Source organism: Magnolia sinica, chromosome 17 (assembly GCF_029962835.1).
Source record: "Magnolia sinica isolate HGM2019 chromosome 17, MsV1, whole genome shotgun sequence".
Taxonomy (NCBI): Eukaryota; Viridiplantae; Streptophyta; class Magnoliopsida; order Magnoliales; family Magnoliaceae; genus Magnolia; species Magnolia sinica.
Window position 1 is genome coordinate 15,772,892 of NC_080589.1, and position 72,089 is coordinate 15,844,980.

The window sequence follows — 72,089 nt, forward strand, 5'->3', positions numbered from 1 at the left end:
TTCTTTAAAAAAATAAACTAAAATATAGGATAACTATTCTTTTAAAAGTCATGTAGCACAGCACTCAATTTAATTGGAAGAGAGAATTTTGGCATATTTTGCTAGCTTGAGTCTTTAGAAATGACGTGGACAAATGAGACCTGACACCACTAGCATACCTTTGACAGAAATGATCCACACTTAATTATAATTTATAAATAACTTATATATTGATCGGGTTCAAGTTGGTTTGGGCAACCCCAGACCTCAACCCAAGCCCAACCTAAATTTTATCGGGGTGATGTTTGTATAGCCCAAGCTTGAGATCGGACCCAATATATCCTGCCCGAGCCTAACCTAATGTCGGGTCAGTGACAGGTTGGTTGGGTTGAACTCGCCCAACTTTCAACCCTAGTTGGCAACATCATTTTTACAGTGTAAAATACCCGTATGTGGGACCTACAATGTTGTGTATGTAAAATCCACTCCGTCCATCATGTTTTATACACGATTTTAGCACTCAAATGAAAAAAATCAGATTAATACAAAACTAAGATGGGCCACACCACATGGAACAGTGGGGACAGGATGCCAACCATAGGTTGGTTTGTGGGTCCGACTTTATTTTCATCTTTGATCAAACCCGTTAAAAAGGTGAAACTAACTAAGATGAAGAGAATATTGAAAAAGATCATGATATAAAACTAATGTGGGTCGATGATCCCGGATTCGGCTTATTATTTTTATGTACAGTGAAAATAATAGATCTTACCTGATGGACGGAGTGGATTTTACAAACACTACAGAGATCAGGTATTTTATACGCCGGTTAAAACTGGTATTGTAGACGATTCCGGTCCAATCCGATGAACGATGTATATGAACATTTCTCCGTAAAAACGGAGATGTGCTGCCAATGCAGCGATTTCTAACTGGATCCGTACAACGAGGCTGATGGGGCATGATGTAACCTGCTTGTTTGCTTGCGTGTGGGCCCCGGTTAATCGAAGTCCGCATGGCGGCATCCGGGAAAACATTGATACTCTGGTAGAGTATGATGGTTGATACGCAGGCACCGATTAAATATACAAATGTCATATAAGTAACTCAAAGCAAACCTTCTAAACAATGTGAAGATATTTAGATGGACCATAAACCAAAATTTATAATAGTTACATTATTTAATTGGTAGATTGGTGGACATTCATTGGATGATGGGGTGAAAAAATAGTCTTATTTAAGATTGTTCGAATTTATTTGTGGGTTGATGACCTGTCCATATTTGGTAACAGTTTAATTCGAGTCATTGTATGCCACGTGGACAATTCTGAGGGCTGTGTATCAACCATGACGCCGTGACAGATCATTAAATATCTCCCTAGCCTTCAAAGAAGCTGAAAGGGCCTTCTGTCAACGCGCCACTGCCAGTGCTATGGCTGCTCGCTGTCTGAACGCGCGAGATTAAGGTGACTCATCTGGGCCCTACTTTTAGTGGACCATGGTCCGCAAGATAAAGGGCTGTCGTAACTCGATCGTGGCAGCTCAGTCCCCAAACACGTGGCATATCACGTGCCTATCCAGGTCAGCGAGCATACCTGAAAATCACACCGTTCAGATGACCTTATGTAGTTTATCCCCTGAATTTGGACCACTTGAAAATCCGTTTTTAACCGTTCATTGCAGGGCCCACAATTGCAAGGCTAGGATCATCCACCATGCAATTTTCAGGATATGATCCATCTATACAGGTTCCAGAAATTTGGATGGTCTGGATTGGTTGAACATACGCCAGAGTGTCTGTGAAAGTGGGCCCGTGGCCCCATCATGGATGCAATGCCCCCATAACCGCTCCAAAGCCTTTGATCAATGGTCAAGAAAACAACGAACGTCGGACGGCTGGAACCATCCAATCTGGTAGATTTCGATGCTTATCATGTCAACGGTCTGGATCACCTTACCATGATCGAACGCGCCTTGTACGGACTGGACGAGGATTGCGTCCTACCCCGCTGGTCTCCAGCTGGGAACGGACAGGAGCTTTGAGGGACCACCATGATGTATGAGTATTATCCACACCGTCCATCCATTTTTTTGTATCATTTTAAATATTATAACAAAAATGAGGCATATATAATGCTTAAATGGACTACACAATGGGGATTAAATTCATACCGTTGAAAACTTCTTGAGGCCATAGAAGTTTTGGATGGAGCTGATATTTTTTTTTTCTCTTCATCAAGGTTTATGTAACTTTATTAATAGGTTGGATGGAAAATAAACATTACGGTGGGTCCTAGAAAATTTTCAACGGTGAAAATCATTATCACCGTTGCTTCCTGTTGTGTGGTCCGCTTGACCATTGGATTTGCCTCATATTTGGAATTTTACACTAAAATTATACGAGAAAATGTATGGACAGTGTGGATAAGATCCATACATCACGGTGGCAACTCAAAGCTCCTGCTCGTTCCCAGCTGGAGACGGGCGGGGTAGGACGCAATCCGCGTCCGTACGGACTGTTGCATTGGGACAAAATTCACGCTTTGATTTACGCACCAGCAGACCCTACAATTTCTCATGCGCGAAGAGAGGAATGCGAGGCGAACCGCAGTCTACCCACTTGTCCGCCACATGCACTCGATTAAAAACACGTGCAAGATCCAACCCGTTCATCACGTGTGAACCTCTAAGAAGATGCTCTCTACTAAAAAATCTCATCTTATTCACGTATATATCAAATGCGGACATCAATAAGCTTCTTTTAACCGTCCATTCTTTTGATCCACTCGCGACTGGCGTAGTTACTATCCCACACGGATTTCGAATCCAATTAATCCACACGGCAGAACCAGCGTACGAGCGGCTTAGATATTTCTCACGTGAGATAATTTTGCACGTGCGAGAGGCGAGTACAAAACGATTTCCACCGACTGAAGTTCAAATGGCAGATCGAAGAACAGGCAGAAGGTCACGCATGGAAAAGCCAGGGGCAATTTCGTTATTGGTGAGAAAACGAAGGCCATTTTTCAAAGTCATTCCATTCCCATCGGAATTTTTAATTGTTTTCGAGCCTTGAGACCCCTTTATTTAATACAACCTTTTCTTTTGTTTGGCGGGTATATAAAAACAAACAGACGAAAAAGGGCCGAGAAAGAGCCGAAAAAGATCCCACGCTTTGAAAACGGGGGAGAGAGAGAGAGAGAGAGAGAGGAGAAAGAGAAAACAGAGAAAGCGAGAAGAAGAAGACGAGAGAGAAAGAGAGAGAGATCTCGACCGTCCGTTCTCCTCCATTCTTCTCCTTCCCTCCCTCCGATCCGACCTTCTATCACCGTTCACAACATCCTTCCACCTCCTCTCCCCTCCCTCCAAATTCCACCCCGCCATGGAACAGATGTACGGACCGAATCGGCCTTCGATGGAACGGTCCGTCTCCGATCCCGCCGCATCGGACTGGAACTCTCCGGCCCCCGAGGCGGGGCTCGAAGGTGAGCTAACGACCCCTCCCGCATTGCATTCTGGTTTAGTTTCGATTTTTGATGAATTTAGGGTTTATTTGGTTTCCTTGGTGCTGATTTTTAATCGCATTGCTCAGAATCCATGTGGCAGCAGATGAATTTGGGGGGGCGGGATTCGTACCCGGAGCGGCCTGGCGAGCCCGACTGCATCTACTATATGCGGACTGGATTCTGTGGGTATGGTGTCCGGTGCCGCTTCAATCATCCCCGTGATCGTAGCTCGGTAAGTCCTTGATCCCTAATCTAATTGCTTAATTGAAGGCGGGGTTTGATCTGCACTCTGTTATGAAATTCGGTGTTGGGATGCTTGGAATGCTTAATTACTTTGAATCAACATCGGCAAAGGATCATGTTTTCACATTGATACACCGGAGATTGTGTACTGAATAGTGATGGACCCCACACAGTAATTCAGGTGAATGTGCGTCTTTATGCATATGAAGTGGGAATTCTCCAGCAATCCTGTTTTGAATGTGCATATAGAATCCCGTCCCCCATGAATTGACATGTGGAAGTCATTAGTACTTTTTGAACTTGTAAGTTCCTCTCATTGTCGTAATTGGTCAATTTGAATCTAGCATACTTCTTGGGTGTAAGATTTGCACTTTTGATATCAATGGTGTATTATTATTATTATTATTTGTTTAATGAAATGTGCAATGTGTATATCTTTGTCAGGTTGGTGGAGTTTTAAGAGGTGGAGGGGAATATCCAGAACGGGTTGGCCAACCTCTATGCCAGGTGCCCTTTTTTGTTTGATGGAAGTTTTGAGTGAATAACAATGTGGAACCATGGAATTCTACTCTACTTTTGGCTGGGCTGTGTTTGGACTCACAAACATTGAGTTTGAATTATAAGTTCAATAGAGTGGAAGTGACCAAATTGGTCTAGGCTCCAAATCACAACTGTGTTTCTTTCATGTTGGGCTTGAAAGCTAGGAATGCAATTATGATTGGGTTGTTGATGCATGATGGCCTTGATTTAGAATCACGTACTGGCTGGCTCCTAAACCAAATGTGTGTCGGAGGTTAGGCATGACATTTTGTATACTGTCACGAAATTCCCCAAATAGAGCTGTAAATGTAATAAATGCATCTTTCACATCCTATCATTAGAATGGAGAATTCATATGTATTGGATGAGATTTTAAACTATGATGATGACCGGCTAATTTGACGGATACCCACGATTCCATTCTTTCTAATCATTATTTTTCTTCTTTTCTAATTTGCAGTTCTTTATGAAGACCGGGTCATGCAAATTCGGTGCTTCGTGCAAGTTCCACCACCCAAGATATGGAGGGGGACCAGCAAGCCCAGTGTCATTAAATTATTATGGATACCCACTACGTCCGGTTTGGATTCATTCCATTTGTCACCATGCATTTATGTTTCACTGTTTTGTTTCGCACACTTTCCATTGTTGGATTTCTTTTGTGGTTATTAAGGAAGATTTCATTTGGAGATCTGTTGTTTCAATCTTGAGATACATGGGTCTCAATTAGCTTATGATGGGATTTAAGTGATGATCTTATTTGCGCAGGGTGAGAAAGAGTGTTCCTACTACGTGAAAACTGGTCAGTGCAAGTTCGGTGTAACCTGTAAATTCCATCATCCACAACCAACTGGCTTATCAATGCCAGCACCTGCACCTGCATTTTATCCGACGGTGCAGTCTCCTTCAGTTCCTTCTCCTCCTCAATATGGAGGAGTGGCCAGCTGGCAAGTTGCGCGGCCGCCGCTAATACCTGGTTCGTATGTTCAAGGGCCTTATGGTGCTTTGATGTTTTCTCCAGGGATGGTTCCAATTCCGGGTTGGAGCACTTATCCGGTTGGTAGAACTCTTGCTTTGGAATCTTTTATTTATTTATATGGGATATGGAAAATGTTCAAATTGTTGGCGTTCCTTAATTTTCTATCATTTGGTGTGAAGCAGCCACCTGTAAGCCCAGTAGCATCCCCTGGTACACAACACTCTGTTGGAACAGGGTCAATGTACGGGTTAACACATCAGTTATCTCCTTCAGCACCCGCATACCAAGGACCTTATTCACCAATATCTTCTGTTGCGGGACCTTCAAGTAGTAGTCAGAAGGAACACATGTTTCCAGAAAGGCCTGGCCAACCTGAGTGCCAATTCTACATGAGAACGGGGGATTGTAAATATGGTTCCACGTGTAGATACCATCATCCCCCGGAGTGGAGTTTGCCGAAAACAACTTGTGCCCTCAGCCCCATTGGCCTCCCTCTGCGTCCGGTACTCACCTTTCATCTTATTTTTGCTTCTTCCCAGCTCCAGCTCTAAAGTAGCTAATGTCCATTTCAACATCAACCCTTCTTGGAAGTGAAAATGAGAAATTTATGCAATCATCCAAGCATTATAATGCACTATTGCCTGGGATGCTGCATAAATTGCTTTTATAATCCTTCTTAAGAAAATATAATGCACTAGTGGTCTGGCATACTGTAGACTTTGTCTTTATTTTTCTATTGAGTGGTTGAATTTAGTTTATCATAAAAAAAAAAAAAAGAATTTAGTTTATCTAAAGTTACTAAAAAAGAAAAATCATCAAAAGTTGTGTGCAACCTTGCAATTATGTCCGTTTCAAAAAAAAAAACCTTGCAATCATACGTCACACTTGTTCACATAATGACATGAAAAAAGAATGTAGCAAAGTTACGATTTTATTCAAAGTTAAATTAATCAAATGTTATGTGCAACCTTGCAAGCAGGTATCATTCTTGTTCTCATAATAATACGGAAAAGGAATGTAGCAAAATTACAACTTTAGCCTATGTCCCATAAACATTTTAATGTATGAGTTATAGCAATGTTGCATCAAGTATAACGATGCGGTTTTGAGTACTGGTTACTATATGGCCTTATTGGCCTTAATCGTATTGCTGTATTGGTCACCCCTGTTACGTGATGCAGGGTTGAACTTGTCTGATTCAACAACAATATGTTGTATCTATCAACTAAGACATGTCTCTATGAGTCCAAAACAAGCTAAAACAACCATAACTGCTCCCTTTAAAAAAAATTGCCCCAAATCTTTTCATTTTTTCACCACTTTATTTTGATGGATTTATCCTATGCTTGGAAGATGAGAAAATGTGGACTACCTCTTCTTGCATTACACATTTTCTAGGAAAGTGTGGGATAGGTTCTTCGCACTAGTGGAAGTTAGTTGGTTATGCCTCTCAAGCTTGTGGATTTGTTGTCTATGTGGCACTTTGCTAGTCAGGGTGGGAAGAAAAGGAATATATGGTGTTTGGTTCTTTTGTCTATCACTTGGTCGATTTGGTCGGAGTGCAGTGTTAGGACCTTCAACGCCAAATCCTGGAGTCCAAATTAAGTGTTTTACAAGGTCAGGTGGTTGGTCATGGAATGTGCTAGGGCTGATTGTGCTTTCATTTGGAGCCCGTTAGAAGCTTGTTAGGGCAGCTGGGGGATCCTCTTCTTTGTATTAGCTGGATGACTTGTCATGATCGTTTTGCATCCCCCATTTTGCTTTTGGTTAATAAAGTTTCTAGCTACCCGTCAAAACAAAACAACTATGGAATAGTCTTAGAAGTTCATTTTATAATAGATTTAGGCTTATTTTGGGGATCAAAACACAAGTTTTGAGTGGGATTTGATGAATCAAATCATAATGGCTGTATTGGCTGGTAAAGAAAATGGAATGGATGTATTGGCTGGTAAAGAAAATGGAAGTAGAATGGACATTTTGGGGAAAATTGAAAGGAGGGGCAAGCTATTGCTTTTTTTTTTTTCATTTTTCATTTTGCTTTTGTAGTATTAAATGCAATGATGCTTGATCCACCAAGTCATGCTTGATTTGTGTTTGATTAGGGCCTATTTGGTTGAGTTTCTACAAGTAAAGATGACATATAACATTCTTATAAAAAAATGGTCATCTGATACACCATCGAAAACATGGTAAAAACACTAAGATGTATTCTCGTGTTTCACATTTTTTCTTATTTTCTTGATAAAATTTCAGAACTTTTTGGGCCAAAGAAGAAAATATTGGCTGATATGGACTTGTTTTGTTTGATATGGTCTGGTAAGCCCTGTATTGTATCACTTTTGGGCCTAGCCTATATCCCTCTAATCCTGATATTTAGAACCTTGGATAGCAGAGAGTTATCATTCATTTTTGGCTTCATACCTCCTGCAATTTCATTTGCTTAGGGATATATATCTAAGGAATTATGGGTTTTTCTCAAAGGCATCTCCTCTATATTGTGTAACACCATTTTGATGTCCATAGCTCACATTGCCCCTACATGACCACCCTAAACACAATTGTTGTGGTCAAATTTGTCAACTACGTAATGCATACCTCTGTCGTGCACTCGCATAGCAATAAACACTTATACTTTAGCCTGTTTGCTATGTTTGTATGTTTAGAGCTCTTGACAAAGCTAATATTGTCCTTCTTTAGAGGGGGTCTCATTGAGATTTGCAACTTGATCCTCTAATGCCACATGGAGTTTTGGCTTTTGATATCTTGTGTAGTCACATTTTGTCTCGTTCAAGTGATTAACCATTTGAGGGTGCTTGGTTCTAGCATGAAATGATGGGTTTGAAGATAAATGAAAGGCAAAAGCATTGCAACAACTCATGGAAACTCTGGATTCCACCAAAGTTATCTAGAAAATCAATAGCACATAGCATTTTAGAATACCTTTTCAACCCACATGTGAGACCCTCATTGAAACTTTTCTTGGAAGTGATGTGCTAGCCAGTTCCAAGCCCAATTAAAGGACAAGTGTTGACGTCTAGTGGGCAGATGATTTTAGAATTTTTGCCAAACAATCATGAGAATTCTTGTTTCAAATATGATTGGCAAAATAGGATTCATAAAGCCGACACTGAATAGATGGGATAAGGCTATAGAGGTGGTGGTGGTGGTCATGTTGATGTGTGGGCTCCCCATGATGATGTTGTAAAAAAAATAAAAAATAAAAAATTCCCTTCCAAATCCTTCAAAAACTTGCATTCTTGCATTTTTTTTGGGGGGGGGGGGATCTATTATAGGTTGCTGACACTTCATCATCTCCCCCATTCCATTTTTTTAAGCGTCTCCGATTCCATTGTTAAATCATGAAAAAGATGAAAACTTGTTAACATGTAAGTATGAAGGCTCCACAAACTTAACACTTGGGTATATACGCACATGGATCCAGTAGAAGACCCAAAATAGGAAATAGGTGCATCTTGAGCCTTTACTCTTTACCCTTCCTCGGGCCTTGGGCCATCTCACTAGTGGTTTTAGTCCTACTTTGATCTGTTTCACTTATGAAAGTGTTTAACCATCATAAATAGTGTTTTTATTATACTTGAAAATCCATGTAAAAGTGATGCGGATAAAATCTGCATGTTGAAGCGAGTGACCAAACTAATCAAATGTGGTTAAAGGCTAGTCGAACTGGGGTTTTAGTGGGATCACAGGATTTGAGTGAAGTAGAAGATTGTTGAAAGATTGGAATGAAGTGGAGTTCTATTGGCACGTCAGTAGCTTTGGGAAGTTTATTGAAGCTATTGTCCTGATATGTTGAGATGTAGGTTTTGACAAGGGCTTTGCTTTTGTAAGGTTTGCAAAACAGGTGGAGGCCATTAATGCTATTGCTGGCTTGAATGGTCGCTAGATTGTTGGTCACAGGTTGAAGGTTGACTTTGCTAAATATGGCCTAGATGTGCTTGACCATTGAAAGACTGCTTGAAACTCGAAGGAATGGGAGGAGGAACCGAGAAAGTTAGGAACTCTGTTTCTCTAGTCGTGGTAGGGAGAGATGGTCGATCTGATAAAGAAACCTTATCTCCCAGTTACACTGAAAGAGAAGAGCAGTACCCATGATTTTGCAGTATCAAATTAATTGGAGTTGACGAGGGGCTAATCAAGACTTGTAAATATGGCTCCAAAAGTTGTTGGTGGACCTATACAAAATTTTCATTGGAGAGCTAGAGCAATGGCCCAACTCCGTTTGGGGGATTAAAGGAGTTGTGAAGGTCAAAGTGGTCCAAGAATAGAGCTTGTATTGTGCAAGCTTCTCAGGTTGAAACTGTTTAAATGTCGTAAGTTGGAATTCTGGATCCAAGCCCTCTTCAGTCCCTGCTGTTGTGGTAGGAGGACTTGAGAGATAATTTTTGAGAGGTTTGGGTATTCTTTAGAGGTATTCCATTGCATGCTTGCACTAAAGATACCTTGAATCCTTTGGAGTGGCCATTGGGTTGGTTTTGGATATCGATCCTTGTTATTACAGCAATGACTCTTTTCTATTGCAGTAGGGTGAAGTTGAAGATGCTAAGTCCTAACAATTTTTGTGGTTATCTGATTGTATAGGGTAGAAGAAATTCATATTTGGTTCATTTCAAGAAGACCCGTCTATTGACCGGAGACACTCTTGAATCCAACACAGGTGATCTCTCTTTTAAAAATGGGGCATATTGCTGCTCTGTGGAAAAGGGGGAATTGGTGCCCTTAGCTTGGTTGTAGTCATGGATGTTGGAGAAAGGTAAAGTGCCGGTGTCATTGTAATGGGACCTTGATAAAATGGGGTTTGAAGATGATGAGTTGGTTAACTCGAGGGAAATGGTGGTTGAGGATGGCTTCAAAGTGACAATTGATGAATGTACCACGATTGAGTATTATGGCAAACAATTGACACCTGGAAAGGTGTTTTGACGTCTAATGCAAGGGACATGCATCATTCTTTCATCAATGCCGGTAGGGTTTGGCAATTAAGATAGGATGAAAGAGGGGTAGAAGATGAGGGATCAAGGTAAGGAGAGATTAGAAGAGTAGAGAGACTTAGTGCATCAGCCCTCTACCCATAATTTATTAAAGTTTTTATATAAAATTACATATACACACACACCTCAAGATTGTTTTATTACACAACCACCCTCATAACTCTGTATCTCAACACTCCTCAAGCTAGCTATATATATTTATCATGTTAAGCTTGCTGAGAACACACTCGAACTTTGTCTATTAACAAGTTGATTCTCAATTGTTATAAATGGTAGACAGATTTTGAGAGAACTTGCTCACAGATGAAGTGCTTGCCAACTTCAATGTCTTTGGTACGATCATGCTGGGTTAGATTTTGAGCAATATTGATAGTTGCCTTGTTATCAGTTATCATAGAATAGCTTAATAGGAGAACTTGCCATAATTCTGAAGTCCTGTATCGTAACAGAATTTTTACCACAATAACTCTGCTACACCATGTGCCATGGCCCTGTATTTTGCTTTTGCACTAGACTTAGCCACTATAGCCTGTTTCCTTATCTCAAGATCCTTTCTACAACCTCCAAGTGGGGAGCTGACTCACCACACTTATTGCAAATGCTATATTAGGTTGAGTATGTGATAGATAGAGTAATTGGCCAACCAGTCTCTGAAACATATTTCCCTGTTCAAAAAAAAAAAAAAAAAAACTTTGGCTCAGCTTATGATCAGGATCAATGGGAGATTCTATCGGATGGTCACCTAGCTTACCAGTGTCTTTCGACAAGTCCATAGTATACTTTCTCTAAAAGATGAAGGTACCTTTATTCTTTTGCCAGAAATTCCTTCAGGTCTTTAATTTCCTGGGAATCATTTCTTGTCACCACAACAATATCATCCACAAACAATCACAGCAGTCGTCAACTGTCCTCGTTGCATTATAGAGAGAGTGTGATCAGTGTGACTTTGGGCATAACTAGTCCTCTTCACAGACTGACCGAACCTCTGGAACTAAGCTCGAGGGGATTGTTTAAGTTCATAAATATTCTTTAACTGACAAACTTTTCCTTCATCGTTGGGAAATCTGAAACTGGGTGGAGGAGCCATATATCCTTCCTACTTTAAGTCTCTATGAAGGAATGCATTTTTCACATCTAGTTGATAAAGAGGCCACCAAAAAAGGCAGCAAGGGACAACAATACTTGTATGGAGTTCATTTTGTCTATTGAAGCAAAATTTTCCTTATAGTCAATCTGATGTAGAGCGAGTCGCGGACAGTTTCATGGCTAAGATGGATCAGAAAAGGCCCGGTCGACGACAGAAGTGATCCGGACCATCGGACCTTAGATCGGGCGTATCTCGCAATCCGGGATGAGTTAGCTGACGTAAAATATATGATTTTGGGGTAGAACGAGCTACTTTAGCCAACCAACCCAGCTACGCCGGGTTGCGCAGCCCGGAATTGCGAAAAACCCCTTGATTGATGGTCGTTTCCCTGTTTTAATTTCGTTTTTACTATAAATAGTAAGTTTTAGTTTGATTATAACTCTTCATCCGTTGGGCTTTAGGAGTTGCGCCCAACGTGAAAAGAGCTTAGAATAATTAAGGGAACGGTTTGGTGAAGCCAAATAGGACACTTACTATTTTTGGCCGAAAACCTTGCGCACTAGTAGACATCACGACCGTCTATAAATAGTAAGTTTACTATTTATAGTAAGTCGCGGATTCTAGGAGTTTGAGTTGTAGTTTGATTATGATTTCTTTCCCATTGCTTGATACCCTTATTTAAAGGGTTGTGAACTCGTTTTTAATCATTCATCAATCAATTTCGAATTTATTAGAATTTATTTCTATTTTCTGCTTTCTTTCCTCGTGGATTCGAGAAGTCTCTGTGAGGAGTCCAGAGAAGTTCCGTGGATTCGGAATAGTTATCCTCTTGAGGAAGACAGTGCTCGACCTCACGTCCTCCCCTGCGTCACAATCCCATAGGTCTGAGTAAGCCCTTTAGCAACGAGTCTGGTTTATATATTTCAATGGATCCATCTGCCTTGTGTTTCACTGTGAAGATCCATTTGCAATCTATTGGCTTTTTTTAGGGAAGTCTACTAGTTCTCACGTGCCTTTTTTTAAAATCAAAGCCCTTGTCTCTTCCATCATAGCCTTATGCCACTTTGGATGGGAAACCACATCTTGGAATTTGGTAGACAAAAGCACAAGAGAAATTGAAGACAAGAAAGAATTATAGGTAGGAGATAGATGTCATGGATGAAGGACACATATTACTTGGTTATGAGGAATCAAAATCAGGAGGTGGATGTTTCTCAGTGCTCACCCCTTTATGGCCTCTTGAATTTACTTGGAGTTCCTTCGTCGTATCAGTAGTAGTATTAATAGGATATTTTGAATTACTTGAGGCATCAGTTGATGGACTGCAAGGAATATGAACAAGAAGAGGACAAGCTAGAGAAAGATGCCTTTCTTCCTTCTCACTAAGTTTCCATTGAAAAGAGGCAGGCTTACTAAAAAAGAAAGGCATGAATTTTTAAAAAAAGAAGGTGATATCCACAGTCACAAACCGTTTTCTCAAACACAAGATCAAAACACTTGTATCCTTTTTGAGTGGTAGAATAACCTCGAAACACCCTAACTGGCTTTTGGATATGATTTGGTCCGGTTTGGTCCCAAGACATGAATAAAACATACACACTTCCAAAGACCTAAGGAGGAACAAGGAACATATGCTGATCTAGATAGAGAACTTGAATAAGGAGATTTTAAGTTCAAGACCCTAGATTGCATACAGTTAAGAAGATATGCAGCTGCAAGAATTGCATCCGCCCAAAAACGTTTTGGCACATTCATCCCCGTCAAGAGACTCCAAGTAACTTCAAGCAGATGATGATTTTTCCACTTGGCGACTCCATTTTTGTTGAGTGTACGGGCAAGAACTTCGATGTATCATCCCATACTCGGCCAAGTATGCTCACAATGAGTCTTCAAAGTATTCTCACACATAATCTGATGGAAATATTTTGATATTTTTGTCAAAATGTGTGAGTACCATCTTATGGATCTTTTTCTAATAATGTTTGGTACTTCATCACCATTCTTCTTGAGATGAACCAAGTATAACAAGAGAAATCATCCATGAAGGACATGAAATATCTTATGGTTTTCAAATTTCAAAGAATATTGCCGAGAAGTACTTGTCAAAACTCTCATGATATTGTGACCTTGCACTTAATTTCGTGGGCTTAATGCTTGCCTGATTGCTTTAGCTAAAAAACCAATTTTCAGAAAACTCATACATGGCGTGTCCTCGCAGTCTATCCAACTCAATGACGAAAGCTTTTTTCCTATAGAGCAAATGTAGGATGATATCAATCTATCTTTAACAAGAATGTTTACCTGACTTATTTAATTTGGATGGCCAAGTTCTTGTTAATGAGAATGAAGGCCAAGGACATGTAAATGGAGGTAAAATTATGATTGGTAATTCTGTGCATGATGTTCTTGCGAGAGTCAAAGAGGTTGAGAAAAATTAATCGGAGTAAGCAGTGGAGATATTGGAATCACTAGTAAGATCGTCACTTTAGGAGTGAAAAGTCTGTGATCAAGGATAGATTGAATTGCTTATGGTATAGCTTTTAGGAACAAAAGTACAATGAGCCACCCGCTTCACACGGGTGGGGCCCGTCTCACATGAACCACCCACCTCACACGGGCCGCCCACCCCGAGTGTCCCCGCATCCCACAGGCTACCCCACTCGAGCCTGGTGTGAAAATGCCCCTACATTAATCACCCTTGGTGAGGAGTCTCGAACCTGAGACCTCCTGCTCTGATACCAATTTGATTCAGGACAATTAACCACTTGCTCTAAAAGCTCGAATTGTTAGAGTATGGTGAATCAATCCCTTGATCTCATAGCCTAAGCCCCACATCTCATGGGTTAGGACCTCGGCTGAAACCCCCTCGTGGGCCCCAAATCACATGGGTACCGCCTCACACAAGCCACCCACCTCACATAAGCCACCTGCCTCACATGGGCTGCCCCCCAGTGTGTCCTCACATCCCACAAGCTACCCCACTCGAGCTCAGTGTAAAAATGCCCCTGCATTAAAAACCCTTTGGTTGATATAAGTGGAATTTGATGGAAGTTCAGTTGACATTTGTAAAACTCGCAAATATTGCAATTGGAAGGTGTTGAAAACAAAAAGGAAATGGGGGAGAGGGATAGGGAGCTTGTAGTTAAAGGGGTGCAACACTTGGGAATATCTTATAATGGCTCATAGAAAGGCTCAATAGATTGTTCCAAGAGTGAGAATCGGGATGAACTTGATACCATGATTTCAAAAGGCAAACACAGGGGAAGGAACTGTATAGAACTTGTACTTTGGATTCACAAGGTGTTCCATATCTGTTATGATATGCCCGTAAAGGCCGATACGTATAGGTAACGGCCATGACCGTTACGCGAAACAGGGGTGAAGCGGGGCAATTGATTTTTTGGGTCCGAATCGGCCGTTACGGTAGCCGTAAAGGCTATTACGAGCAAGGTATTCCATATCGGTAACGGTGGCCGTAATGGTTACCACCATTACCGGTACGGGTTGTAACGGTGGTTACGACCACCGTAACGGTTGAAAATTTTCTTTCGCTCGAAAAATTTTGAAAAAATATTTAGAAAATCAAGAATAATGTAAATATTCCAAATATGTATTCATTTTTTGTTTTGAACATATTTATGGTAGTGTAACGGTCCACTCTTTGCTGAGAGTGTTGTATCAGGCTGTTTAGGGAATTTGTGAACATGATTATATGTATCTAATGTTTGCACATTACAATAAAGCATTAAAACTAGAAATAAGAAAATTTGCATAAATACTACTTTTTCAATTTTTTGAAAAAAAAAAAGGTCATCAGAGCTTTCTCAAATCATTTCAATCTAGGGGTGTACACAAACCAAGCTAGCTCGGTTAGCTCGCTCGACTCGAAAAAGCTCGACTCGACTCAGTTTGAAGCTGAGTTCGAGCCGAGTCGAGCTGATTTTTTGAGCTTGAAAATGAGTTCGAGCTTGACTCAACTCGGATTGAATCCAGCTCGAATCGAACTCGGATCGAACCAGTTTGGTGACTTAGTTACTTTGCCATTGATGTTGCTCACCAACTGTTTGATAAAATGACTCAACGAGATGTGGCTGGTTGCAAGGAAGGTTTCGCTGGTGGTAAGGAAGGTTTGGCCGGTGGCAAGCAAGGTATGTACATTAAACAAATACCTTCTCTCTCTCTCTCTCTCTCTCTTGGGGTTTTATGTTACTTAGAAGGTGTTTGATAAAACACCTGTAAAACCATTGCCTTTGTTTGTAAAACAGTGGGTTTTTGAAGTTGCAGTTCAGGTGTTTATGGAAATGCCTCAATGGCGAACTCGGCTCGAACTTTGCCCGAGCTGTTGACTGAACCGAGCCGAGCTGGCCAGTCAGGCTCGAGGACCGAGCCGAGCCGAGTTCGAGCTGAGATGAGCCAGTGTTCGAGCCGAGTCGAGCTGAGGCCAGCTCGACTCGGTTCGACTCGATGTACACCCCTACTTCAATCTACGATTTTAATATTAAAAACTATATTAAGTGTGGTCGAAATATATTGTAAAATGATCTAAAGAGAGTTTTTGGAATGAGAAAAGTAAAAAAAAGGGGGAGAAAAATGGATTTAAATAGAAAAAAAAGTGGCCGTTTTTCGACTATTACGGGAGTAATGGTCGTTATGCCCCGTAACCATGGTGTGTCGTAAAGGCTGTTACATAAGGTAATGGTGGCAACTGTTACATGTTATGGGGTCGTAATGCCTGTAACAACCGTTATGGGAATAAATGACCCATAATTGCTGTTAATGCCACATTACAGCCCCTATAAAAGGTCATAATAGCCCTGTAATGGTCTATTACGGGACATATACCGGTTTTTCATACTTTTTAATCAACATTACGGGGCAGATACATGTTTTTCAGGGTTTTTTTTTTTTTTTTTTTTTCCATTTAAAAAAAAGAGAAAAAAAGAGAGACCGTAACGGTCGTTACTGGGCCGTAACAGCCGTTATGCCCCATATCGTAAAGGTAACAGTGGTGGCCATTATGGCCACCGTTACCGTTACGGAACACCTTGGTGAGGACTATCATCAGAAGAAGGATGAACAGATAAAGGAGAAACATTACTTGGTTCCAAGGAATCATAATTAGTGAGTGGGTTTCTCGATATATACTCGTAATTCCTTTGCCTGTGAGTGTTGGGTTGTATCAATATCAGTAGTAGTATTAATAGGATGCCCCAGATGAACTAGGGCAACAACCGATGGACTGCGAAGAACAAGGACAGGACAAATGGGAGGAGGATGCCTCTCTTCCAACTCACCCAACTCTCCGTAAAGAGAGGCAAGATTCTTAGAGAAGAAAGGCATGAATTTAGAAAAGGTGACATCCATAGTGACAACCCATCTCCAGACACAGGATTAAAGCACTTGTATTAATAGGATGCCCTCTATGAATTGGGGCAATAACCGATGGACTGCGAGGAACAAGGACATGACAAATAGAAGGAGGACACCTCTCTTCCAACTCACCTAGCTCCCCCTAAAGAGAGGCAAGATTATTAGAGAAGAAAGGCATGAATTTAGAAAAAGGTGACATCCATAGTGCAAACCGTTTCCAGACACAGGATTAAAGCACTTGTATCCCTTTTGTGTGGCAGGATGACTTAGAAATACACACCAAATGGCTTTTAGGTCTAACTTGATCTGATTTGGACCCGAGACACGAATGAAACACCCACCTACCCAAAGACACAAGGTGGAACAATGAAAGCAGGTTGATCAAAGAACCTGATATGCAGTTGTAAGAATTGCATCCGCCTAATAAATGCTAACGTGCATTCCTGTCAAGAGACTTGAGTAACTTCCAGGAGGTGGCTATTTTTTTTGTTCAACCACTCCATTCTGCTAAGGAGTGTATCGAGAAGAGCTTTGATGTATCATCCCGTACTCTTCCAAATAATCTCGCACTGCGCCTTTAAAGTATTCTTGGGATTGTTTGATTGAATATTTTGATATTCTTATGGAACTAGGTGAGTACCATTTATGATTATTTTTAAAAAAAATGTGGTATTTCATCATGAGTCTTCATAAGATATAATAAGGTGCAGCGAGAGCAACCATCTATCAAAGAAATAAAATATTGGTAGCCACCTCTACTGATACAACGTGAGCTGGTCCCCATACATCTTAGTAAACAACGTGGAATGGGAACAAACTTATTTAAACTTGGTGAGAAAGTTGATCTACGATGTTTGGACATCTCACAAACTTCACATGTATACTTCCTCATTTGTGAGACTGATGGGGACATCACGCGCACATGCGCACGCCGCCTCCTATGCACGTACGGAAGGAGAGGGAGGGCCCCACCGTTGATCTGGCTCGATGACGACTTCTAGGGAGGGCCTCCTAGTTAGAAGACGAAGTTTTGGTTTATTAGAGTGGGCCTGATAATCAAGTAAAGCCCATCATGAGATCTTATGATCGGGGCCCACTAGTCGGATTAATTTCATATTTTAGGTTTTGATTATTTATGTTATTTAGAATATCATGAACGCTTTAGATTTCTTTTATTAGTTTTTATTTTGGTTTACTTAATCGCCAAGTAATAGGTTGCGCATATGGTGCGAGTTTTGAGATATAGGGTTTTCCCTATAAATAGGTACCCCTTGTAGTTCTTTTGATTCATTCAAGTTTAATAAAAATTCTTGCAAATTTTTTTTTTCTACTCCCTGAGTTTCTGAGTTGTGGAAAAATTCAAGTGGATGCAAAGTTCTCCCTTTTCGAAAGGCTAAATTCAAGTGGATGCGAAGCCCTCCCTTTTCGAAGGGCTAACTACCGTGGTGTGAAGCCACGTTTATCCCAATCCGCTCCTCCATCTTATTTCATCCATCCGTCGATTATGTTTGCCTCAAATCCACTTGTTTTACAGCTGTTTGTCTTTTGACAGCCAGTTTTTAGAATCTGGCCCTACAAGAGGGCTGAAACTTCGACGGAGCACCGCGCCTCAACTGTATGTCGGATTGCCATCAAATTTGGAGGGTTTGGAGACCCCTTAGCCGACCAAGGCCAAGAAGTCCCTTTTAGGATTTGGGCCTCCTCCACACATGCGGCCCCCTACTGTACACGTGCGCCGGTACCCTGCCCCATTGCCTGCACGCGGGATCTGTTCTAGGTTCAGGATTTCCTTCTCTTTTCCTTTTTCTTACCTAGTTTCATAACCTTAGTCCTAGTTTGCATTATCCATAATTTGTTTATTCTTTTTTCTCATCCTAGGGTTCCTCAAATTGAAATTGGGGAATCCTTTGGATTAGGAGCTAATTACTATGCATATGTGGCTGAATTCTATTTCCCTTTGAGTATCGTTGGGCTTATAATTTTTATTGTTCCAGCCCTAGCCTGTGTAGGCCTGGACCCGCATAGATTCCCCTTAATTAAATGTTTGGACTTTCATGTGGGATATGGAATTTGTGTAGTTGTTTCTGAACTAATGTGATCTTAAGCTTAAATTCTTACACATCATATTTGAATTTCATGTCCTACATCAAATTTGGTATCAGAGCTTAGGGTTCTTGTAGGGGAATACATTACATGTTTAGGGTTAGTTTGTTTGAGTCCTTCATGCATCCAGTTTCATCACATATAGCTGTTTAGAAGTCCGTAGTCCCTGATATTAGTTGCTAAAATTTCTGTTAGCAGGGAGTAAGCAATTCACATTGCTGTAACTTTTTGTTATTCCTGTATTTCGCCAACTATGATGCTGGATTTTAGTAACACTACATAGTTTCCCTCATATAGAGTCTCATAGCATCATATAGTCCTTATCTAGTTGCATGTAGTCGTCATAGAAAGTCCTTAGGTGGAGTAAGCAAGTGTATGCCCACACGTATGAGGCATGTTTTTGATTTGCATCCTACTCTAAACATGGAACAACTGCTACAGTCACTAAACAAACTATCCCAGCCGATCAAGTTTGTGGGTAAGCACTTGGAACAACATATAGACTAATGCTTTGATCAATTTGATGTGCGCATTACCCAACTAAAGGCCTCCGTCGGGACAACCCCCCATTGGGGTAGATGTTCAATCTCAGGCAGGTGGCCAGGAGGATAAACCAATGAATGGAGTTGGACAAGGAATTAGTTATGGGCGTGCACCCGTGCACCCACCCTATGAGGGACATTAAGATCATTATTTTGAGGGGTAAAACATGTGCGACCTTATGGTTGGAGCGAGTGCACCAGAGGCTAGTGTAGAGTTACCCACTAAGGCAATTCCGGTAGTGGATGAGTTTCGTGATGTCTGTCCTGATGATCTACCAGATGAGTCTCCCCCTAGGAGGGAGATAGAGCACACCAGAACATGGGACACCATTATACCTACAGTCGAATTTGCATTTAATAGTTCTGTCGATAGGTCCACAGGTCTCAGTCGTTATGAAGTCGTTACTGGTTATAAACCTGGAGAACCTATTGATCTTGTTCCTATGTCACTCTTCCATAGGTGGTCAGATCCTGCAGAGTCTTTTGCACATCACATTCATTCATGACATCAAGAAATCAGGCAGAAGATCACTACTAGTAATGAACATTACAAATTTTCTGCAGACCAGCATGAACATTTCAAAGAATTCAATATTGGGGACTGTGATGGTCCGCATCAGGCCCGAGCGGTATCCTCCGAAGGCCGTTCGTAAGTTATACGCGCGTAACGCTGGACCCTTCAAAATTATAAAACGAAGCGGTCTCAATGCATATGAGGTAGATCTTCTACCTTCCATGGGAATTAGTTCTGCATTCAATGTGGAGGATCTATTTACTTTTCAGGGGACCACTGATACTTTTTCCGGCTTTTCGCCCACTCATTCTGATTACCCAGATTTATCCCTTCATCCATGGCCCCCTCCCGACCCATCTTCCCAGCCTCTAACTCCCATACCTACCATTCTCGACCAATTTTCCCAGCCTTTATGTCCCATACCTACCTGTTCCAATCCATTTTCCCAGCCTCTAACTCCCATACCTACCCATTCTCGACTCATTTTTTTAGCCTCTACGTCCCATACCTACCCATCCTAACCCATTTTTTCAGCCTTTACCTCCCATACCTACCCTTCTCGACCTATTTTTTCAGCCTCTACATCCCATACCTACCTGTCCTAACCCATTTTCCCAGCCTCTACCTCTCACACCTACTCTTTCTGACCCTTCTTCCAAGTCTCTACCTCCTATACCTAACCTTCACACGCCTGGAGAGGAAATAGAGGATATCATGGATCAACAGATAGTTTCAACGTCGGACAGTAGGATTTAGAAGTACCTGGTTAAATGGAAGTCACGCCCAGCTTCAGACAGCATGTGGCTCACTGAAGAGCTTCAGAGACTTGATCTTGATATCTTGAAGTGGTTTAGGAATTTCGCCAGTGGCGAAATCTTCGCAGCTGGGGAGAATTAATGGAGATATCACGCGCACGCATGTACGGAAGGAGAGGGAGGGCCCCACCGTTGATCTGGCTCGATGACGACGTCAAGGGAGGGCCTCCTACTTAGAAGACAGAGTTTTGTTCATTAGAGTGGGCCCGATAATCAAGTAAAGCCCATCATCGAATCTCATGATCGGGGCCCACTAGTCGGATTGATTTCATATTTTAGATTTTGATTATTTATATTATTTAGAATATCATGAACGCTTTGTATTTCTTTGATTAGTTTTTATTTTGGTTTACTTAATCACCAAGCAATAGGTTGCGCACATGGCTCGAGTTTTGAGGTATAGGGTTTTCCCTATAAATAGGCATCCCTTGTAGTTCTTTTGATTAATTTAAGTTTAATAAAAATTCCCGCAGTTTTTTTTTTTTCTCTCTGAGTTTTTAATTTGTGAAAAAATTCAAGTGGGTGCGAAGCCCTCTCTTTTTGAAGGGCTAACTACCGTAGTGCAAAGCCACGTTTATCCCAATCCACCCCTCCATCTTATTTCATCCATCCGTCAATCATCTTCGCCTCAAAACCACTTGTTTTGCAGCTGTTTGTCTTTCTACAGCCAGTTTTCAGAATCTGGCCCCGTAGGAGGGCTGAAACTTCGACGGAGCACCGTGCCTCAACCGTACGTCAGATCGCCATCAAATTTGGAGGGTTTGGAGACCCCCCTGGCCGACCAAGGCCAAGAAGTCTCTTTTGGGATTCGGGCCCCCTCCACACGTGCGGCCCCCTACTGCGCACGTGCGCCGGTACCTTGCCCCGCTGCTTGCACACGGGATCTATTCCAGGTTCAGGATTTCCTTCTCTTTTTCTTTTTCTTACCTAGTTTCATAACCCTAGTTCTAGTTTACATTATCCATAATTTGTTTCCCATTTTTGCTCATCCTAGCGTTCCTCGAATTGAAATTGGGGAATCTCTTGGATTAAGAGCTGATTACTATGCATGTGTGGCTGAATTCTATTTCCCTTTGAGTATCGTTTGACTTATAATTTTTATTGTTCCAGCCCTAGCCTGTGTAGACCTGGACTCACATAGATTCCCCTTAATTGAATGTTTGGACTTTCATGTGGGATATGGAATTTGTGTAGTTGTTTCTGAACTAATGTGATCTTAAGCTTGAATTCTTGCACATCATATTTGAATTTCATGTCTTGCATTACTATTTGCATCTCATTGGGCCACCTCACTATGTGGCAACACATGACTTGTAGTTGCCACATGCCTCTTCAAATGCCACCAGATGTCACATGTCGAGTATTGATTGGCCATGGGCTAATTACCTCTCTGCACCACCTCTCTAGAAAAGGCAAAAAGGTGATAAAGAAAGAGTGTAAGACTTCATAAAAGAGTGAGATAAGAGAGAGACGTGGACCTCCAACAGCTGTTGGAGGCTTTGTGATATAGCTTTCTTCTTCTTGTTGTTCTTCTTTTCACACGCACTTCATAGATAGTAACTTGTCTATGAGACATGGGTGTTTGTTTCAAGTGAGCGTGTATGCAACTTTGTTTCCGCAACCCCTTTTATCCTCCTACAACCCCTACCACACACATGTGCATTCAACCCCATGCAGAGGGTCCCCTTGAACAATGGTTCTGACATCGGAACATTTGATCATTTGGACCCCAATGGAGCAACACATGCTGGTGATCCTAAGTTGCGCCAAATGCAAAATGAACTCAGGTGTCATCACCCACTTTACACCCCTTCTCTCAGGCAACACCTCTTTTTGTCATAAAGTTGGAAGGAGAAACTTTGATGCTCCCACAAAGTGTGATGGTTGATATGCTGGCACAAACAAACTGTAAACACGTGCTATAAAAGTGCCATAAATCAAACCATTCAAATCATGGGTCCTACTAAATTGGCCATAAACCAAAAATTTTACCTAGTTAAATGGACAATTGATGGACATTTAATGGCAGGTTACTGTGAGGATTTCCACTAATCAAAGACTAGAATCTTTCAATCCATACTGATTTTGGAATGATGACATGTCTACAATGATCAATGCTATTTGGATGGTTTAATTTGAGTTCATGCATGTTATGTGCATGTTTGCCGAATGCCTTTATATCAATCATCTCTGCAGAGAATCAAATAATTTCCTGTTGGCAGCATAAGAAAACGCTGATGTAGTGCCTCAGGAAGTATAGAGAATGAAACAGAGCAGTTTTATTACTCTTCACTTCATCCTCTCTCTCTCTCTCTCTCTCTCTCTCTCTCTCTCAAGAATATACCGCCAGCAGAGGAGTTGAATAAAATTACTAATAAAAAAGAAACGAATATATGCAACTCTTTTTCTTTCCTGTGAGATTTAATGTTTGAAATCTAGTGCCTTTGAAATTGCGAGCTTCTCAATCTATTAAATCTGAGAAATCTTGCTTGAAGTTTGAGATAATCAAGATTTTTTGAGATTTTCATTTTATCTTATCTTATCTTATTTTTCCTTTGTAGAGAGCATGACATATGTGTGTGTGTGCGCGCGTGCGCGTGTAATGCAAAGAGCATGATATTAATATAATGTTAATTTTTATGGTGTTAGTATTAAAGTTTATCGGGTACCTAGCCTGACCAGATTTTAAAATGGGCCTAAGGTGGTGGAACTGAACATGACCATTTTTTTTTTGGTTGAAAGATGAACCTGACTGATTATTTAAACGACTTCAGAAGTAAAACCAGACCCATATAGATCAGGTTGCATCCCTCGGGTTCCCACAAAGCTGGGCACCTGTTTACCATCCTGCTGGCAGAGGTGTTGAATTGTTGAGTCTCTTCCATAAAGTATCTAGGATTGCCGCTTGGGCTAACCCGATGGTCAAGCCCATGTGGATCTGATCGTGGAAATTGGTTTCATGGAAAATTCATTCCTTTCTCTAGGTGGCTGAATCACTCTTGTAAAGTCAACGTTTGCGAATCTTCTGGCCCATCATCTCTACCATCTTTAAAATTTTGGTGGTGGTAAGAGGCTTGGGAGTTGAGAAGATCCAAAGGGATTTCCTACGGGAAGGAGAAGATGCAAATTCCATCTTTTGAGTTGGGTCAAGGTGTGACAGTCCAAATCCAAAGGGGGCATAGGCATCAAAGAATTCATGAAAGGTCGTGAAAAGAATTGGGTCCTCTTGTCTAAGTGTTGGTGGAGATTTGGGGACGAACAAAGGGCTCATTGCTGGCAAATATAGCATAGGGTGTAGTTTGGATACCAGGTGGTGTCATTAGATGAAGGGGCTCAATGTTGGTGGTATTTCAAAGGGAAACCCAGGGCAGTCCAGTGTGGGTGGGATGATCCAAGATGATCAAGGCATAATCATCTTCATTTTCTCTAGGCTGCTTCAGAGTTGGCACTAATCAACCGAGCTGGAAGCATTAATTACTGGTCTGAAACTTATCAAAGGTCCTGTGGATCATCCCAGGATCATCATCAAAGGTGACCCTAAGAGTGCAATATTGTGGGTCTGGGCCATCTTAATGGAAGCAACAATTTCTTATAGTGAAATTAAAGGATTGGTGTCTCATTTTTTGCCTTCTTTTGATCTTGTTCGCAGAGAAGCCAATTCCTTGGTTGATTTCTTTGCCAAGGTGTGATCTGGGGTTATTTGTATATTGTAGACTCCTATCCATTGCCTCAATGCATAAGGTTTCCCTTTTGCCTTTCTTTAATGGAATCCGTTGCTTATAAATAAAAAAGTGAAGAGGAGATGGATTGTCGACAGTTTTTGAGGCAATCATAGAAGATATTTGCTGCAATAGGAAGACTGCTTGTTGCTAGATTGTTTGTTAATTGGTGAATCCAAATAAAGAAGCTCGATAAAGGACACTTTTGGAAATATATGGAGTCAAATTCTTCGCAACCAGAGGCTTTGATCGAGAAAGTCAAAGGATCGATTATTGAATGAGCCACAATATCATTGACATTCTGTGGAATGTCGGCTTACTAGTTCGGGTATGAGTGGCCCAATCTGGTGCGGTAAAGATGAGCCTTTTGCCTCAGTTAAACGATTTGTTTAACCTGTTGTAGGCTCCCCTTGTTTCCAAGCTCTGGGCCTTTGCTTAGTTTGCTATGGTTCTTGTTTCTTGGAGCTTTTCCCTGTTTTCCTCGGATCTTGTATCCAGCTTTTTTAGCAATAAAATTTCAGTTACTTTCTAAAGGAAAATAGAATAAAATAAAATTCTCGCAGCCACATAATTCAAGTATAGTTCCACATGCATGCCTATTTATTCCTACGTTCATGCTCCCCTATCTATAATTAAGGGCTCAAGATAAATTTCTTCTTCTTCTTCTTCTTCTAGGCATTTCTGAATGGATGAATGAAAGACTTTAGTATTAAAGTGATTGATCTTCAACAGTATTCAATCAAGTCCAAAAAGGCCAGCTTCCCAGCAGATGAAAGAGCATAGCTTTTTCTTCGACGAATAGAAGAAGAAAGAAAAGATTCAAGTGTTGGAGTTTGCTTCGATGGGGTTTGTGGTATTGTGTAAAACTGTGCAGTCATAGAAAGACGTCAAATATCCCTAAGAAAATGGTTAAGACCCCATGGGAAGGGAGAAGTTTGTTTGTCCATCAGTTGAATTTTGTGATTCCCTTCAACGCACACATGATATAGGATTTAAGCACAATCCTGCTCCCAATGTTTTCCACAGTGTTCAAGCCAACATTACCTGCATGGCTGTCATCAGCATCAGCATCACCATCATACTCGTGCCCTAGCTAAATGGACTTGTCTCTGAATGTTGCTTAGCAAAAGTTTGGCTGCTGGCTGCTGGCATGTCATTGGCTCACCTCCTTTATCCTGGCTTGGGAATCTGATGTGTTTCTATGCTGTGGAGTATACTATCTGCATGGCTCTTATTTTGAAGAATAATGGGCCTTTAATGGCTCTATTTTGAAATGCTCATTTTCGTGTGTAAGAGCTTTATTGGGTTTATTTCGATGGCTTTCCACTGTCAGGTGGATAATTGGGTTGGTGACTTCATTGGTTGTGGCATCTTCTTTTCACCATTTTGGGACATGCTAATTAGCTCAGTGATTGGAACCGTCATTGAAGGGTTGAATGGTCATGGACTCATGGCCTTCATTTTCTAGATTGTTTGCATCGCTGGAGACATCATGCCAGCCATGATCCTCACTTTATGCACTAATGAGTATCATCACATTGATGAGTTATTTGCTTTATTGTCCATGTAAATTATTTTAGTCATGTCTGGCATTTCATGCATATTAAATAATGAGCCTCACACACAATATGGTCTTCATCTACATTAGGATCAGGCTTATCATCATTCAGATGATGGCTTCATGAATCCGTTACTAGTTTGGGCTTTGATTAAATGAACAACTTGTCATTCTTCCACAGCTACATGTTTCTCAAGTGACTTGCATTATTGTCTATATACCTATACACATGCATGTGAATATATGCTTTCATCCCACGGTGGCATGGCATGAGGTACATTCCCACCCCCTCCCCTTATCAACTCCAACTTCATAAATAGGGAAAGGGTTACTGTTGGCACCAAAACCCCCCTATTTTCCTTTTGAACAATTGCTGTATTCTTTTCCTAGCTTTCTATTTGTTGTCCACTTATCGAAGGGTTAGAATCTTCCAATTAAGGATGCTTTTGGGGATCTGTCATTCATGGTAGGATTAGGAACCATCTGAACAACGGTCTCGATCATCAAACCATGGACCCGCTTGGACGGACTGTGAGGACACTAATTTATATCCTGATGCACAAGCATCTACAACATTCATTGTACCTGATGGTTCCCGAAAAGCTCACATAAATGGTTCACAGACTGTGATTCTAACTGTAATGGCCACCTATGAATTTTTTGAAGTATATGTTCTAGGTCAGAAGCCAACATGGATGACTGCAAAGTTTTTCATTGTTATACCTAATCGAATATTTTCTCTTAATGTTGAGTTGTTATAAGAATAATTGAGACCGTGATAGTATACCCACTACCCTTATTCTGAGACCTCCCATCCTAGCTGCATGACTTTTCTCTCTGCTTCACCCAAGTCTTTTGTATTGAGAACGCCACAAATGGCCAGTAAGCTTCATGAGTTCCAATTTGTACTGTTCACACTGCTTGAATGAAGAGAATTCACTGGTTTGGAGCTTTTACTTTTATCTTTGTTGACTTGGTTCTGGGTAATTGTTTGTACTTGATAGTTTTGTTTTTAAAATTGATTAGTTGCAAGCCATCTTTGTAACCCATCTTTTGATTTGGCAAACAGGGGGCCCGCCCTTGCAGTTTCTATGCACAAAATGGGATATGTAAGTTTGGGCCAACTTGCAAGTTTGATCATCCAATGGGAACACTGAGTTACAGCCCATCTGCATCTTCTCTTGCCGATATGCCAGTTGCTCCATACCCCGTTGGGTTTTCAATGGCTAAACTGGCTCCATCATCCTCATCCTCAGAGCTGCGGACAGAATTCATGGCCGGGTCCAGCAAGGATTCTTTCTCAACCAGAATGCCATCTTCATCGGACAACACATCAAGTGGCTCAGTTGGTTCGATTTTCTCAAAGGGTGGTGGCTCAGTTCCACAGCTGCATGTCCAACTCTTGGGTCAGAGTTCTGCTCCTTCAAGCAGTAGCAGTAGTATGGGTCACGGCAGTGAGAGCCTTGGTTCAAGCTGAAGCAGGAACCCAAACCTATTTCTTCACACTCCGGATCAAATTTCATGAACCCCGGTATGTTTTCCGAAGTCATTATACTCCTTGGAATTTAATTTCCCCATATATCTTTCTCAGATAAGAACTTCGCTTCCAATTCTTGAAGGTTCCATTATCCGATCCACTCCCGGTCATTGTCCCTGTGTTCATATGATCTTTTATATATGGCCGACTTTTTCATTTTGAAATAAGCTAGCCATCCCTCCTTAAATAGGTATACAATCGTCCACCTCTCTTGCCCAATAACTACCATAGAAAGCCCTTTCATAAGGTAAAAACTGCAGCCCTCTCTCTTTCCCACTCTCTGGCTCATATGTCTGCCGCTTTGGTTTATGCTCCGGCCTTTTTGAAACGAAAAGGACCAGGTGTGTTCTGGGCAGTCCCACTTTATTTTCTCCTTTACTTTTTCTTTTTTTCCCACAGTGTGCTCAGGTCTTCTTCCTCTTATTTACTCCTTTATTTGGGAACATGCATCCGATCCCAGCATTTTAAGCTTTCTGAAAAGTAAAACAGGGTTTGGAAGGTTTTCTTGTTCCCCCTTTTTTTGCCCTAGAAGTTATTATGAACAAAGGAGGATTAGATACTCTCAAGGGGCATCCTATCTCTCCCCATCTGAAGATGAGGGACCATTGTTGTTATGTAATGATACTTGTACTGCTTGATAACAGTCTTACATTATATTTAAATAAAAGAAGCCCCTTAAGCTTTGTATTAATTATTTTTCTTCTTTTTTCTGTTGTCAATTACTAAGCCTGTTTTTGGAAGTACCTTGGGAAATTGGATGGGCAGGTGGGTGGGATGCTACCATAGCATAAACCTCTTTGTGATGGTTGAAACCTTAGGCTGCTTCATTTCGATGCTGCTATTTGCTGGAATGCGAGCAGCGTAAGAGGTGGGCAAAATAACATTTTTGATTCATGTCTAGCCTGACTAGAATGTTGCTCCCTATGGGGAAGCTGCTGGCTTTGAGATGCAACTAATAGCAGGTGTGCTCCACGGGGCCTGAAATCTGTCTCAAACTGCGCTTTTCTCCTGCGGCAGAGTTATGATGTCTGCCCTGCAGTTGGTGCCGAATCACCATTTGGGTTCACATCCAAGCGGGGCCCTTATTTTGAATGAACTTAGAATAGTTAGTGTATTTTCTGCAGCTCCATTGTTATTGATTTTGTTAGCGTCCAGATCTTTGTTTTGTGCCCCTTTGATTTTGGGATCTAATTCCTGTTAGCAGATTGATCCAGTTGGGCACAAGGGTTGAAAAATCAGTGTATCAGGTATTGTATTGCCCATGGCTGAAACCAGTATTGGGCAATACGACACAAGTTTCAATATGAAAAAAAAAGAAGTCCCGGATCGCCACAAAATTAATTAAAAGATGCCAATTTCTAAATACTATCTCCCTAAAAAATGGGCTTGTAGTAGTTGAATAGGGAGGTACTTGATGCGACTGATTTGTATTGTTCGGCACTAGAGCATATTGATTTCAGGAAGTAGTTCATTCCATGGTATCCAAACCTATGGTTTGGGACAAGTCACTGCTAATATGCAAGTTAACCTGTAGGCACAATTTTGAAAATAGATTGTATAAATTGAGTACCATTTTTGCAATCTCACAAGGTAATGGGTGGGCCCCTTTTGGGAATAAATTACACACTTCGGGGATTATTTGGATGTACTGTATGATTGATTGAAAGTATTAATCTATAGGCCTTGTTTGGATAGACTGAATCCTAGGGAATCCCAGGGAAAGGGAAACAGGTCTTAATCTGTTGTGGGCATGTTTGGATGTCAATGGAATTTTCAATATTTCTCAGATACACATTTCTCAAGAAACAATGTAGCTGTTATTCCAGTGAGTGGGATTTCCACTTGTGAAACAAACATTACCCACAAAAATGGGAATCCATTTTTGCACAATGACAATGGAAATAATAATAAAATGATCATTGACTTTTCCATTTCCACAGCCTGGATTCCTTCTATCTAAGCTTATGTGGTCTTAGGCTCCATTTGGGAAGCCGATCCTGCAAAACCATGATGGCAGCCCTGTACCCTCTATGTCAGATTTGCATGGTTGAAATCACAGTTATCAGCGGGCTTCTTCAAACTTCTAAAACTGTGATTGGGGATGTGGATCTGAAAACTTCAATCTGTTTTGTAGGATCCTCTACCCAAACAGAGAAATAGAGAAATGATCAGATACATCAGCTGTGCCCAACGAAATCATTTCTTCAATTATTTTTTATGTTAAAATTATATACATATTGTATATACATCTGTGCGCATGCGTGCGCATGGGGACCTGCACTAACAATAACAATTGTGGGATGAAACATATAAAGCATGCTATAAGACTTTGGAAAAGAGTGATTGAACAAAGACTGCAACATGTGATGAATGTATCAGAAAATCAGTTTTGTCTCATGTCGGGGAGAAGCTATTTTTCTACTTTGACAGTTGGTGGAGAAAATATAAGCAGAGAAAGGATCTCCATATGGTTTTTATGACTTGGAGAAAGCTTATGATAAGGGTCCCTTGAGAGTTATTCTGGTAGGTGTTAGATCTACCTTAGTTTTTTGGCTCATGTCTTAACACATGCTAGTGAAACTGGTAGATAAAATGGATGTGTCACATATAAACAACCTGGGGATCCATAGAGCTTTTTGTTTCATGGGTTCCTACTCTAAAAGAGTTGGTGGAAATTCACGTTTGGCTGCCTCACCATAATTGCAGTTGGTGTATATATATATATATATATATATATATATATATATATATATATATATATATATATAGATTGTACGGAGTGTGTTTTCACCCAAATTGCATTTAAGACTATAATTTCAATTGATTATGTTCTCACTACTGCCTTATATAGAAACTATATGACCTTATAATCATGCTACATTGATTATCTTATTCTTTGACTCTTGGATTTGATTATGAGCCATTCAAATGTTCCAAATTCATCTGTATATACAATCATCTATTCAACAAACGTTTCTTAGGATGACTCATGTAGCCTTGAATCTATAATATGAACTGTTTACGTAATCGTCTAAAGTGCAAGCTGAAGTGAAAAACCCGCCTCAGATAGTAGGCACTCTACTCCATCATAACCCATTCCACTTCATTCTGGCCTACACCTCATTATCTCCAACCTGAATCCTCTACAACACCTGTTTTGCTGGTAAAACATCCAATCTTGCAGGGCCTACCATGTTGATAATGTAAAATTCACTCTTTCCTTATGTTCCAAAAAATCAGCAAGTCCGCAACTCAGGTGCTCTTAACACATGGAACAATGGAGCTGGGATGCCAACCATAGGTTTGTTTGAGGGGCCACCATGGTATGTATTTTTCATTAAACCTGTTAATCAAAGTGTAAAAATTAGCATGATCCAAATATCAGATGAACCACACAAGCGACCTTAGAGGTTTTAGGGGGCTTTTACATTTTTTCCATTGGTGTGGTCTATAAGAGCTTTTATTGGGCTGATATTTTGTATGTACGGTTAAAATAGTGGTTGTCAGCTGATGGATGGAGCGGAGGGATCCATAGAGCTTGGGCAGGGGTTGCAAACGGTTGGTCATAAGAGACCGGTTGGCAGATTGGTTCCAAGTGGTGTGTAAAATACTCTAGTATTTGGGCCCCACCATTTTATAAATATAAAGATCCACTCGGTACACCAGGTTTTATCCGTGATGGTAGGCTGAGAGGATAAAAATTATCTGGATCCACAATTCGAATGGGCCACACTAAATGGAACAATGGGGATGAGATGCTGACTATTGGTTTGTGTGTATGGCCACCATGGTGTTTATCTTTTGACCCATTAATCAGGTCTAACTCACTAGGATGAAAGCAAAAGACAAATCAGCCCCATTAAAACCTCAGGTGGACCGCACTCTGAACTAAGCAGTTCTTGGAGCAATTTTACATTGTTATCTTTTGAAGGTATTAGGAGCAATTTTGAAGTTATCAATGGGTCATATTCCATAGTACTTGTGCCCAGTTTTCAAAGCATGTATATTGTTACAAGTTTTATTGGTAGGCATAGGGATATAATATTGATATATGATCTCATTGATAACTGAAAATACGAGGAAATATGGAGAAAATGATGGAATTTTTTAATGAAAATTTAAGAGATGGTAAAATACACATATTTGCATATTTATGATTTTTTTTTTAAAGCAAACTTAATGACATAATACTTTTTCGTTTGATGGGGGCAAAAAAATGTGCTGTGGTAAGAAATCAGTTGTACCATCTCATCTATTGATCCAATTAGCTAACCTTTCGTCTAAACACCCATCAATATTTCAGAATACTGACAATACACGATATTTTGTCAGAAATTATTGCCAACTAGAAAGGAAATGAAAGATTGTGGTCTCGATATCACACATATTGTGATCACGATAATTTGGCAATATTATCGATATTATTATCGACAATTTGAACATTGCATACAACCGTGCATTCATATAAAAATTTGAAATGTTAATATTTTTAATAAATAAATTTTTGGCGATATCAATGCACTAGTGATATTATTGAAATATCACCAATATACCTGGAATTTACGCATAAAAAAATATTGACGATACATTGGCAATATCAATATATGGGCGATACAAACGACACATCATAGACTGTGTGGCCCACTATGATGTATGTGTTTTATATCTACACTGTCCATCCATTTTCCCAACTCATTCTAGGGCATGAACCCAAAAATGGAGTAGATCCAAATATCAGGTGGACCACATTGCAGGAAAGAGTGGTGATTGAACGTCGACCATTAAAAACTTCCCGAGGCCACAATTTTTGGATGAAGCTGATATTTGTGTTTTCCCTTCGTTCAGGTATGTGTGAACTTATCAACAAGTTAGATCACAAAGAAATATTATGGTGGGCCTTAGAAAATTGTTAATGATGAGCATTCAATCACCACTCTTTCCTATGGTGTGGTCCACCTTAGATTTGGATCTTCTTCATTTTTGGGCTCATACCTAAAATGAGGCTTAAAAAGATGATGGATGGCGTGGATATAAAACATATACATCACGGTGGGCCATGTAGTCCATCTGAATCCGTCCTGATCTGATTTTAATGGGACCTTATCCAAACGTGGGTAGACCCAATTCCTATCTTGGTCTGAAAGGTTAGACCCAAACCCAACCCCATCCCTTAACGAGTTCAATAAATGGGACCTGGATCCATTAAAAGCCGGGTAGTGCCATTCAGACCCTTCATCTGAATCCAGGTCATTTGGACCCTTCATCTACCTATGATGAAGGCTCATGAAAAGAATTATGCTATTCTCAAACTTACTCAGGCCCTGTGAGAATAAAGGTGGGGACTTTTGCAGGGGCTCCACTGTGTGTGTCGTACATAATCCTGGCCGTTCAGACCCTTCATCTGCCCAGGATGAAGGGTCAGGACAAAAATTAAGGTGCTCCTGCAACTCAGTTGGGCCCAGATAGGAATCAAGGGTTGTTAGCATACCATCCCCCCTTGTTCGCTGTGCTGTGGCTCTGTAGGGCCCACCATGATGTAAGTGTTTTATCCACGCCGTTAATAATTTTTCTCAGATCATTTTTAAGGTATGAGCCAAAAAATTAAGTAGGTTCACACCTCCAGTGTACCACACCAAAGGAAGCTGGAGTGATAATGACACTCACCGTTGAAACCTTTCTAAGGGCCACCGTGATGTTTTTTTTTAAATTTTACCATCCAACTTATTCATAAGGTCATGTAGACGTGTATGAAGCGAAAAAAATAAATATCAGCTTGATCCGAAACTTCTCCAGCTCCTAATAAGTTTTTAATGGTGGACATTCAATTCCCAATTTGTGGTCCACTTAAGCCTTGTTCCTGCCTCATTTTTTTAGATCTTTCCTTAAAATGATCTGAGAAAAATGATGAACGGCATGGATAAAACACTTACATCATAGTGACCCCACAGATCCCTGGGGTAGGACGCAATCCGCGTCCAAATTTTATATAGCTAGGATCTTCCAACGAGGGTGAGATTCATGGGTGCATAGATTTGGATCATTGAACCGTGGACCCCACTTTATTAGGCCCAATAACTAAAGTGGCGCATGTGCCAAGTAAAAACATGCACACGCACAAGTTATCTATAGCTGCATGCTGGCATCGCCGAACGTGTCATTTACACACGGCGTCCGAACTACGAAAAAGAAAAAGAAAAAGTGGCTCAGCTGTGCAGATCACATCTCTAAAATTAGACTGATCGTTTCATTAGGTTGGCCAACTGTCTGTAAGTGATCTAGATCAAACTGCATCCGCACCTTCTCTACCACAATCTCCTTTACGACATCTGAACCGTACAAGAGGCGGGCCCGCTATGAAAATTATCATTCTCAATTTGGACCATCCCTGGGCAGCCCATCCTAGATAAAATTAAAAATAAAAAAATTAAAAATTAAAGGTAGTGGTCCGATTAGAACCGGCCCAGAAGGCGTATTGGACCCATGGCTGCACCAGCTCGTTATCCTTCCACTGTTGAGAGTGGAAGGTTGTCGCTGCTCTGTGAAACCAGCCTCACGCGGTGCCCTCCTCTTTAGGAACCGAGCCACCCATGTTTTCACCTGAGTCGCACGGTTTGCTACCAACTTGGAACGGGCGAGCTAAGCACCACAGCACATGAGCCCTACCAGGACTGGGCTGGACCACCGTCCATCACCACCTTCAAGCTCCTGCTTAGGTTACAAGCCCACGCTACTGAGCTCAGCTGGTAGATTAATTAAGACCCGTACATTTTAATCGATTTTTAGCATCAGTTCTTCCGATGTGGGACTAATTGCTATGGTATTTGTGGGTGAATGGTTGCATGCGTGAGCTGTGTGGGGCCCACCGATGATATGTATGTAAATCCAAACCTTGCATCTGTTAACATCTCAAGAATCAATCCTATCAAAAACTCAGGTGGGACACGCCACTGGGAGCAATGTAGAATCATTCCTAGAGTCTATCTATTCACTCGTTGTGGCCCACCTAAAATTTTGAATTTATTGAGTTTTGGTGTCTTTGGTAATTCTGGTGGGGGTGGATGACACAGATCGAAGATGGTGGACCCTACATTCCATTTGGAAGTTCCTGTGCTGGGCAGTCCCATATCCTCCATTAGTACCATTGGTGTGGCCCAACTGTGCTATTTAATGATAAGGCTATACTTTGGGATCTAGGGATAACATTGGGGTGCTCTAATGGACAGATTGGATGGTACTCACACATCACAGTGGCCCCTAAACTGAGATTGTAATTATGTCGAGTTTGAACGCATGAGACGTGTTACTTGCATATTTGCTATATGAATTTGGGATGAAGATAGGATTAATCCATTGACCTTCCACACTTCGTACCCTTTTAGAACCTTTTCAATGTGAATTGAATTTTTTAATTATCCAAATCATGAATCACATGGGGCCCACTTAATAGAAGTTTTATGGAACTGTAAACCCATTTTAACCTCGTAAAAAATAAATACAAAAATAAAATGTGATGTAGGAGAAAAATCTGAGGATGTACTCATACACAAACAATGAGTAAATTTTTACAAAATTCTCCAAAGCCTTTTGTGATCTATCCCATTGCATTTCATGAGATCTATAAATGGTATCACATTGAATTATCTATTATGTGAGGATTACAATTTTTTCATTATCTATATACATATATATCTTATTCATGCAGGTAGAAATTCTAATTGCTTTAATAGTTATTTTATATACAAGATGTAGAAACATTTATTTGCATGAATAGTAGTTTTTGGTTCACATTGTCTTTTTACTCAAAGTTATATCAAACATAAAAATTTAGTTAGTAAATTTTTTTAAAATGTTTTTGAATTTTTAAACCATTTGTAATCATTCCAACTGAACTATACATTTTCTATCATTTTTTGCAAAATAGTATTTTAATAATTATGATCAAGACTAGATTTCTTTGTTTTTCCTTCAACCATTTTATTGGAAGAGTAGATTAAAAAAAAAAAAAAAAAAAAAAAAAAAAATTGCCTAATATACCCATCGAAAGATTAAAAGTGATATGAGCTATAATTATACGTACATGTAAAAAACTCAAACATTACCAGAACATGATAATACGACATGATGACAATGCAACCGTTGTCATAAACAACAAGAAATTCAGAAGTGCCAAAAAAAAAAAACTCCCATGCAATGAGAAATAAGTCAGGCCACACGTTGAAACTTTTTAAGCCTTAACTATATGTTAGGCCCTTTCTTATATAGCCAGGACCATTTCCAAATAACTCAATCCTAACCCATCTGGCCAGCCTAAACTTAGGTGGGGTTGAACTTGTATGGTTGCGTTGAGGTTGGGCACAGTCTTAAAATCTTCGAGTAGACCTAGTGGGTAGGTTTGGGTTGAGGTTGGGCTCGATATAAAAATCTTCAAGAAGACCTAAGTGGGTTAGGTTTGGGTTGATGTCACGCCCCAAATTTGGAATCGGGCTCACAAAATTTCCGATCACCGAATCCGGCGCTGATAGCCTCCATAGTATCCCATTCTAGGCTCCCGGCATCCATACACCAGGTTCCGATCCTAGGATCCTATAAAGAGAATTTCAAACATGATTTGATTCGTAATGAGTATAACCATAAGCATAGCCCACGAACAATAACCACAAGAACACCATCACAAAATCCACTATGATTAAAAACTTTGAGTACAATGCGTAAGAAAGGGAAATACAAGATAATGAAAATAACAAAAACTCTAAAAGCTCGGATGCACACTCTAATTGCGGCTAGGCTATGGCTGCGTCCTAGCCTCACCTGCACGCATCAATCGTGCATAAGCTTATAGAAAGCTTAAAGGGTGGTGCAAGTGTGTGCGTAGTATGAACGTGCTCAGAATGCAATGCCAGAGTAATGCGGAATCATGCTGATGGGTACATGAATGCAATCAGCCGTATCAAGGCTATGCGGTGTAAGACATGAATGTTATCGGCCATATCATGACCATGCGATGTGAGATGTAATTCAAACATGTCAATCCTCATCCAAATCCTCATACAGCTCATCAAATATCAGTAAAGTTCTCATTATGGATAATCACCAAGATTTAGTACACTCCAAATGGCACTGCCCCTTTCCCAAGTGCGCAGTCCAAGTGAGCATAAGAAACCTCACTATCCGCCTGACCAATAGTCTGCCAATATCTATCTGGTACGTCGATAGTGGACCCATTCACGAGCTGGTCAAACTCAGCTTAGTGATGCCCCCTACCCTTGGGCGAGTAAGGCCACACCCCTTTTCAACTGACCACGACACAGTGGGAGACATCCTCTGGTACCATCGGGTTTAGAGATTTTCACCCAGGGACATCTATGACGCCTCAATGTTAGAAACGGTATTTTCGGTATCCAATCCAGCCACCCACGATGTGTCTGTGAAGGCTATGACCCTGATGTCGCTAGGGCATACAATAATTACAATTACACACAAATGCAAGTGCATGAATCACACTACCAATCATGCAACAATCCTACGTGTACCACACGCTCATGAAGGGCAACTCCGCCTATCAGGGAGCCCATAAACAATTTGCCCGAGGGCATATGCTATGATCAGTCACTCCTCATATCAAGCATACATATGATGCATATGAGCATGAATCATGGAACTATGCTAAATATGTTATATGGTGATGGACTTTGTTCATAACGAAGATGGGTCTAGCCGGCCTACACACTACAAGTATGGGCCTACCAATGGGCCCTAGGGGGAGTTACAATGTGGACATTTAACCATCATTGTTCTTATATTGTGGACGTCAAACCATCATTGCTCACAAGGCACGGCCGCAAAAAAAAAAAAAAAACATCATTTCATACATCATAGTGGAATCTCACATCACCATGGGCCTCATATACCTCAAGTGGGTTGCATCATGTGGGTCGCTCCAATGGGTTAATCGTGCATCAAATGGGCTACATCAAATGAGTCGAATCAAATGATCAAATGGGCCGAATCAAATGGTCAAATGGGCCGAGTCGAATGGGCCGAGCAAACGGGTCGAATCAAGTGGGTCGAGTCAAATGGGCCCCCAAATACACTAAATCTGGCCTCATCAAGTGGGCCCCAAATACATCAAATTGGCCTAATCAGGTGGGCCCCAAATACATCAAATGGGCCATACCAATGGGCCGATTCAAAATCATTCATTCATTGTTAGAAATCATTAAAGAACTTATATATATATAAAATATGAATCATATCCAAAGGATCAACTGGACCATACCACAAATGACAATGGTGATACTGATTCACTCTGTTAAAATTTAGAGGGCCCATCATGGAATTTATTACCCATCTAGACTATTGATAAGGTCACAATGATCTAAACAGTGAGGAGAAACAAATATCATATTGGTTCAAAACTTCTGTAACCCAAAAGGGGTTTCAATGGTGGGTGTTCAACCCACTGCACCTTGTAGTGTGGTCCACCTGATAACTAGATCTATCTTACTTCTAGTCTCAAGCCTTAAGACAAGCTCGCCAGATGAATGGACGGTTTGGCGCCACCCCAACCCCCACACACACACACACACACGTTCAACAGATGAACTGTAGGGATACAACACATGCATCACGGTGAGGTCCAAGAGCGTGGCCCACCATATCAGCAAGCCGAATGGATGGACGGTTCAGATGTATCACATGCATCAGTGTGGGGTCCATCAACACGTAAAAGGGGTGGACGGTTGAATGCACCGTATACATCAAGGTGGGGTCCATGTACGTGGCCCACCAGAGATGTGAATCAATTGCATTTATTATATATATATATATATATATGCTTTTGTCACGAGCCCCATGATGAGCTCATCAAATGGATAGACGGTCTAGATGTATCACATGTTCACGGGTGGGCCATGTCCTAGCTGGACGGTGGGGACCCCACACATGTGGTTGGGTCCCACCGTCGAGCAAAAGGATGGACGGTGTGGATTTTCTCTAGCCCAGCACATAGAGGTGGGCATTTTTGACCCGATCTGGTGGATCCGACCCGATCCAACCCGTTCCGAACCGAACCGACGGCCTGGATTAGTGATGATCGGGTAGGATCATTTAGATCCGACTAGTTTTCAGATCGAGATCGGGTAATGGTCAATCCGGACCGTTCTGATCCAAAAGCCCGATCCGATCCAGCCAGATCCGGAGTGAAAATCAATATTTTTACTTTTTCCTATGGTGTGGTCCACTTGAGCTTTAGATATTCATCAATTTTGGGTTCAACAGCTAAAATAATATGAAAAAATGAATGAACAGCGTGGATACACCACATGCATTCACGGTGGGCCCCAACAGAGTTCACTTGCCTATGAGTATGAGTTACTTACACGGGACGTCAACAGGCCGCAACAACTGTATTCTGTATTACGTGCTTTGCATGTCAACACAGTAGGCTGCAAGAGTATTTATTAAGGTGACTTAACCAAGTTCCTTGGGCCCCACCATGATGTATGTTTTGTATCCAACCTTCCATCCATTTGGAGAGATCATTTCAGGGCAATATCCAAAGAATGAATTAAATCCAAAGCTCCAGTGGACCCCAGCATAGAAAGCTCTATGGACAGTGACGCCCACCATTGAAAACTTTTAAGGGCTACAAAAGTTTTAGATCAACTTGATATTTGTGTTTTCCCTTATTTCTGTATTTTTCAACTTTTGAACAGGTTGGATTTCAAATAAACATTACGGTGGGCCTTAGGATAGTTTCAACGGTGGGAATCACTCTCCCCACTTTTTTCTGTGATGTGGTCCACTACAGATTCTTATCTACATCATTATTTAGCTCATGCCCTAAAATGATATCTCAAAATTGATGGATGGTGTGGATATAACACATACAGCGTAGTGGGGCCCACAGAACTTGGTGGCGTTACTTCAGTAGCCTGCCCGATGGGACAACACAGGCAGCAGGCGCCTGGCAGGCGGCATGTAAGGACACATACGTGTTGTCCAAATGCTATGGGAGATGCGCCTCGATCTCCGAGTTGTACGAACGGCTCAAATGAGATCATGTGGGGCCCACCTTGATGTATACATGTTATCTAAGCCGTTCATCCATTTTGACATATCATTTTAAGTGTTGAACAAAAAATTACGACACATTGAAGACAGAAGTGGACCACATCATATCAAATGATCCGAATAGTGCCCAACCCAATCCGACTTAGTTTCCCTGACCGAGTCAGACTCGGATCGGGTCAAGTCAATGTGGCATCGGATCTGTTCAAGTCAGGTGACCTGGACTCGGTCTCGGATCAGATCGATTTCAGGTCAGCCTATTAAAATTTCGGATCTGACCGGGTTAGGCCTAATCCGGTTCGACCCGGACCGATGCCCAGCTCTACCAGCACGCTGGGTCAGCTGCCAAGATGGGTGGGTCTCACGTGGTGCCCACCCTCAATATATATATTATTTATATATTATATGTACTTATTATTATTATTATTATTATTTTATATACTTATAGATTCTACAACGTCCAGAGGCTGGACGTCCGTCTACTGGACGTTTTGGCTGATCAGATGTAATGTCAAGGTGGTTCCCATCCCACACATGCAACACGTGTGGGGTGGGCCCCACACACCTAAAAAAAACTGGATGGATGATGTAAGATATAACACACTTCGTGGTGGGATCAGCAAAACTTGCTGACGTCCATCCCGCTGGTGTGAGGTGCTCCACCTGATCATTAAAACTGCTCCAGCCATTGTGATCTCAGGTGTGTCCACACGCCTCATTGTCATCATCACCATACAAGGGAAGAGAGAGAGAGAGAGAGAGAGAGAGAGAGAGAGAGAGAGAGAGAGACGTTGATGGAGGGACCCCACCACTATGGGCCCCTCATGGTTACATCACATACATCAAAATGGGTCCCACCAACAAGCGGGCCCTCAAATGCAAATCGACGGTAGATCACCCACCTATTACACTCCTCCTTGATCCCTTAGCCTCCTTAGCTCCTTGCTTTCAATGTTGATGGAGATAAATGATGAATGAATGGTTGCGATGTGAGATGAGAGGGTGGGCCACACTTAGTTTTTAGGAGAGAGCTTGGTTGTTGGATATTTCTCATGGGATTTAGGAAGTTGCTAGAGAATGAGAGAGAGAGAGAGATAGAAATAATGGGTGAAGGGATGGATGGAGTGGTGGTTGTAAGGAAAGGAGATGGAGAGGTAAGGTTTTGTTTGAAACTTTTGTAAAAGAGGGATGGGCATGGGAGAGAGAGAGAGTTGACTTATGGAAAAAAGAGGGATGGGTGTTGGTACTTGAGGTATGGAGTGTACTTGATTGATTAATTGATTGATTGATAAGACATGTTGTAAAGATTTTCTTGAAATTCGCAACACGCGGCGTTTCTTCGGAATAAACACGAGCCCACATCTTCTAGCCCGGGGATCGGATCAGTGCGCGAGTCGTGACATTGAAACCGTGATGACGGCGCGGTTGCTAAGAGACAAGTTTGGTATGCAGGACTCGGCTTAGGATTGCGCGCAAACGTTGGATACAGGTTGAGGGTTGCCAGAATTCGACCGGAAGAACCACGGAAGCCTACGGAACGGTACGGTCTAGGATACGGGCCTTACAACTCTCTCCTCCAAATAAAAATTTCGTCCTCAAAATTTACACAATCAACGCAACTAGGCATAACTCATAAGAAAAGAGGAAATATATCATCATCATATAAAATCGGAGACAACATACATGTTACAACATATAATCAATTATCAAAGAGAATGGTGACCCCACTGAACTTTCACCAAGGGAATGTCTTGGTTTGAAAGACCTGCTCCTTTCGATCAAGGATGCGGATTGGCTGCTCAATGTAAGAAGCGTCCTCACGAACCTCTAACGGTTGCCAATCAATGACAGGAACGATGTCTAACCCACACTTCCTCAGCATAGATACATGAAAAATGCTGTGGACGCCAAACAACTGAGATGGCAAGGCAAGCTGATAGGTCACGACACCAACGCGCCCAGTGATCTCGAAAGGTCCTATGAATCTTGGGGCAAGCTTGCCCTTCGCTCCAAATCGAAGTAGACCCTTTATGGGCGAGACCTTGAGATACACATGGTCCCCTACAGTAAACTCCAAGGGACGATGCCGGCGATTAGAAAACTCTTCTGCTGGCTCTGAGCTGTGCGCATCCTCTGCCTGATGATATCGATAGCCTCTGACGTCTGCTGCATAAGCTCGAGACCTAGGAGATGCCGCTCTTCGACCTCGGTCCAACAACTCAGAGATTTGCACGGTCTGTCATACAATGCTTCAAAATGAGTCATGCCAATGGTCGCCTGATAGCTATTGTTGTATGCGAATTTAGCCAATCACAGATGCTCTAATCTCAGCTACCCCCAAAATCAATCGCGCAGGCCCGAAGCATATCCTCAAGGATCTGGTTGACCCTCTGAGTCTGGCCATCAGTCTGCGGATGATACGCAGTATTGAGTTACAAATCAGTGCCCATCGCTCTCTGAAAGCTCTCCCAAAATTGAGACATGAACCTCAGGTCTCGGTTAAAAACGATTGAGACTGAAACGCCGTGCAGTCTCACGATCTCATCAACAAACAGCTTGGTGAGCCGGTCCGTATACCAAGTCTTACGAATCACAAGAAAATGTGACGAATTCGTCAGATGATCAACGACAACCCAGATAATGTCATGATCGTGCTGAGTCCTCGGCAAACCCATGATAAAATCGGTAGATATGTGCTCCCACTTCCACATCGGGATGCTCAACGATTGCAATAGACCAGGGGGTCTCTGATGATTGGCCATGACACGCTGGCACGTGTCACACTCAGCTACAAAACTGGCGATCTGGTGTTTCATCCCTGCCCAAAAATACTACCTCCTCATATCACGATACATCTTCATCGAGCCAGGGTGGATAGAAAACTGCGATCGATGTGTCTCGGTCATAAGATCTCTGCGCAACTCAGGAATATCCGGGATACATAATCGACCTTTGAAGCGAAGTCCACCATCAGATCCAATCTGCCAATCTGTCTAACTCTCAAATGCTGCCTTTGCTCGGTAATCCTATAATGACTCGTTTGCCTGTTGAGCCTCGATCACCGTTACGATAAGAGGGGGTTGAATCGACAGGCTCGATAGCTGAACAATAAAAGACTACAGACCAAAATCGAAGTCATACTCTGCTATATCCTTGAGCATCCTCTACTCTTGAATCATCATGTGCGCCATTAGGCCTCATGGCTGATGGCTGAGGGCATCCGCCACCACATTTACCTTGCCTAGGTGGTATTAGAGATCAAAATCATAGTCCTTCAAGAGCTCCATCCAACGCCTCTGCCTCAGGTTCAGCTTGGATTGAGAGAATAGATACTTCAAGCTCTTGTAGTCGAAGAAGTGCTGGAACCTACCCCATAGAGATAGTGTCTCCACACCTTCAGTGCGAAGATGACTGCTGCTAGTTCCAAATCATGCGTGGGGTAGTTCAGCTCATGGACCTTGAGCTGATGAGACGCGAAGGCTACTGGCTTGCTATGCTACATCAGGACAGCACCTAAACCAATATGTGAGGCATCGGTAAATACAACAAATCCATCACTCCCAGAAGGAAGAGTGAGGACAGGGGCAGACGTGAGGTGGTCATTCAGCTCCATAAATGCTCGCTCACAGGCGTTGCTCCAAACAAACTGTGCGCCCTTCCGAGTCAACCTGGTCAATGAGGCTGTAATACGGGAGAAACCCTCAATGAAACGCTGATAGTATCTCGCTAAACCTAGAAAACTACGGATCTCGGACACGGTCGTTGGCTGGTCCCACTGACACACTGCCTTAACCTTCGAGGGGTCACTGTGACACCCTCTCTCGTCACCATATGACCGAGGAACTTCACCTCCTCCTGCCAAAACTCACACTTCTCCAGCTTCGCATATAGCTGGTGGGCACGGAGGGTCTGCAATGTGATCTCCAGATGCTGTATATGCTCCTCACGGGTCCTCGAATATATCAGGATGTTGTCGATGAATACCACAACAAACTGATCGAGATATGGACGGAAGACCTCGTTCATTAACTGCATGAAGACTGCGGGTGCATTGGTCAGTCCGAAGGACATGACCTGAAACTCAAAATGACCATAACGCGTCCTGAAAGTTATCTTTGGGATGTCTTCCCCTCGGACTCAAATCTGATGATAACCAGAACGCAGGTCAATCTTCGAAACGAACTGTGCACTGTGCAGTTGATCAAATAAAACGTCTATCTTTGGAAGCGAGTACTTGTTCTTGATCGTAACTCGGTTGAGCTCGCGGTAATCAATACAGAGCCTCAACGAGTCATCCTGCTTCCTGATGAAGAGTACCGGTGCTCCCCACGGTGAACTGCTCGGACGAAAGAATCCCAAGTCATGCAACTCGTCCAATTGTTACTGCAGCTCACGCAACTCTATCGGTGCCATACGGTACGGGGCCTTCGAGATAGACGCGGTACCGGGGGCAATATCTATTTGGAACTCAATATGCCGACGAGGTGGTAACCCCGGAATCTCCTGGAACACGTCGGGAAAATCGCAAATAATCGGCAACTGGTCAATACATGCTGCAACAGGCTCCTCAACGGCGCAGGACATCAAGCAAGACAACGACTCTCCTCTGGCCCGGTAACAAACTGAAATTGCGGCAAGCTTGGTATGCAGAATGTGACTGTCCTCGTGGAGCAGTCCAAGATGGCGTGGTACTCGGTAAGTCAATCCATGCCCAAGATAACGTCAAAATCTGACATCGGCAGCACGTACAAGTCAACGGGCAAAAAAATCTCTCCCACTAACATGGGGCAAGATGAACAGAAGCGGCCTAATACTGTAGTCTTCCACAAGGGCGTCGATACGGTCAACCCCTCGCGAGCAGACTTTGTCGACAATCCAGCGATCGATAAAAATTCTCAGACATGAATGAGTGTGAAGCACCGGAATCAAATAATACTTGGGCGATGCATGCAGAGACTAGGAGTATACCTTCAACGACTCCTCCAGAGGATTGTGGGTCCTGCTGGGCTACGTATAACCTAGCCTGAGCTGGCTGGAGAGGTGCCTGTCCCCTCTGAGATCCTTTGTGCTTCTGCTGCCTCTGCGGCGGCTTGCACTGCTGTCTCTGTTGCTACTGGGGCCTCGGTGGCTGAGGTGGCTGCGGTCGCTACTGATGGGGTCACTGCTGCTATGGTCTTCCCGACTGCTGCAGATGAGGGTGAGGGCACTCATACATGCGGTGCCCTATCCACCACATCCAAAACAGGTCCCTGAAAATGGCTACGAAGGTTGCGCTGGAGGTGCTGCTGGTGCTCTAGCAGGTGGGTGACTCTTGTACTTCTGTGACAGTCGATGCTGCTGGGAGCTACTGGAGGGGGCCTGCCTCTTTCGGCCACTCCTCTGATCTCTATCGCTCTGTGTGCTGGCCCATTCAGTCTCGTAAATTTGGGCCCTCCGTACTACCACCTGAAAGGTTATGAGCTCATGCCCAATAACACGTCCTAGAAGACCATAACGCAAGCCGTACTCGAAACGGCAGGCCTTCTGCCCCTCATCATCAGCAAAATACGGTGCAAACCTCGATAGCGCTACGAAACGGGCCGCGTACTATGCCACAGACATATCTCCCTACACCAAGGTCTCGAACTCTAACGCTCGCTGCCGATGAATGTGGTCGGGGAAGTACTGCTGGTCGAATCGGTCCACAAAATCCTCCCATGTCCATATGAAATCTAGCCCTGCAACACGAGTAACGGAGGTCCACCAATGCTCAGCCTATCCCTGGAGAAGAAATACAGCCAATCAGACTAGCTGCTGGGTCGTACATGCCATCGTATCAAAAATCTTCTCCACATCGGAGCGCTACCTCTTGGCTACAGTCGGATCTGACTTGCTCTAGAAACGCGGGGGATCGAGCTGTCGGAACTCTCGAAGTAGGGCGCTCGCACACTCCTGCTCTGCTTGTGCTGGCGAAATAACTGGGCGCCTGCCCTGTCCTTGAAGCGCAGCTGTCACAGTTTACAGCATCTGCTGTAGCTGAGAGGCACTCACAGGTACGGTCGGATCCGTATTAGTCTCAGGTGGAGGAATGACATCCTTAGGCTAGGGAGCAAGGATCTCAGGGGGTGGAACGGGAGTCGCAGGTAGTAAAGCGGGAGCCTCAGGTGGTGGAGCGGGAGTCGATCGGGTCACTCTCCTGGGCGGCATGTCCTACAGAAAAGAACAAAGGCGCCTATCAATCCTTGAAAACTCCCGAAGGCACTTTAGGGGACTAAATCAGAAGGTTACGTACTCAGAACCTAATTAACCTAAACTCATATGTGATGTTGTTCTGAGTTGTTCCCAAGTTATGCTCTGATACCAACTTCTGTCACACCCCAAACTTAGAAATTAGGCTCACAAAATTTTTGATCGCCGAATCCGGCGCTAACAGCCTCCATAGTACCCCATTCTTGACTCCCGGCATCCATACACCAGGTTCCGATCCTGGGATCCTAGAAGGAGGATTTCAAATATGATTTGATTCGTAATGAGCATAACCATAAGTATAACCCATGAACAATAACCACAAGAACACCATCACAAAATTCACTATGATAAAAAACTTTGAGTACAATGTGTAAGAAGAAAAATACAAGATATTAAAAATAACAAAAACTCTAGAAGCTCGGATGCACACTCTAACTGCGGTGAGGCTATGGCTGCGTCCTGGCGTCACCTGCACGCATCAATCGTGCATAAGCTTATAGAAAGCTTAGAGAGTGGTGCAAGTGTGTGCGTAGTATGAACATGCTCAGAATGCAATGCCAGAGTAATATAGAATCATGCTGATGGGTACATGAATACAATCAGCCGTACCAAGGCTATGCGGTGTAAGATATGAATGTTATCGGCCATATCAAGACCATGCGATGCGAGATGTAACTCAAGCATGCTAATCCTCATCTAAATCCTCATACAGCTCATCAAATATTAGTACAGTTCTCATTCTGGATAATCACCGGGGTTTAGTACACTCCAAATGGCACTGCCCCTTTCCCAGGCGCCCAGTCCAAGTGAGCGTAAGAAACCTCACTATCCGTCTAGCCGATAATCTGTCAATATCTATCCGACACGTTGATAGCGGACCCATTCACGAGCTGGTCAAACTCAGCCTAGTGATGCCCCCTACCCTCGGACGAGTAAGGCCACACCCCTTTTCAACCGACCACGACACAGTGGAAGACGCAGCCTCCTGGTATTTAGCCCTCACGCGTTCATATATCCACTCGGTCTCAACATTGGAGTCATCCTCTGGTACCATCGGGTTTAGGAATTTTCACTCAGGAACATTTATGACGCCCCGATGCTAGAAACAGTATTTTTGATATCTAATCCAACCACCCATGATGTGTCTGTGGAGGCTATGGCCCTGATGTCGCTAGGGCATACAATAATCACAATCACACACAAACGCTGTACATGAATCAAACCACCAGTCATGCAACAATCATGCGCGTACCACGCGCTCATGTAGGGCAACTCCGCCTATCAGGGAGCCCATAAACAATCTGCTCGAGGGCATATGCTATGACCAGTCACTCCTCATATCAAGCATATATATGATGTATATGAGCATGAATCATAGAACTATACTAAACATGTTATATGGTGATGAACTCTGTTCATAACGAAGATGGGTCTAGCCGACCTACACACTACAAGTATGGGCTTACCAATGGGCCCTAGGGGGAGTTACAATGTGGACATTTAACTATCATTATTCTTATAATGTGGACGTCAAACTATCATTGCTCCCAAGGCACGGCCAGAAAAAAAAATATCATTTCATACATCATGGTGGAATCTCACATCGCCATGGGCTTCATATACCTCAAGTGGGCTGCATCATGTGGGTCGCTCCAATGGGTTAATCGTGCATCAAATGGGTTACATCAAATGGGCCGAATCAAATGGTCAAATGGGCCGAATCAAATGGGTCGAGTCCAATGGGCCGAGTAAATGGGCCGAATCAATGGGCTGAACCAATGGGCCGAGTCAATGGGCCAAATCAAACAGGCCAAATTAATGGGTCAATTCAAATAGGCCGAATCGAGTGGGCCGAATCAAATGGGGCCCCAAATACACCGAATCGGGCCTCATTAAGTGGGCCCCAAATACATCAAATTGGCCTCATCAGGTGGGCCCCAAATACATCAAATTGGCCATACCAATGGGTCGATTCAAAATCATTCATCCATTGTTAGAAATCATTAAAGAACTTATATAAAAAAATATGAATCATATCCAAAGGATCAACTAGACCATACCATAAATGGCGGTGGTGACAATGATTCACACTGTTAAAATTTAGAGGGCCCACCATGGAATTTATTACCCATCCAGACTGTTGATAAGGTCACAATGATCTGAACAGTGAGTAGAAACAAATATCATATTGGTTCAAAACTTTTGTAACCCAAAAGGGGTTTCAATGGTGGGTGTTCAATCCACTGCACCTTGTAGTGTGGTCCACATGATAACTGGATCTGTCTTACTTCCAATCTCAAGCCTTAAGACAAGCTCGCCAGATGAATGGATGGTTGTGTTGCCCCCCCCCCCCGTTGAACAGATGAATGGTAGGGATACAACACATGCATCACGGTGGGGTCCAAGAGCGTGGCCCACCATACCGGCAAGCCGAATGGATGGACGGTTCAGATGTATCACATGCATCAGTGTGGGGTCCATCAACACGTAAATGGGATGGACGGTTGAATGTACTGTATACATCAAGGTGGGGTCCACGTACGTGGCCCACCAGAGACGTGAATCAGTTGCATTTATTTTATATATATATATATATAGATTTTTTCTTTTGTCACAAGCCCCATGACGAGCTCATCAAATGGATAGACGGTCTAGATGTATCATATGTTCAGGGGTGGGCCATGTCCTAGCTGGATAGTGGGGACCCCACACGTGTGGCTAGGTCCCACCGTCCAGTAAACGGACCGACGGTGTGGATTTTCTCCAGCCCAGCACGCTGGGTTAGCTGCCAAGATGGGTGGGTCCCACATGGTGCCCACCGTCAATATATATATATATATAGGAAAAGGTACTATGCGCTCGACCTCACAAGACCGTCCCATGAGGTCGAGTTGTGTGGGCCCCACCGTGATGCGTTTCGAACATCTACCCCATCAGTCAGATGCACCATTCCATCATGGGCCTAGGTCTCAAAAATCAAGTCAATCCGTGACTTGTGTGGGCCACACCACATACAGAAGTGGGGAGGGGCCATGCACCATTAAAACATTCATAATCATTTTTTGGGCCCACCGAGATGTGGTTTGCAAATCCAGCCCATCCATTATGTGTGTCCCACTTAGATGAGGGTTCAGACCAAGTTTCAACAGCATTCAAAACTCAGGTGGGCCCCACCAAGTGCTTTTATATGTTTTTGGCATGTCTTCACATGATTTTAGATGTTATGGCCCACCTGAGTTCCGTATACGGCTGATTTTTAGCATATCCCATAATTTAGGGGGGACCCATCAAATGCACGGTGTTGATGGTCGACACGCATCACGGTGGGGCCCATACAGCTCGACCTCACGGGAGCTTATTGTGAGGCCGAGCGCCTAGTACCTTTTCCCATATATATATATATATTATATTTATATATTATATGTACTTATTATTATTATTATTTTATATACTTATTGATTCTACAATGTCCAGAGGCTAGGCTGGACGTTTTGGCTGATCAGATGCAATGTCAAGGTGGGTCCCATCCCACACATCCAAAAAAATGGATGGATGATGTAAGATATAACATACTTTGTGGTGGGATCAACAAAACTTGCTGACGTCCATCCCGTTGGTGTGAGGTGCTCCACCTGATCATTAAAACTGCTCCAGCCACTGTGATCTTAGGTGTGTCCACACGCCTCATTGTCATCATCACCATACAAGGGAAGAGAGAGAGAGAGAGAGAGAGAGAGAGAGAGAGAGAGAGAGAGAGAGAATGATGGAGGGACCCCGCCACTATGAGCCCCTCATGGTTACATCACATACATCAAAATGGATCCCACCAACAAGTGGGCCCTCAAATGCAAATCGACGGTAGATCACCCACCTATTACACTCCTCCTTGATCCCTTAGCCTCCTTAGCTCCTTGCCTTCAATGTTGATGGAGGTAGATGATAAATGAATGGTTGAGATGTGAGATGAGAGGGTTGACCAGACTTAGTTTTTGGGAGAGAGCTTGGTTGTTGGATATTTCTCATGGGATTTGGGAAGTTGCTAGCGAATGAGAGAGAGAGATAAAAATAATGGGTGAAGGGATAGATGGAGTGGTAGTTGTAAGGAAAGGAGATGGAGAGGTAAGGTTTTGTTTGAAACTTTTGTAAAAGAGGGATGGGTAGGGGAGAGAGAGAGTTGACTTGTGGAAAAAGGAGGGATGAGTGTTAGTACTTGAGGTATGGAGTGTCTTTGATTGATTGATTGATTGATTGATGGGATATGTTGTAGAGATTTTCTCAAAATTTACAACGCACGACATTTCTTCTAAATAAACGCGGGCCCACATCTTCTAGCCCGGGTATCGGATCAGTGTGCAAGTCACGGCGTTAGAACCATGGCGACGGCGCGGTCACTAAGATACAAGTTTCAGGTCGAGCCGACTTTGGTATGTAGGACTCGGCTTAGGATCACGCGCAAATGTCGGATACGGGTCGAGGGTTATCGAAATTTGACCGGAAGGACCACGGAAGCCTACGGAATGGTATGGTCTAGGATACGGGCCTTACAATTGAGGCCTTAACCACTCTAGCCTAACCTGAACTCAACTTAATATCATAAGGAAAAGGAACTATGAGGTTGGTGTGTGTGTGTGTATGTGTGTGCATGAATGTGCGTATGAAGCATGAGTTTTTAGCCAAGATAAAGGGTATTTGGTAATTTGCTATATTAGTGGGCATGAAATGTTCATGAGTAAGGATTTTAAATAACTTGCCTTAAAATGTTAGTTTACTGATTGCTAACCTGATCACTTGAGTTGCTTTAGGGCTGAGTATTTCTCGAATTGGGAATCAACAGTAAAGACTATGGCTTTATACTAAGCCATCCCTAGCCCAAGCTTGAAAAAATTGGTTGGGTCCGAGCTGACCTGACCCAAATAAAAAAATTGATAATCCTTATCTTCTGTTTGAGTGTTCTTAATCTATCAATTGATCAAGGGGATAGCAAGTGCAAAAAGATTTATGGATTTCTAATTGATGATTGTAAATAGGGGTGGCAATGGGTGGGTTGACCCAGAAGTTCAACTAGCTCAACTTGCTATTGACGTGGAGTTTGGGCTAAGCTAAATATTGGTTCTAATATGCAGAGATATAGTAGAAAATTCAAAAATTGTTGAAAATGGAATAAAATAGTACACAACGGAGAATAAAGGAAAGGATAATGAGACAATCAGATCTATCGGGTTTAAGGCTCGACTTGAGTAGTCAATTTCTCAAGACAAATTTGTTGTTATTTTTCTTGTAATTTCAGCAAGTGCGAACGAAAAAAATCTTTAAATTGTCTTCAGGATACAATGAATTCTTAATATGAATTTCAACACGAAAATTTACACATTTAAGTGTTGGAATAATCTCTAGTTTTGACATCGATATGCCTTTAAAACGTTCAAAAAAAAATATAGAAAGAAGTCAGATTCGAGAGTACTACACAGTGGATGGTTTTATCTGATTAATGAAGCGTATTACTTCTGGATTATAGTATTCAGGATTTATAGCAATTGAAGGGTTATGAAGTTCTTCCTAAAGAGATGCTCATGTGTCTCTTCAAGACATCAATACCCATTCACAACAAACAATTTTCTTCTATGAAAGGAAATGACCATTTGTATTATGACAGTTATTTATGTAACCTTTTAGACAGAAACAATTATTTAATAGTATAAAATTGTAGTTACATGTCCTAATAATCCTTACTGATGCGACATGAGCGACTTGTGGCATGTGTCACATGTACAACCATGTCATAATCACTCTCAATCAACACTAAGGTTAAAATATTTCATGGAACCCTAATTCAATTCAAGTTGCACCATGGCTCAAAAAGGTTTGAACAAGTGCCAAAAATACTAAAGCTCTTTTAGCTCCATGCGTACATGCAAAGTGCGCCTAATTAAAAAATGCTAAAGCAGCCCTAAAGTCTAGCGAGCGCGGACGGTGCGAACTTGAGGAGATTTGAACCCTGGTTGTAGAAGTAAAAATACATTTTCTTACCAACTAGTTATATACTCTTTTTTATAAAATATTTTTATAATCAATATATTTATTTACATATTAAAAACAAACTTTTATTTTTAAAATTTATTTTTATAATAAAAACACAACAAAATAATAAATTATAAATAATAATAAAAAGATATGGAAAACTGAGGCATGTTGCTGTCGTTGTCTTAAAGATATATTTAGCCCCATAGGAAGACGATCACTCATGCATTGGGTTCCCATCAAGTTTACCCCAAGGATATAACAACTCTCCTCCAAGATGAATGGCTTGAATCAGGTGTACTCACGATCTTAGCTACACGAACTGAAGAAAGCTCGAACTGACTTGCCCAGCGAGAACTCAAAGAAAAACCAGAGAGAAGATAGATTTTTCGGATGATTTCGCAAAGGAGATTAGATGTATTTATAAAGAAAAAGTAGGTAGCCATTGGAGCTTGACGCGCATACAAGCGGCGTAATAATAAATACAAGTTTGTGCATGCCGACTCATTAATTATTAGGTAGGTGTGCAACAATTATTTATCTTAATGTGCATGAGTGCAAAACATATGTCGAGAAAATAATAATTGTCTAATCAAAGACACACCACACAGTGTCATGCCACGACTGCACGTGCGCGCATATAGAGTTACTCCAATGGCGTACCCTTGTTTTCCAATACAAAGGATAAGTGAGAGGTTTTCATATAAACACTTAGTTTTTCTAACAACTTTTCAATGTGGGACAAAATTAAACACAATTAATGCAAGTCTGCTTCTTAGACTTCTAGAAAACTACGGCTCCTCCAAAAGTAAACACATAGCCACTAGTGGACTTAGATTCTATTGAATCTAATATCCAATTTGCATCATTGTACCCTTCTAATATGACTGGATATCTGGTATATCTGAGACTATAACTACAAGTCTTTTTCAAGTATCTTAGTAATATATTTAAAACATTCCAGTGATTTTCTCTAGGTTTACTCGTATATCTATTTAATTTACCAATTACATATGTAATATTAGGTTTAATACAGTTTATTACATACATTAAATGCCCAATGACACTAGAGTACTCGAGTTATGATACATTATCATCTTTATTTTTATAAAAGTTTATATGTGTATCAAAGGTAGTGCCTGCAGGTATACAATATAGAATATTATATTTTCTTAGAATTTTCTCCATATAGTGTGATTGAGATAGAGTGGTTTTATTGGAGACTTTCATAATTTTAATTCCAAGAATCACATCTGCATATTGCAAATTCTTCATGTAAATTATGAACTAAGTAAGGACTTAGTTTCATTCACTACATTAATGTTAGAGTAAAAATTAGCATGTCATCAATATACAAATATATAGTAATACATGTATTTTCAAATAGCTTGTTATACATACATTTATCTGATTCATTAATTTGAAAATTATTTGACAATAACACTTTGTTAAATTTCTCATACCATTATTTTGGAGCTTGCTTGAGTCCATAAAAAGATTTAATTAGTTTGAATACTTTGTTTTCATCATCTTTTATTACAAAACTCTTGAGTTAGTCCATGTAGATCTCGTCCTCTAATTCTCCATTTAGAAAGATAATTTTCACATTTTCTTGATGGATCAAAAGATTGCGTTTAGAAGCAATAGCTATCAATACTCGTATAGTTGTGATTTTAGTGATTGATGAATATGTGTTAAAAAAGTCAATATATTAATTTTTCTTATAACCCTTAGCTACAAGTCTAGCCTTGAATTTCTCAACAGACTCATCTAGCCTAATCTTAGTCTTAAAAATTCATTTACAACTTATGGATTTGTTACCCAAATGTACGTTTACCAATTTTCAAGTATTATTGTACAATATAGACTTCATTTCACTATTAATGGCTTTATTCCAAAAGGTTGCATTTAGAGAATTCATAACTTTGGCATATGAGGATGGATCATCTCGTATAAGGAATATGTAAAAGTCAGGTCAAAAACATGTCTCAACTTTAGCCCTCTTACTTCTTATAGGGTCTAATGACTCTTTTATTGTGTCATTCTCTATATCAATTATTTTGATCGAATTTACTACTTCTATGGAAAAGATAGCCTTAGATTTAGCTGGGAATATATTCTCAAAGAAATCGACATCTAAGAATTCAATGATGGAGTTGGCATAAATATGATTATAAGACCTTAAAACTTAAAATGTATAAGTCTTGTTGTTTTGTGCATAGCCTAAGAATGCACAATCAAGAGTTTTATTTCCTAATTTAGTTTTCTTGGGTAAAGACAACCTTACCCTGGCTAGGCACCATCACACTTTAAAATATCCAAGGTTTGCAGGTTTATTATTCTACAATTCATAATGAGTTTTATCAAAATACTTATAAGGTAAACGATTTAAAATATGACATGCACTAAGGAAGGTTTCTCCCCATAAATTAAAGGGTAAACTAGAACTAAAAAGTATAACATTTACCATATTCATCAGAGTTCTATTTTTCCTTTCAGCTATTCCAATTTATTGATGTGAATATGAAACAATTACCTCATGAATAATCCTTTTTTATTCACAATAAGATGCGAAGTCATGAAAAATGTATTTTCTACCTCGATCGGATCTAAGTACATTCACCTTTCTTTCTAATTGATTTTCCACATCATTCACAAAGGCTATGAATTTATATTTTGCTTCATCTTTACACTTGATCAGATATACATTTGCATATTTGAAGTAATCATTTATGAATGTAATAAAGTATTTCTTTCCTCCATGAATCGTGATATTTTTAAGGTTACATATGTCACTATGAATCAAATTTAAGACTTCGTTATTCATTTAAACTCTTTTGAATGATTTTCTTAAATGCTTATATTATACACATATTTCATATTTATTTCGATTTTTCATTTCTACTCTATAAATAAGCTCCATGGAAATTATGCTTTCAAGAGAATGATAATTCACATATCATATTTTAGCATACCACATATCAAGAGACTCAATCAAATAAGTAGAATAACTAGCATCATTATCATTCATAACATTGAGTTTGAACAATCCATCAATTACATAGTATTTTCCAACAAAGGTACCATTCTTAGTGATAACACATTTTTCAAATTCAAAAACTAACTTAAACCCATTCTTATCAAGAGTAAATTCAAACATGATTTTTCTGAAGAGCTCGTATATGTAGCACATTAAGAAGAGTTGTCACATTTTCAGAAGAAAGCTTCAGGCTCACATTTCCTTTGCTAGCGACATTTGTCTTAGACAAATTTTTCATGAAAATATCCCTTGCATTCTCTACCTTCTTGTAGGAGAAAAATGCATTACAGTCGTAACAAAGATGCTTGGTGGCACCTGAATCAACCCACCACTCATTTGAGCTACAAGCATTGAGTGCTTCAGTAATAGCTCCCACAAGTTTTCTACAACATTTACATGGTCATTTTCTTTCTTATTACCTTTGCAAAGCCTACGTTGCTTGGTAAAGTGTCCATTTTTTCCACACACATAGAATTTTTCATTCTTCTTATTGTTTTCGTCTATTTTCTTGTTTCTTTGGTCATGTGGATGTTTTTTCTTTTGTGGTACAGAACTTATATTTTTCTGCCCTTCTAGTTATTCTCAACAAGGTGAGCCTTAGTTACGAATTGTAGATTTGAAGAATGTTCATCACGATTTCTAACTTCCTCTTCTATAAGCATGTGAAGAATGAGGTCATTCAGGCTAAATTCATTTCTCATATGCTTCAAAATTTTCTTATACTCCTCCCAAAATGAAAGAAGTTTCTTGATTATTACAGCAGCTTGAAAAGCTTCATCAATAACCATACCTTTAGATAAGATTTTATGAGCTATCTTCTGTAAATCATGCACCTGACCTACTACAGACTTATTACCAGATATTTTAAAATCAATATAACAACTAACTACATACTTCGTTGTTCCAGCATCCTTTATTTTTAATTTCTTCTCAAGGTGATTCCGTGGTTCTTTGGTGGTGGAGAGATGACAATAAATATCACAATTCTCATTTGTCATTACATTAAGAGTATGGTTTCGGCACATATTGTTGGCGTGAGTTGTCAAATCAATCAATGAGTTGTCAATTAAGAGAAAATCAGAAAGATTATATTCGTGATTGTACAACTCATTGATTGATTGTACAATATTTATGTATAGCCAAGAATAGGATTAGTAATCTCCCTATATATTTGTACAATATCTTTGTAAAGAAAGTATGAAAGAAATACGATAATAGAAAATCTGACATGGTATCAAAGCAAGTTAATTTCTGGCTCTTGGTTTACGTCTAACCCTTGTTCATAGCCTTCTTCCGCCGCCACCTTCACATATGGGAGACACCGAAACCCCGACGAAGTCCGATGACTCCTCCATCAACCATAATACGCTCCTCTCTGAAATATTCACCACAAAAATGGCCGAAGCTCTGTCCAAAGCTCAGGCCCCGACCGTGCTTTCTGAACCTGCGGCTGTCCCGATTGGCATCAAGTTAGATGGTTCCAATTATACTTTATGGTCCCAAGTTGTCGAGATGTACATCTCCGGCAAAAACAAGTTGGGCTACATCAATGGCGAGTTACCTCCGCCATCTCCAACCGATCTGTCCTTCTGCAAATGACGTATTGATAACGCCATTGTCAAAGGATGACTGATTAACTCCATGGATCCGGCATTAATTGGCAATTTCATTCGATTTTCCACGGCCAAATGGTTTGGGATTCAGTTGCTACCACCTATTTTGATGGTGATGATACCTCTCAAGACTATGATCTCCGGCGGCGCGTCTCACGTCTCCGCCAAGTGGGTGGCTCTCTGGAAAAATACTACACCGATTTGCAAGGCCTCTAGTATGAGATTGATTTTCGGCGTCCCAATCCGATGGAATGCCCTGCCGATATTGAACGTTATAATAATCTTCTCCAAGAAGATTGGGTCTATATATTCTTGGATGGTCTTGATGACAGGTTGGACAATATTCGTAGCGACGTGTTGCAGATGCACCGGTTTCCTATCGTGGAGCAAGCATATGCCCATGTCCGCAGGGAGGCTCTTCACCACGTGGTGATGAACGCTGGTGACCACGAATCACCTCCAGGGGCGGTGCTTGCTTCGAAAGGCCTAAAGCTTGGACTGTCTGGATTGACTTCTCAGTATACTGGGAAATCTTTCTCTAAAGCCCGTACATCATCCAATGGTCTCAAATGCTCTTATTGTGGCAATACAAAGCATATACGTGAAAACTGCTTCCAGTTGCATGGGTACCCCGATTGGTGGCACGAGCTTTAAGTCAGAAAAAAACGAGATGGTACGACTGAAGGCGTGGGAAAGGCTGCTGTGGCAGCAGCCGAACCTTATCTCTCTCTCATCCCGCCCACTGCCTCACCTAAATCGGATTTCTCTTCTGCGGATCTAGGTAATATTTGTCATGCCTTGCTTAGTCGTCGTCATGATGTGGACAATAGTGATTGGCTCCTCGACTCTGGGGCCACGGATCATATGATGTTTGATCCCACAAATTTCTCCCATCACTCACCTCCAAGGCGCACCAGCATTGCGAATGCTAATGGAGTGACCTCACCTGTCACAGGAGCCGGATCTATAACCCTATCACCCTCTCTTCATTTACCCAACATTCTACTTGTTCCCTCTGTCTCACAAACTATTATCTGTTAGCCAAGTTAATACAGATCTAAATTGTGTGGTGTTAATGTTTTCTAATTTTTATCTTATTCAGGATATTCTCACTAAGGAGATAATTGGGCGGGGTACTAAGAGGAGGAGATTATACTACATGGAAGATTTCAGTTTGGGTCGTGCGCATCACATGTCTTCTACACGTGGTTCTAAGGCTCGACAGATTTGGCTGTGGCATCGTCGTTTGAGATATCCGTCATTTGGGTATTTACGACATTTATTTCCTGATTTATTCTCCAATGTGGAGATTCTGAATTTCACTGTAATATTTGTATTTTAGCTAAAAGTCATCGTGCTATTTATCTATTAAGTATGAATAAAAGTGATACACATTTTGCTTTAATTCATTTTGATGTATGGGGACCCTCTCCATTATTTACTATATCTGGTTTACAGTGGTTTGTGATATTTGTAGATGATTGCACCCGGTTGACCTGACTATATTTGATGAAACATAAGGATGGAGTGTTTCGTATCTTTCAGTCATTTTATGTTATGGTTCATACCCAGTTTTCCGCTTATGTTCGGATTATCCGCTCTGACAATGGTGTGAATATGTTAATCACCACTTTCATTCCTATTTTCAACAACATGGTCTTATTCACGACACCTCATGTCCTCAGCAAAATGGAGTCACTGAATGGAAGAATCAACATATTCTTGAGACTGCCCGGGCTCTCCTTCTAGGCGCTCATGTTCCCACGCGACATTGGCCTGATGCTATTACCACTGTCGTACATTTAATCAATCGTTTTCCTTCCAAAATATTAAAATTTAAGACCCCATTACAATCTCTGTTAGCCTTGGTCTTTCTATCTACGACCCTAATGCTCCCTCCTCGCATATTTGGGTGTGCGGCATATGTGCACCTCCCTAAGAACCAGCGCACCAAACTTAACCCATGTGCCTTTCGGTGCCTCTTCTTGGGCTATGTTACGCATCAAAAAGGCTACCGCTGCTATGATCCTGCTACCAAGCGCACGTATGTGACTATGAATGTCACCTTTCTGGAATCTGAACCGTTCTATCCTTCTTCGGCATCCACTTCTTCTCTTTAGGGGAAGACACTAGATGAAGAGTTGAATTGACTGAGTGTTGACTGGCTTAAAGATCGGAATGACACACCAATGATTGGCGAGGAATCGACAAATACATCTTCAGGGCCTGACATATCCTCTGAATCTAGAGGGCCTTTGACAACTGAGCTCACATCATCAGGAGAAGAACCCGAATCCCCCCATCTCTCAGTGTCTACAGACCTATCTCCTAAGAATATATCTAAGGTAAGCAATTTCACTACACCCTCATTTATGAATAACATAGATACGTCTGCTGGGTATACATTACTTTTCAGGCATAACTGTGGCAAGCCACCAAACAGATATTTTCCAGACATTGAAGAAAGAAAGTCGAAGTATCCAATTGCCAACTATGTTTCCACCGAAAAGCTACCTAAACCTCTCAAGACATTCTCACACGAGCTGTCCGCATATCATATTCCCACTACAGTTCAGGAAGCTTTAGTTGATCCCAAGTGGACACAGGCAATAGAGGAAGAAATGAGAGCACTACTAAAGAATCAAACATGGACCTTGGTTCCATTGCCCAAAGGAAAAAAAACAGTCGCGTGCAAATGGGTCTTCTCTGTTAAACACAAGACAGATGGATATATAGAACGATATAAGATAAGGCTAGTCGCAAAGGGATACACTCAGACATTTAGCGTAGATTATCAAGAAACTTTTTCGCCGGTAGCCCAGTTAAATACAGTCAGGGTCCTGTTATCTCTCGCAGCCAACTTGGACTGGCCATTGCACCAGTTTGATGTAAAGAACGCATTTTTCTATGGTGATCTTGAAGAGGAAGTCTACATGGATACTCCTCCAGGCTACACAGCATCTTTAAAAGCTGAAGTTGTGTGCAAATTGCAGCGAGCACTGTATGGATTAAAACAATCTCCTCGAGCATGGTTTGAGAGGTTCAGTCTGGCAATGAAGAAATATGGGGCTTTAATTGTATATGTCGATGATATGATCATCACAGGGAATGATAAGGAGGAAATCACTAAGCTTCAGAAATAATTGGCGGCCGAGTTCGAGATGAAAAATTTAGGACTCAAATATTTCCTAGGAATAGAGGTTGCTAGATCAAGGCAAGATATATTTCTTTCTCAGCGAAAATATATATTAGACTTACTATGTGAGGTTGAAATGTTGGATTGTAAGCCAGCAGACACTCCAATCATTCAAAACCACAAGCTTAGAGAATATCCAAATCAAATGCCAACAGACAAAGGAAGGTACCAGAGATTAGTTGATAAACTTATTTACTTCTCTCATACTCGTCCAGATATTGCCTACGCAGTGAGTGTAGTAAGTCAATTCATGCGTCAACCTAGTAAGGACCATATGGAGGCGGTGATCCAGATTTTACGATACTTAAAATCCTCCCCGGGAAAAGGGCTTATGTTTTCAAAAAATAACCATCTCAGAGTTAATGGTTATATGGACGCAAATTGGGCGGGGAATATCACAGACAGAAGATCCACCTCAGGATACTTCATGTTTGTTGGAGGGAATTTTGTTACATGGAGAAGTAAGAAGCAAAAAGTGGTGGCATTATCAAGTGCTGAAGCAGAGTTATGTGGAATAGCTAAAGGACTTTGTGAACTCTTGTATCTCAAAAGACTTCTAACTGAAATTGGGTTTGCTCCTACATCCGAGATGGACCTTTTTTATGATAACAAGGTAGCTATCACCATTGCTCACAATCCGATCCAGAATGATCGTACCAAACACATGGAGATTGACAGACACTTTACCAAAGAGAATCTCGAAGTTAAAATAATTCGGTTTCCATTCGTGAAGTCCGAAGACCAACTGACGGATATTCTTACAAAGGTCGTATCAAACAAGGATTTCTACAACTCACTAAACAAGTTGCGCATTGAAGATTTGGATGCTTTCACTTGAGGGTGAGTGTTGCCGTGAGTTGTCAAATCAATCAATGAGTTGTTGTCAAATCAATCAATGAGTTGTCAATTAAGAGAAAATCAGAAAGATTATATTCGTGATTGTACAACTCATTGATTGATTGTACAATATCTATGTATAGCCAAGAATAGGGTTGGTAATCTCCCTATATATTTGTACAATATCTCTGTAAAGAAAGTATGAAAGAAATACGATAATAGAAAATCTGACACATATATTCATCATTCTTTCATTTCGATAGTTAAAAAGATTTCATTAGTTCATTCGCTTCAAGTAGTAGAGTAAAATCTTTGATAACGTAAACTAGCTTAAGAGTAGTCAGATACAATTTAATTTTCTTTTGCTATATCTTGAAGTTCTTTCCATTTAAAAAAAAAAAAAAATCAATTCTAAGAGTCTCAGGTAGATTTGCCCCCACAGGAAGATGTACCACACCAAACGGCCCCGTGCGTGTGCATGCAAGGTTGCTCCCATGACATGCCATTATTTTTCAATACAAAGGATAAGCGATGGATTTTAATATAAATGCTTAGTTTTTCTAATAACCTTTCAATATGTAACAAAACTAAACACAATTAAAACAAATTGATTAAAAAAAGAAAAAACCTTAAAAAAAAAATCTAATTAAAAAAACCTTTTCAATCTAACACTAAAAAGATAGCAAAGGCTAAATTGATGATTCCTTTAAGGTCGGCCAAGATTGGGTTGAATTGTACTAGACTAGACCTACCCATATATGCCATCAATGGGTTGAGCCCAATGGCCAAACCCATCCTTAAAACCCAAGAATAATAATAATGATAATATCAACAACCATATTATATATATATATATATATATATATATATATATATATATATATATATATATATATATATATATATATATATATATATGAAAGATATGAAAGACATCTTAGGCCTCTAGTAAATGGGTCAGGGTTGAGCTAACCACGACCTGGTCCGATTCCGGGAAGGTCTGTCTACATCGGGCCACGTCCAGCTCAACTGACTCGACCTTAAGCCTGGACCCAAGCCTGACCGATGGGCTTAGCTAAGTGGTCCAACCACAGTTAAAAGTAGGTTCGGGTTTGTCGGGCCGTAGGGCCCGCTAGCCCACTGCCACTCTCGCTGAAGAGAAATGAGTAAGCTCTGTTGACGGTGGACCACTTCCATCAAACTCAAGTGGGGCTTTGCGTTGCTCGTGCAAACATCGGATACGTGTGAGAGATCTGAGTCATTCGTCAGGTAGATCCAGCCCAGCTCAGGTGGGCCACACTTGTATGAGAAAAATGGATGGTTGGATAGTAAATAATACAAGTCAATATTCGACGTATGCATCCAGCCTGTCTGATGAGTGGATCAGTTTGATTCATGGCCTAACAGCAATGGCAAGGATCTTTCACACGTGTGCCATGTGGCACGTGTACCGATCTAATGCCAGCTGTCATGATTAGCATGTGAAATCATAGTCCATACAACAACGCATTTGTTTCTTTTAAAGACTCAAAGGCATACTACTACAAGAGGATATGATCATGCTCCCTTTGGCCCACAGCGCATGCGCCATCCATTTCGGTGGGCCACCTCCACGATGTTGTAGGGAAAAATGGTCATAAGTCATACACACATAAAAAGATCCGGTTTTGTGGTCACGAGAAAGATATCAAAGCCAACGTGGCACCCTTGTATCCATCCAAGCCGTTCATTTGATTGTATCCAATAGGCCAATGCGATCATCCAGGCCGTTCATTTGATTGTGGTCCATATTCAATGTCCACGTGTGGGCCTACTAATCAACATACTGGCACAGATTTCGTGCCATGGGAAATGAATTGTGGAGCCCACATAACCAATGGCCCGGATCTCACACACACAAACCACATTGTCACGTGCGGGGGAGAGTAAGCATGTAGATGGATACCCTCGTGAGTAAACGGTGACAATGAAATTGGGAGATTGTGAGTATGTCGTTGAACGGTCCAAAAAGACTAATACGGAGATGCGGGTGGGCCACACAAACATTCAAAAGAAAGGTGGTGCGTGCTTCGCTTTTACTATATCTAAGAATCAATAACAAGTACAAAGTGGCCAACATCATAACTAAGGAAGTGAAAGATTGGGATTGAAGAGGTGACCGTTTGTGCACGTGCCAACGTAGCACGTGTATGGAATCCTGGCCGATCACAAGTAAACGGGCAGGAGAGTGGATTCGGTGAGGCTGTGGGGCCCAACTTGATGTATGTGTTGTATATCCATGCTGTCCGTCCATTTTGCTAGCTTGTGAGCTAGAAAATGAAGCAGATCCAAATCTAAGGTGGACCAGAGTACAGGAACGGTGGTGATTAAACACCCACCGTTAAAAACTTCATAGGGCCCACTATAATGTTTATTTAGCAAATTATTGCTAAGGTCACACGGACTGGATGATGGGAAAACAAATCGAAAACTTATGTGTGGCCCACAAGAAGTTTTTTAAATGGTGTGCATTCAATCACCACTGTTTCCTATGGTGTGGTTGATCTTAGATTTTAATCTGCCTAACTTTTGGGTTCATGGCTTAAAATGAGCTGGAAAAATGGATGGACGGTATGGATATACAACACATAAATCAAGGTGGGCCCCACGGTCACAGCCTCACCGAAGTCGGTGTTTTCCTGGCCTCACCGAATCCGCTCTAACAGGGATATTTGCTCGGTTCATGGGCTGGGTACCCAGGCCTGTAGCTAAGCAAGAGGCCCAGGCCCGTCTACTCCCTAATTCAAGTAACAAGTCAAGCTAGGATGGGCCTTCAGTGGGCTCTTATGCATACATAGGTGGGCCACCATGGAGTTAAGGCTGGGCGACTTGGATTGACTCGTCCACTCTCAACTAGGGCTGTTGGGTAGGTTCAACCTAACCAACCAGATGATGGGTTGAGCTCAGGCAGGATGTATTCGGTTTGGTATCAAGCTTGGACTATAAAAACACCAACCCGATAAAACTTGTGTTGGGCTTGGGTTGAGGTCTCGGGTTGCCCGACCCAACCTGAACCCAATAGATATATAAGTTACTTATAAATTATAATTGAGTGTGGATCGTCTATGTTGAAGGCATAGGAAATTCCAGTGTCATTGGATTTCGTTGGTCCAAGTCATTTCCGATGACCCAAGCTAACAAGATACGCCGGATTTCTCTATGCTACACAACACGACTTTTAAAGGAGTAGTTGTCATATATTTTAGCTTGTTTGTTTAGAAAAAATTTCTTTATGATAAATAACTAGATATATAATTAATAAAATCATGGGTAAAAAAATAAGACGTGTATTGAAAATATTAGCATGTATCCACCTGACCAAGCCCGTTTGGGTTGGGCTTGGGTTGAGAATTCCCAACTTGAGATTGGGTTGGGTTGGGTTAGGGTTGAGGTATAGGATCCTTGGATTGGCTAGGGTTGGGGTGAATAAACCTGGCTCACCCTAGTCGGGGTGACTCATTGTATTGAATTGGATTGGGTCCAACTGAGATTGAGTCGCGTCGGACCAGTTGCCGCACTGCTCAATATGGGTACCACCGGAAACATTTTATGTGCATGAAAAATAAAAATTAAGAAGGCCTATTAATTTGGTGCATCACGATCGGTTAAATTGGTCATTTTTGTCGGCATTCCATTCGCACTTGGCCCACTTGATAGTGGCCTTAATTACCTTAAAATAAATAAATGAACTGTTGTTATAGAATTGGTAATTCTTGTAGAACCCAACTCTTCTTGAGTGGACCTTAACCAATGTATACAACTAAATGCCATGCACAAGAACTACATTTTAAATAGGATGGTAGAAAATATATATGAGAGTGAGGGGGAAAGAACTTGTATTGCACTTGGGACACAAAAGGAGTACTTATTGAGGGAATCTTAGATAGGGATTGTTTGGAGGGGTGGACAACTCACTCAAGACAATGACATCAATTTCACATTAATAAATTTTGTTTGATGGGCATTTGGACGTTTGAACAGATGTGTCCACGGATGTTGATGTTTTATCTTCCTTTGAGGTACTTTTCCTAAAAAGCAGTGTTTGAAAACACAAAAAGATGACTAGAAGGAAATCACGTGATCCACTCAAGCATAGTTGAGTTTGGATTTTAATTAGATCGCCCCAAAACTTAACTCTTTTGATTAATTTTTTGACATACTGACTTGCTGAGAAACTCGGAGGACCCCGGAGCGAATTTCGTGAAGTTTGGACAATCCAACTTGGTCGGTGCAATTTGCAACAAGTCTCTAAGTTAGTATTAGGGGAGAAAAGGAAAGGAGAAGATCATCTTCTTCCTCTTCTATAATGACCTTTGAATCCAAAAGGAAAAAAAAAAAAAAAAACTTTCAAATTGGAATCAATAATGAATTTTTCTTTACAACATAATTGGTATGGCTTATATGGGAGTAGACTCCTAAGCTTAGTAAAAATAAATAAACTATTCTAAAATGGTAAGGAATAGTAAACTTTGGAATGATGACATATCTACAATGATCAATGCTATTTGGATGGTTTAGTTTGAGTTCGTGCATGTTATGTGCATGTTTGCCGAATGCCTTTATATCAATCATCTCTGCTGAGTATCAAATAATTTCCAGTTGGCAGCATAAGAAAACGCTGATGTAGTGCCTCAGGAAGGAGAGCGAATGAAACAGAGAGCAGTTTTATTACTCTTCACTTCATCCTCTCTCTGTCTCTCAAGAATATACCGCCAGCAGAGGAGTTGAATAAAATTACTAATAAAAAAGAAACGAATAGATGCAACTCTTTTTCTTTCCTGTGAGATTTAATGTTTGAAATCTAGTGCCTTTGAAATTGCGAGCTTCTCAATCTATTAAATCTGAGAAATCTTGCTTGAAGTTTGAGATAATGAAGATTTTTTGAGATTTTCATTTTATTTTATCTTATCTTATTTTTCCTTTGCAGAGAGCATGACATATGTGTGTGCGCGCGCGCGCGTAATGCAAAGAGCATGATATTAATATAATGTTAATTTTTATGGTGTCAGTATTAAAGTTTATCGGGTACCCAGCCTGACCAGATTTTAAAATGGGCCTAAGGTGGTGGAACTGAACCTGACCATTTTTTTTTTTTTTTTTTTGAAAGATGAACCTGACTGATTATTTAAGCGACTTCAGAAGTAAAACCAGACCCATATAGATCAGGTTGCATCCCTCGGGTTCCCGCAAAGCTGGGCACCTGTTGACCATCCTACTGGCAGAAGTGTTGAATTGTCGAGTCTCCTCCATAAAGTATCTAGGATTGCCGCTTGGGCTAACCCGATGGTGAAGCCCATGTGGATCTAATAGTGGAAATTGGTTTCATGGAAAAATTCATTCCTTTCTCTAGGCGGCCGAATCACTCTTGTAAAGTCAATGCTTGCGAATCTTCTGGCCCATCATCTCTACCATCTTTAAAATTTTGGTGGTGGTAAGAGGCTTGGGAGTTGAGAAGATCCAAAGGGATTTCCTATGTGAAGGAGATGATGCAAATTCCATCTTTTGAGTTGGGTCAAGGTGTGAAAGTCCAAATCCAAAGGGGACATAGGCATCAAAGAATTCATGAAAGGTCGTGGAAAGAATTGGGCCGTCTTGTCTAAGTGTTGGTGGAGATTTGGGGACGAACAAAGGGCTCATTGCTGGCAAATATAGCATAGGCTGAAGTTTGGATACCAGGTGGTGTCATTAGATGAAGGGACTCAATGTTGGTGGTATTTCAAAGGGAAACCCAAGGCAGTCCAGTGTGGGTGGGTTGATCCAAGATGATCAAGGCATAATCATCTTCATTTTCTCTAGGCCGCTTCAGAGTTGGCACTAATCAACTGAGCTGGAAGCATTAATTACTGGTCTGAAACTTATCAAAGGTCCTGTGAATCATCCCAGGATCATCATCAAAGGTGACAAATGTGACCCTAAGAGTGCAATATCGTGGGTCTATGGGTCTGGGCCATCTTAATGGAAGCAGCAATTTCTTAGAGTGAAATTAAAGGATTGGTGTCTCATTTTTTGCCTTCTTTTGATCTTGTTCGCAGAGAAGTCAATTCCTTGGTTGATTTCTTTGCCAAGGTGTGATCTGGGGTTATATGTATATCGTAGACTCCTATCCATTGCCTCAATGCATAAGGTTTCCCTTTTGCCTTTCTTTAATGGAATCCGTTGCTTATAAATAAAAAAGTGAAGAGGAGATGGATCGTCGACAGTTTTTGAGGCAATCATAGAAGATATTTGCTGCGATAGGAAGACTGCTTGTTGCTAGATTGTTTGTTAATTGGTGAATCCAAATAAAGAAGCTCGATAAAGGACACTTTTGCAAATATATGGAGTCAAATTCTTCGCAACCAGAGGCTTTGATCGAGAAAGTCAAAGGATCGATTATTGAATATACCACACTATCATTGACATTCTGTGGAATGTCGGCTTACTAGTTCGGATATGATTGGCCCAATCTGGTGCAGTAAAGATGAGCCTTTTGCCTCAGTTAAACGATTTGTTTAACCTGTTGTAGGCTCCCCTTGTTTCCAAGCTCTGGGCCTTTGCTTAGTTTGCTATAGTTCTTGTTTCTTGGAGCTTTTCCCAGTTTTCCTTGGATCTTGTATTCAGTTACTTGCTAAAGGAAAATAAAATAAAATAAAATTCTCGCAGCCAAATAATTCAAGTATAGTTCCACATGCATGCCTATTTATTCCTACGTTCATGCTCCCCTATCTATAATTAAGGGCTCAAGATAAATTTCTTCTTCTTCTTCTTCTTCTAGGCATTTCTGAATGGATGAATGAAAGACTTTAGTATTAAAGTGATTGATCTTCAACAGTATTCAATCAAGTCCAAAAAGGCCAGCTTCCCAGAGGATGAAAGAGCACAGCTTTTTCTTCGACGAATAGAAGAAGAAAGAAAAGAGTCAAGTGTTGGAGTTTGCTTTGATGGGGTTTGTGGTAATGTGTAAAACTGTGCAGTCATAGAAAGACGTCAAATATCGCTAAGAAAATGGTTAAGACCCCATGGGAAGGGAGAAGTTTGTTTGTCCATCAGTTGAATTTTGTGATTCCCTTCAACACACACATGATATAGGATTTAAGCACAATCCTGCTCCCAGTAACTACCATCCCTCCTTAAATAGGTATACAATCGTCCACCTCTCTTGCCCAATAACTACCATAGAAAGCCCTTTCATAAGGTAAAAACTGCAGCCCTCTCTCTTTCCCACTCTCTGGCTCATATGTCTGCCGCTTTGGTTTATGCTCCGGCCTTTTTGAAACGCGAACGACCAGGTGTGTTCTGGGCAGTCCCACTTTATTTTCTCCTTTACTTTTTCTTTTTTCCCCACAGTGTGCTCAGGTCTTCTTCCTCTTATTTACCCCTTTATTTGGGAACATGCATCCGATCCCAGCATTTTAAGCTTTCTGAAAATTAAAACAGGGTTTGGAAGGTTTTCTTGTTCCCCTTTTTTTTGCCCTAGAAGTTATTATGAACAAAGGGGGATTAGATACTCTCAAGGGGCATCCTATCCCTCCCCATCTGAAGATGAGGGACCATTGTTGTTTTGTAATGATACTCGTACTGCTTGATAACAGTCTTACATTATATTTAAATAAAAGAAGCCCCTTAAGCTTTGTATTAATTATTTTTCTTCTTTTTTCTGTTGTCAATTACTAAGCCTGTTTTTGGAAGTACCTTGGGAAATTGGATGGGCAGGTGGGTGGGATGCTACCATAGCATAAACCTCTTTGTGATGGTTGAAACCTTAGACTGCTTCATTTCGATGCTGCTATTTGCTGGAAAGCGAGCAGTGTAAGAGGTGGGCAAAATAACATTTTTGATTCATGTCTAGGCTGACTAGAATGTTGCTCCCTATGGGGAAGCTGCTGGCTTTGAGATGCAACTAATAGCAGGTGTGCTCCACAGGGCCCGAAATCTGTGTCTCAAACTGCGCTTTTCTCCTGCGGCAGAGTGATGATGTCTGCCCTGCAGTTGGTGCCAAATCACCATTTGGGTTCACATCCAAGCGGGGCCCTTATTTTGGATGAACTTAGAATAGTTAGTGTATTTTCTGCAGCTCCATTGTTATTGATTTTGTGAGTGTCCAGATCTTTGTTTTGCGCCTCTTTGATTTTGGGATCTAATTTCTGTTAGCAGATCGATCCAGTTGGGCACAAGGGTTGAAAAATCAGCGTATCAGGTATTGTATTGCCCATGGCTGAAACCAGTATTGGGCAATACGACACAAGTTTCAATATGAAAAAAAAGAAGTCCCGGATCGCCACAAAATTAATTAAAAGATACCAATGAACATTTCTAAATACTATCTCCCTAAAAAATGGGCTTGTAGTAGTTGAATAGGGAGGTACTTGATGCGACTGATTTGTATTGTTAGGCACTAGAGCATATTGATTTCAGACAGTAGTTCCTTCCATGGTATCCAAACCTATGGTTTGGGACAAGTCACTGCTAATATGCAATTTAACCTCTAGGCATAATTTTGAAAATAGATTGTATAAATTGAGTACCATTTTTGCAATCTCACAAGGTAATGGGTGGGCCCCTTTTGGGAATAAATTACACACTTCGGGGATTGTTTGGATGTACTGTATGATTGATTGAAAGTATTAATCTATAGGCCTTGTTTGGATAGACTGAATCCTAGGGAATCCCAGGGAAAGGGAAACAGTTTTCCCTTAATCTGTTGTAGGCATGTTTGGATGTCGATGGAATTTTCAATATTTCTCGGATACATATTTCTCAAGAAACAATGTAGCTGTTATTGCAGTGAGTGGGATTTCCACTTGTGAAACAAACATTACCCACAAAAATGGGAATCCATTTTTGCACAATGACAATGGAAATAATAATAAAATGATCATTGACTTTTCCATTTCCACAGCCTGGATTCCTTCTATCTAAGCTTATGTGGTCTTAGGCTCCATTTGGGAAGCCGATCCTGCAAAACCATAATGGCAGCCCTGTACCCTCTATGTCAGATTTGCATGGTTGAAATCACAGTTATCAGCGTGCTTCTTCTGAAAACTACTAAAACTGTGATTGGAGATGTGGGTCTGAAAACTTCAATCTGTTTTGTAGGATCCTCTACCCAAACAGAGAAATAGAGAAATGATCAGAAACATCAGCTGTGCCCAACGAAATCATTTCTTCAATTATTTTTTATGTTAAAATTATATACATACGTATATACATCTGTGCACATGTGCGCGCATGGTGCATGCATGCATGCATGGGGACCTGCACTAACAATAACAATTGTGGGATGAAACATATAAAGCATACTATAAGACTTTGGAAAAGAGTGATTGAACAAAGACTGCAACATGTGATGAATGCATCAGAAAATCAGTATTGTTTCATGTCAGGGAGAAGCTGTTTTTCTACTTTGACAATTGGGGGAGAAAATATAAGCAGAGAAAGGATCTCCATATGGTTTTTATGACTTGGAGAAAGCTTATGATAAGGGTCCCTTGAGAGTTATTCTGGTAGGTGTTAGATCTACCTTAGTTTTTTGGCTCATGTCTTAACACATGCTAGTGAAACTGATAGATAAAATGGATGTGTCACATATAAACAACCTGGGGATCCATAGAGCTTTTTGTTTCATAGGTTCCTGCTCTAAAAGAGTTGGTAGAAATTCGCGTTTGGCTGCCTCACCATAATTGCAGCTGGGTTTTAATATATATATATATATATATATATATATATATATTGTACGGAGTGTGTTTTCACCCAAATTGCATCTAAGACTGTAATTTCAACTGATTATGTTCTCACTACTGGCTTATATAGAAACTATATGACCTTATAATCATGCTTCATTGGTTATCTTATTCTTTGACTCTTGGATTTGATTATGAGCCATTCAGATGTTCCAAATTCATCTCTATATACAATCATCTATTCAACAAACGTTTCTTAGGATGACTCATGTAGCCTTGAATCTATAATATGAACTGTTTACATAATCGTCTAAAGTGCAAGCTGAGGTGAAATACCCGCCTCAGATAGTAGGCACTCTACTCCATCAAAACCCATTCCACTTCATTCTGGCCTACACCTCATTATCTCCAACCTGAATCCTCTACAACACCTGTTTTGCTGGTAAAACATCCAATCTTGCAGGGCCTACCATGTTGATAATGTAAAATTCACTCTTTCCTTATGTTCCAAAAAATCAGCAAGTCCGCAACTCAGGTGCTCTTAACACATTGAGCAATGGAGATGGGATGCCAACCATAGGTTTGTTTGAGGGGCCACCATGGTATGTATTTTTCATTAAACCTGTTAATCAAAGTGTAAAAATTAGCATGATCCAAATATCAGATGAACCATACCAACGACCTTAGAGGTTTTAGGGGGCTTTTACATTTTTTCCATTGTGGTCTTAAGAGCTTTTATTGGGCTGCTATTTTGTATGTACGGTTAAAATAGTGGTTGTCAGCTGATGGATGGAGCGGATATAAATAAAGCATGGGGATCCATAGAGCTTGGGCAGGTGTTGCAAACGGTCGGTCATAAGAGACCGGTTGGCAGATTGGTTCTAAGTGGTGTGTAAAATACTCTAGTATTTGGGCCCCACCATTTTATAAACATAAAGATCCACTCGGTACACCAGGTTTTATCCGTGATGGTAGGCTGAGAGGATAAAAATCATATGGATCCACAATTCAAATGGGCCACACTAAATGGAACAATGGGGATGAGATGCTGACTATAGGTTTGTGTGTATCTTTTAACCCATTAATCAGGTCTAACTCACTAGGATGAAAACAAAAGACAAATCAGCCCCATTAAAAACTCAGGTGGACCGCACTCTGAACTAAGCAGTTTTTGGAGCAATTTTACATTGTTATCTTTTGAAGGTATTAGGAGCAATTTTGAAGGTATGAATGGGTCATATTCGGTAATACTTGTGCCCAGTTTTCAAAGCATCTATATTGTTATTGGTAGGCATACGGAAATAATATTGATATATGATATCATTATACGAGGAAAATATGGAGAAAATGATGGAATTTTTTAATGAAAATTTAAGAGATGGTAAAATACACATATTTGCATATTTAGGATTTTTTATTTTTTTTAAAAGTTAACTTAATGACATAATACGTTTTCGTTTGATGGGGGCAAAAAAATATGCACTGTGGTAATAAATCATTTCTACCATCCCATCAATTCCGTCTATTCATCCAACTAGCTAACCTTTCATCTAACCATCCATCAATATTCAGAATATTGACAGTACATGATATTTTATTAGAAATTATTGCCAATTAGAAAGCAAATGAAAGATTGTAGTCTCGATATCACACGTATTATGATAACAATAATTTGGCGATATTTTCAATATTATTATCGACAATTTGAACATTGCATGCAACCGTGCATTTATATAAAAATTTGAAATATTAATCTTTTTAATAAATAAATTTTTGACGATATTGATACATTAGTGATATTATCAAAATATTGCCAATATATTGGTAATGCAAGCGACACCTGAAATTTACACACAAAAAATATTGTCGATACATTGGCAATATCGACA

The 72,089-nt window shown here is 41.0% G+C and overlaps 1 protein-coding gene across 3 annotated transcripts; it reads left to right on the top strand.

Moving 5' to 3' along the window:
- Positions 1-3,108: 3,108 nt before the first annotated feature.
- LOC131230340 (zinc finger CCCH domain-containing protein 32-like) lies at positions 3,109-28,192 on the top strand. Of its 3 annotated transcripts, none has more exons than XM_058226211.1 (7): positions 3,109-3,464; positions 3,572-3,717; positions 4,173-4,235; positions 4,729-4,848; positions 5,037-5,324; positions 5,427-5,750; positions 27,034-28,192. In XM_058226211.1, exons 1-7 carry the CDS (start codon positions 3,362-3,364, stop codon positions 27,439-27,441), a joined length of 1,452 nt encoding a protein of 483 aa, XP_058082194.1. In that variant the 5' UTR covers positions 3,109-3,361; the 3' UTR covers positions 27,442-28,192. The 3 variants fall into 3 exon arrangements, with proteins under 3 accessions (XP_058082194.1, XP_058082196.1, XP_058082195.1); XM_058226212.1 differs by having other exon boundaries at positions 3,110-3,464; positions 5,430-5,750; XM_058226213.1 differs by lacking the exon at positions 5,427-5,750.
- The last annotated feature ends 43,897 nt before the right edge of the window (positions 28,193-72,089 follow it).

Excerpts from the sequence above, each read along its gene's own strand:
- LOC131230340 (XM_058226211.1), top strand. The coding sequence starts at position 3,362 with ATGGAACAGATGTACGGACCGAATCGGCCTTCGATGGAACGGTCCGTC. Across the intron at positions 5,325-5,426 it reads CGGGTTGGAGCACTTATCCG|CAGCCACCTGTAAGCCCAGT; the intron begins GTTGGTAGAACT and ends TTTGGTGTGAAG. Across the intron at positions 5,751-27,033 it reads TTGGCCTCCCTCTGCGTCCG|GGGGCCCGCCCTTGCAGTTT; the intron begins GTACTCACCTTT and ends TTTGGCAAACAG.